Here is a 72,089-nt window from a genome sequence, read left to right on the forward strand (position 1 = left end):
CAATACCTATTCTAGGAATCTCTCATCCTGCAATACTGTAACAAACTTATGTGTGTAATGGGTTATTTTTTACTCTTTGCCATCTTTTGCGTTTTACCTCAGTGGCAGGTTATTTTTTGCTCACGTATCCTAGCAACCTTGAGCCCCCTTTTGCTAGCTGACTCTAGCTGTTATCTGGCTACCCCAAGGACATGAGAATAGTGTCGGCCAAGTATTTATCAGCTGAAGTTCCTTCTAAATATGAAAGTATGTATATATGTAGTTTCTCACGCCTGTGTAGTTTTTTTCTCTTTTGTTGTTATCTAGTTACCCCAAGGACATAGGAATAGTTCTGTTGCCTTTAAAAACCTTTCAGTCTGTAAGGCGGGGCGGCTCTCCCACCTTCTGCTTCTGAAAGTGGGAAGACCCGTCCCTGGCCAGGTAAATAAACGCCATAAATTTACTTCTAAATTGCCTCGTGTCCTCTTTGCTCGCTAATGCTCCATAACAATGTGTCCTCTAGCACTATTTCCCACCTTTAAAAACTGGAAATGACTGACTAGCCATTTTTGAGAGAATAATCTGGTTATGGTATATTTACTCTAATACTATGCAGTCATTAAAAAGGAACATCGTTAAATGTGTATAAGATTTCACATACAAGAGAAAAACATCTGTAGTGCATTGCAGTGAAGAATATTTTTATAAACCTAGAAAAGTATCAGGAAGCACACACACAAACTTTTTAATGGTGGAAAAATATTCATGGGTTGTAGGATGGACTGGGTCCATTCTAATTATATTTTTGCATTGACTTATTTTACCTCAACTCTATTAACGTTGAAACATTTTAAGATATTATCATATTTTTACCTGCACAACTTTAACACACACATACTCATCAGGTTTAAACCTAACCTCCTCAGAGAAAACTATTGTCCCTCGTATTAGTTCTACTGTTTCATTTTCTTCACTAATGTGATTATTTTGTTTGTTAAACATTTTTACCGTCTCCTTTCTTTGCAAGGTAACGGGAGTGGGAACCCTTCTGCCTTGCATTGTCTCACGTGCAAGGTCTCCCAATAAACTATTCGTCTCAAGAAAAACTGATAGGATGCGGTAAATTTAAACACGCAGGAGTGGCAGCTACATTCCAATAGGACCGCATTATCCTCGGAGAAACAGGACAAAGGACGACGGATAATAGAGAATCAAACAAATGTGCAGGAAAAAAAAAAGACAGCTAGCTACCTTTCCACCCTAGAATTGCGCCTCTGAGAAACAAATTCGCATGAGACATTGGCGTCATTTATTAGCGCACGAATTTAATTATTGGGGGGGGGGGTGTGACTAGAAGTCACGTGATTCGTTATCGGCCACCTTCCCCTTCCGGCGGAAAAAGCTTCAGTGAGATTAACGAGTCCGGAGGGAAATTTATGTGTTCTAAGTAAGAGTTTAGAGGTAGCAATAGAAAATCATTGTCTCCGTAACTCTTTTGCTTTTACTCCGTTCTAATTCGACGTTGCGCAAACAAAAGATGGCCGCACAGGTGCTGGGTTTGACCATAGAGACGCAGACCTAGAGGGGCCCTGCGTGGCTTCCGTGGACACCCGTCCAGTCACCCGGTCCCGTAAAGGAAGTTCGGGGCGGGGCCGCGCCCCGGAGTCCCTGCGGCTGCGTGAAGATGGTGGAGGAGGAGAGTCTCCGCGTGGTTCGTTGTGGCGGCAGCGAGTTGAATTTCAGGAGACCGGTTTTCTCTGCGGATTCTAAGTATGGGGCCACTGCGCTTTGTCTGCGGGCTGAGGGGTGCGTGCGAGTCGCGGGGGGCGGGGGAAAGAACTGTCAGTTGCCCAGGCTCTCCAGCGGCAAATCTGGTCTCAAAGTAGGGGCGCGCCTGTAGGAGACCCCCGGGCACGCGGGCGGGAGCTGGGGCCCGTGTGCTGAGAGCGGTGAGAAACCCTGTAGGCCCGTGCCATCGCAGGCTGGGGAGCGCTTCCCTCTCCCCCGGCACTTCACCTGCTCCCGTAGCTGGAGGGCCACAGGGGGGCGGGCCCACGTGTCCACCATCGGCTCGGCGGCGGGCGGTTAGAAAATGGCCCAGGCGGTGATGACGGGGACAGAATCGTGACTCGGACTTACACAACTATTAAATAGTACTCTTTCTCCTCAAAAAGACATTTTGGCAACCTTTTGGAGCTTTGCTTGGAAAGTGGTAGCTATTAAGAGTCTGCGGTATAAAAGCATGCGAAAGCCCTGGTCCTAACTTGGGTTCAAAACCTGGTATTCCATTGTGTGACCTTTGCAAATTTCTTAATCTAAAAATATGGATCATTTTGCCTTTTTCATTCCTAAATTATCACAAAGCTATGTTCCTTACTCAAAATATTTGTACCTTGAAGATCATTTTGGATACTATACTGCTGCTGTAATGCTTTTCCTAAAGTGTTACTGTCATAACATTAGGCTAATCCTTCTTTCTACTCTTAGCTCAGAACCCTGTAACAGTCTTGTGTTGCTTTAATTGTAAGCTCTTCCATCTGGCTTTCAGGGCTAGTTAGCTCAGCTCAGCTTATCCACTTGGGTTTCCTGATATTACCCATTGTGCACACTGCTTGTTTTATAGGTACGATCTCTCTCCCTAGTAGGTACCATGTTAATTATTTTCCTGCTTTTTCTTACGTTGCTATTCGTTTTCTTTCCCAGCCTTTAAATCACACATCCTTCAGAGCTTCAGTTAAATCCAGATTCTTACTTAAGAACCTTCCTAACTTCTGTACTTCATCATCAGAGATGATTGAGTCCTGTGTAAAAGGCATTGTGGTGGGTGCTTTGCACACATTTCTGTCTGTTAATCCTTATTTTACAGAATCATTTATTGAGTCTTTGCTCTGTGGGCTGAGCTTGCATTTGCATGCATTGTTTCATTTAATCTTCCTAATAACACTGAGAAAGTGTTATCTGCATTTTATGGTGGGTAAAAGTGAGGTTTAGAGAGGTTAAGTAAATTCTCCAGTGTCATTCAGCCAGTACATGGTAAAGCTGTCGTTCAAACCCATTTGTGTTTGACTTTTTAAAAATGCACTTTTCCTACCGTACCATATTTCTGTTATATATAATAAGTAAGCACACAGTTTCTCCCCTCAGGGATCTCACGGTCTCTTGGGGGAAGTATTTCATGATGCCATATGGTGACAACTGCAGTAGAACTAGACCCACCATCCAGTAGAAGCACATCGGGACTGGTTCTGATCTGGAATGAGAAGAAGAGGAAGGGGATTTTAGGGAATGACCCCTGAACCGAATCTTAGAGGAGCAGTCAGAAGGAAAGAGTGTTATATATAGATAGCAGAATGTTGAAAGGCATGGAGAGTTTCCCTTGGAGACTTGCATTCAAATAGTTAAAGCCATTATTCTCTGCTGAGGAAATTCCTTTCCTTTAGGGAATCATATCAGAATGAATTATGGGAAGTTTTCTCGGCAAACTGTCACCACTACCATCTCAAGGAAATACTGTCTAAAGGACCTATTTGGGATATATCTTGGGAGGGGGAGGAGGTTGTTGGAGTTGTGAACCACTTGACACACTGTTAAGTGAAAAAGTAGATCCAGTCAGACCAGGGTCAAACCACCAAAGGCCTTACGAGTTTGGATCATATCCTGAATGCAGTAGGAAAACATTGAAGGATTTAGATTTAATTTTATATATATTGTTTTTTTTTTTTTTAAGAATGAAAACTTGGTCCTTTTTTAAATTTTTTAAATTTATTTATAGAGAGGGGAAAGGAGAAAGAGAGGGAGAAACATCACTGTGTGGTTGCCTCTCACTTGCGCCCCCAACTGGGGACCTGACGTGCAACCTAGTCATGTACCTTGACTGGGAATTGAACCAGCGACACTTGTAATTTTATATTTGAGTAAGTGATATGGTCAGATTTGCAAAGTCCTTCTGACCTAAGTATGAAAGATGAATTGAAGGATGACGTCTGGAGACGATAGGAAGTCCTTAAGAGAAGTCCAGGCTGGAGACGGTAGGACTCTGTATGTACTAAGGTACTTAGGGAGATGGAGAGGAGGCTCAGCCAGTGGGGGGACAAAGTACTCAAGATGTCTTGGTGCTCACACTTTTTTGATCTTATTAGACAGTTGCACACAACCATGCTATGACTGCCTCCTGGCTACAGCACTTAGAAGATGCAACCTGATTTCAGAAAGATGAATGTATGAAAAATCAAGTGTCGTAGAACTGATAAAATAGTAGTGACCCCAGTCAACATCAGAATATTTCTATATTATTTTATTATAATTGTTTTTTTGGTTCATTTTATGCATTTAATTTATAAAAACCTTTGAGGTTCAGGCAAGTTCTGTTCAACAAACTGGATTGAACATTGGGAATCAAAGATAAGTAATACCTCCCACCTGTAAGATCTTGTGAGCAGGTAAGGGAGATACATATGTAAGAAAGTAATTTCAACACAATGTGAAAATACCAGAATCAGGTCATGCACAGGATGCTTTGGGATCACAAAGGAGAGGTCCAGCCTAAGGATTCTGTCATTGGTATCTTCTACAGTGTATGGAAAAACACTGTGTTAAACATGTACAGTGTTAAATGTAATTGGCACAAAGCAAACATGTTTTTTATTTGATAGATACTAGAAGATTTGCATTTCTGAGCTTTCTCCTATGGTTATATCTATTAGGAAAATAGTCAAACAAGTATTATCCCAACTTTATCACTCTTGATAATTTAGTAGCCTCTGCTATTTGGACGAAAGCCACAAATCCAGAAAGACAAAAGCAAAACCAGCATTTTCACAAGAAAAGAATTGTCATGATGTCTTTGTACTTTAGCTATAGAAGAAAACTCACTGACTAGAGAGAACCTTTGACTTAGTGTGTGTCAGCTTGTGTCTCCAGTGAACAATGGAAAGTTGGGGGACATGAGAACATGCTGCTGTTAGCAGAACCACTAAAGAGTGAAAGCTGATAGTAAGTGAATGTATGGCACAGTGTCTGCATCCATTAGTGAACAGACAGCTTGGTTAAGTCAGCTGCTTTTACTAGATGGTTCCATAGAGCCTCTGCCCATGGAACCCATGGTAGGTAGTACTCTGTCCTCATTGATATATGTTTCCAAGTTAATGAACTAATCAGTCTCAGTTGTCCCCATAGACATAAACAGCACACAAATTGAAATGTACAGTTTTTAAACTATTGTTTTGAAAGAAACCTTTGTTGCATGTTGTATTTTTTCATGGACAATAAGAAATTTTACCATTTAGAAAGTATGTGAAACTTATTTTTCTCTCTTATTTGTAGGTATATCTTCTGTGTGTCTGGAGACTTTGTTAAAGTTTATAGCACAGTTACAGAAGAATGTGTACACGTACTGCAAGGGCACAGGAATCTGGTGACAGGAATCCAGCTCAACCCAAACAACCATCTACAGGTGTTAAACGATTTATAGTTGCATGTTTTAATATTGGCTTTATTGTTGCCAGAAAAATTTGAATTGAATTTAACTAGTAAATCTTCCAGGTAATGATCAGAGAAAGAACTGTGTTGATTTTCTGAATCAGTGTATTTTTCACTTATTTTTAATTATTAAAATAGGGTCACAGTCCACAACTGCATTGCCTGTGGCGTATTCTGTGAATCAGTTGTTACACAGAATGCTGAGAGCTGTTCCTTGACTAAAGGGGTTTTTGTCTGTATGCGTTTCTGAGATTCCGGATTTGGCACATAAGTGAATTTTTTTATTGTAGGTCTTCTCAGGCTCTTATATGCATTGTGAATATCTAAAAGTGGCTTATAGTATTTGGTTTTCCTCAAATATATTTGACACCAGAACTCTTGTTTCTGGAACACAATTTTTTTTTTTTAAATCTTGACCAAGAGATATTTATTGATTTTGTAGATCTGTTCCTTTAGAGATGAGGCTTCTTGGTATTAATGCAGATGTCACCTGATCTTAAGGCCAGCATCTAGACAAAAAGAAGGGCTTCTTTAGTCAGTGGATCAACCAGTTAATCTTAGGACAAACTGGGGTCTCTCAATCCCTCCACAAATCAGCTCTTCTCAGAATTCAAGAATAATAAATGGTCATTTTAATTCTGTTCATAACTTCCAGTAAAACTACTACAGAGTTATCTCAAAAATACTCTTGCTCTAGTTTTTGATCAAGTTACACTTTTCTGGATTAGCCACAGCCAACTTGGAATAACTTGGAAGTTATTGCTTGATTTAAGAATGGATTTGCTTTGTCATTCACTGCATTATCACAAAGGATGTAGGACATAAAGCAACACTGATCTTTCTGAAACTCAATGAGGTACTCTTGAAGATCAGTTAAGTAGCTTTTCTGCAGAATTCAAGCACATTTTATCCTTTCTGTCTTCTGAGGGTTTGATAACAGCTTATTGTTAATTATAGCATTTGAATGTTTGTTTTTTGTAGCAGAAATACCTTTTCAGTAAAATTGGAATTTGTGAAGTCTACATTACTAAGCTTTATAGCAAAATGAAAACCTATATACACACTGCATAAAAGATCTATTTCATGGAACTGAAAGTTAATAAAATGAGAGGAGGACAATTTAGCAACAGGTTTGATTGAGGTGAAGGAGTGGATGCTAGAGATTTTGTGGACTTTGGAGTCACAGAATTTGTATTAACCATTGTTTTGACAGTGATTATATTAGTTACCTTATATTTTACTAACCCACATTTATGATTCTTTGGTTATATGTAGTAATTATGACACATGTTTTTAATTCATTATAAATCATTTACTTAGATATTTTCTTCATCATTTCTTATTTTTATAATTCCATATCCTCATTGATAGAAATCTTAATTGCCACCTCCTTTCAAAAAAAATTAAAATTCTTTATAAACATTACAAGCAAAGTGTTTTCACAATAACAGTATAACTACAACAACAACTAAAAAAATGATGTGTCCACTAGGATAAAAATTAAAATGTGTGCTACCAAAGTATGGTTCACAGACCAGTGCCACAAATGGTGGTGGGTCTGCAGTGGGACAAATACAGAAATTGAGTATCCCAAAACTTTATAGCATCCAAGAACATAACTTCTGTTGTATTTTATAAAAGTATTGTTCCTTGATGGGTTGGAAATTTAAAAAAGGGAGAACCAGACATTTTTTCATATCATTTGAGAAGCATTCCTTTAATAACCATGTAAGATGAAAACATTTCTGCTAATAAAAAAGGAAGATAGCAACAAACTCTTAGTGTTTTTCATGTCAGTGCCTTGCCATCTCCCTCCTGAGGACAGAGGGTTGACTTTTCCCCCTCATTTTTAGAGAGAAGAAAGGAGAGAGAGAGAGAGAAACATCGATTATGTGCCCTTACCAGGGATTCAACCTACAACGTTGACATATTGGAATGATGTTCTAATCAACTGAGCTACTGGGCCAGGGCTTTAAAACTTTAAATTGATCAATCTCCTTCCTCCAGAATTGTGATAGGATTGTCACAAACTATAAATTTTACAAAAACAATATAAATCAATGATTCCACCTCTCTAAAGCGAATACTGAATTAATAAAATGTCTTCTGTATCAGCACTTAATTCATTTGATATCTTAATGAGTTCTATTTTTTTTAATCGATTTTGTAATATTTTTATTCTTTTAGCTGTATTCTTGTTCCTTTGATGGCACAATTAAACTGTGGGACTATATAGATGGCATTTTGATAAAGGTAGGTGGATTAATCTTCTATTTTTATTATATGAAAAGGAATGGCAACATAAGTTAATGGCAGATACATTACACCCTTGTACAAGGCCTAACCCTTAGAACAGCATTCCTAAACAAGTCATGAAATTTACATACCATAAAAGACAAATTTGACTATATAAAAATTTTAAACTTCTAACAAAAAAATGAACAATAATGCTGGAAGAAACTATTTACCATAAACATGAAAAGATGCTTAGCCTCATTAATTAATAACTAAAGAAATGTAAATTAAAACAGGTGACCCAGCATTTTTCCCTGTTGGTTTAGCTATATTGCAAATTGAAAAAAAAAAAAAAAATCTCGTGTAGGTGAAGTGTCGAGAAACACACTTTTGAACATAATCAATGAGAATAAAACTGAAAGTGCATATCTTTGCTCCAGCAGTCTCACCTTTAGGAATCTCTTGATGAAATAATGTCATATATATCTAGTTCTTCAAGCATTGTCTATGGTATGAAAAAAGAATTGAATATAACCTTGGTATCAGTTAAAATTTGATATATATTCAGTAAATACTGTACAGCCATTAAAAAGAAACAGCTGAATCTATATGTATTAACTTAAAAGGTTATATAATTTAACAAATATGTATTGAGTATCTTCCATATACCAGGTACTCTTCTGATATTGGGATACACTAGCGAACAAAATGGGTAAAAATCCCTGCCCTTTGTGGAACTTATGTTTTGGGATGTGGGGGTGAGTAGATGAGGAGGACAGACAATTCACTATATAGTGCTTTTTATCTTTCAGACTTTCATAGTTGGACATAAACTTCATGCCTTCTTTACCCATGCTCATGCTGAGGATTCTGTCTTTGTTATAATAAATAAAGAAAAACCAGGTAGAGTATAATTAACTTATTTTGTTTTATATAGCATTGAGTGGCTCTTTACATTTTATAGTTTCTAATATTCAAGAATGCCACTGCACCCTGTGTTGTCCCTCCTGGCATATTGTTGTATGCAGAATCCAAAGTACGAAGGAGCTTTGAGATGGTTATTGGGCAGTCAGCTAGACTGGCTCACAGCTCATTAGTTAAGTGAATCCTGTCCATGGCTCTGTATTTTTGGTTGGAGTGGGGGAGATTGTTTGGTTTTCTGGGGGTGGGGGGTAGGGGCTGGAACAAATTTATAAAGTGTTATATATCTTGGACTTTTTATCAAATTTCTCATTAAGGAACAAAAAAAATAGTAAGTGTAGTTTTTCTTATGTAGCCCTTAAACCATCTCTAAAGGATAGTCCAAAAAAGTCTGGAAATGGCAGCATTCTAAAATAATTAAGTTGCCTTCCCAAATGACTACTTTAAAGACAGCACTCTTCAATATTTAGGTTCTATTTTCTATATAAACATAAGGATTCTTAATGTCTATCCACATGCTTACTAAAAGTTCAGATTCCTAATCTCCCTGACTGCCAGTTAATTGATTTAATGGGTCTGAGAGTTAGTCTAGGTATCTGCATTTTTAGCATCTCCCAGGTGATTCTGCTCATCACTCATATTTGGTAACCACTCTTCATATTCACCCCATGATTTCTCAATTGGAAGGGTAGTGGCCAATAGCAGAAACAAAACTATACCCCTATCAGTGACACCAGTGGTCCTTAACACTTGTTGCGTATTGGAATCACTCCAAGGAACCTAAAATGGAAGATTCTCTATGGTGGATCCTATTTCTTTACCTAAATATCCCCCGGTTGAGTCTTTGGGCAAGCCAGGATAGCAAACTATTGATATAAAGTAAAAGATGGTGGTCATAAGCATTTTGAAGTTACCTATGGAAACTATGTGCTGTACTCTGAATTCTATTCATGATGGGGTTTAGTGTTACTCTCCAGTACTTGAGCACATCATGGGCATTCTGCATGTGAAAATCTAGTTATCTGTTAAGTAAAAATGTGAATCAAACTCTAAGAGATTCCATGTGATTGGATTCTCAAAATATAGTTGACCCTTGAAGAACGTAGGTTTAATTGCATGGGTCCACTTATGCACAGATTTCTTTCAATAAGTACTAAAAATGTATATTCTCTTATGATTTTCTCTAGCTTATTTTATTGTAAGACTACAGTATATAATACATATAACATACAAAATATGTTACTCAACTGTTTGTTACCGGTAAGGCTTCATGTCAACATTAGGCTATTAAGATTTTGAAGAGTCAAAATTTAATATACTGGTTTTTGACTTAAGTGCTCAGTAAACGTCCTGGGAGGAGATGAAACTGTGCAGCTATATTGGAGAAGCATATTCTGCAGCATTCCTGACATGTTTGAGGAATAGCAGGGAGGCTGGATTGGAGTGAGCCAAGGGACAATAGATAATATAGAGCCTTGTAGGCTATTGGAAGGACTGGCTCTTACCCTTGTAGCTAAAAAGCCATTGAAGGGTTTTGAGCAGAATGACATGATCTGACTTAGTTGTAATAAAATCACTGACTTCAGTGTTGAGAATACTAAAAGGAGAACAAAGGTAGGGAGAACTATTACTGCTTCAAACACTTAAAATATGAAACATGATCATGGGTCAGATTAGGGCGTAGTGGCAGAGGTAGTGAGATATGATTGAATTCTAGATAACTTTTGAAGATACAGCCAAACAGGGTTTGCTGGTGGTTTAATGTGGGATATGAGAGAGAACTCAAAGATGACTCAAGTATTTAGCTAGTCTGAGCAACTGGGCAAATGGTGCCATTTCCTGCAGTGGGCACTGCAAGGGAAGACTCCGGAAAATCAAGAGTTCGGGGTTTGTGCATGTCACGTTTGAGTTGACTGAGAAGGCTAGAACCATCAAGAGTTCAGAGCATATAATAAGGCTGGGAAACAGGAAAATGGTAGATCACTGTGTTGCAGAATTTTATATTCATTATTAAGTCTAGTAGGACAAAGAGCATAGTAAAATACAGGTGCTTCCCTTCAGGGAGAAATTTATTTAAATGGGATGTAAAGAGAAGAGCTTGGATGTCAATATTATAGAAAAGGTGGTTTATCCTATGAATGTGTGGCAAGCCCATAGCATTTCTAAAAATTTCAGGGGTTTGTTGCTTTTGGCTCTTCGGTTCACCAATTGTAGCGTATCCCATCTCCATTTTAAAGTTCAGCTTAGCACTGTAGAATGTGGAATGTACCAGTAAAACAAATTGCCTTCTATTTCTACGTATATGGAGCGTGTACTCATATGAGTTGTGGAACTAGACTTTCATTTAAAACTTGTATGTTCAAGTGAAGAATTTAGCTTTAAGCTTTACGGTACATTTTATTCAAAGTGGCCTGGAGTTATTTTCTTGGCATCAAGTGGATTCTAGAGTACTGGTTACCAGTTCCATATGAATGAACGCACCTCTTCACTTTCTCTAGAGAAGCTTTATATTAATATAGCTTCCTTTGGCTAGATGCATTTCAGCTGGTTTCAGTGACACTGCCCAAATCCACAAGCCAGGAAATAGAAGCTGAGGAGCTCTCCCTTGTTTTGGATTACATAAGCCAGTCACCCAAGTGCATTGCTTTTGGAAATGAGGTAAAATTTCTTTTGTTCATTTTGTTTTTTTGTACATAAAATCTCTTTCCTGCAGTCTTTCCTCTGAACAATTTTTGTTACAGAGATTTAATATTGTCTTAAGTTACCATATTTTTGTTAGTAACTGAGAGGTCTGTTTCATTGCCTTAGCATGTATTTATGGTATAGATTTTTAGGACCATCCTAATTTTGTATATTCTGTTTTATTGCCCTTGTGAACTCTCTAATTGTCCAAAATGCAGTAAGTGGTTTTGGCATTTGTGCTGTATTTCTTAGTGCATCCCACATAAAAGCCACTTGAACTTTTCACTTTAGATTACATATCTTCAGAAAATATGACGTCCCTGGCAATAATATGCCCATTAGGGAAAATTTGGAAATTACAGGAAAATATAACGAGATTAAATCTCACAAGTGATAATATATGACAAGTCTTTTTCTTTTTCTTTTTTTTTTTTAATGTTTTTTATTGATTATATTGTTACAACAGTTCCAATTTTCTCCCCCTTGTTCCCCTCCACCCAGCACCCCCCTCCCCCAGCAATCCCCCCCAAGTCCATACCCCTGGTTCGTAAAAATTAACTATCCCCCCCCTCTCAAATATTAGGACCCTTTGTAATCTTGTAAAGGACAATGACAAGTCTTTTTCTAAACTTTTTCCTAAACATACTATAACTTCCCAAAATGAATTAGTTTCTATCCTTTTTTTTTTTTTAACTTAACATTGCAGCATTAGTGGTGCTCAAATGTTCGTCAGAAATAACGACTATGTGATGTTCATACTATAATTTTTATTTAGCCATCACCTGTTAATAATCACGTTCTTAAAAGCAAGTACCAAAAGGCCCTAATAATGTTATTGTGGTGACATGTTTCTTTAGTTTTAAGTTCTATAGCATTATTTTGGCCTTGTTCTGAAAAGGGTTAATTTCTTAGAGTAGAGAAAACGCTTTAACATTATAAAATGCAAATTAAAATCACAGTGAGATACTATTTCACATTCACTAGAATAGCTACAATTAAAAGACTGACAATACTAAGTATTGACAAGATATGGAGCAAAGTTAAACATACACTTTTACAGTGACCCAGCAGTTCCACCTCTTGGCAGAGAAATGAGAACATGACCAGTAAATGACATGTACAAGAATGATTAATATTCATCACAGCTCTAAAATGGAAATAACCCAAGTGTCCACCAGGAAGAGAATATATGCAATACATTCATTCACTGGAATGCCACTTCATAATAAAAAAGGAATGAATACACATAAGAGTTAGGGTGAATCTCAGAAAGGTGATGTTGAGTTGAAGAGTTCTGACACGAAAAAGTATTTATTGCACCATTCTGTCTGTATGACGTTCTAGAACAGGCAGAGAAATGGTTATAGAAATCAATAGTTGCTGGCCAGGGTGGGGGCATTGAGCAATAACTGGAAAGCAGAACAAAGGAACGTTCCAGAGGTGAAGAAAATGTTCCAAACCTTGATTGTATTGATGGTTTCATGGACATACACATGTGGAAAATTACATTTTATTGTATGTAAATTATATCTTAATGGGAAAAATAAAATCGTCTCTTAATTTTTACTGAATTTATTAGGGTGGAATTGGTTAATAAAAGTATATAGGTTTCAGGTGTACAGTTCTTTAATACATCATTTGTATATTATATTGGGTGTTCACCACCCCAAGTCAAGTCTCCTGCCATCACCATTTATCCCCTCTTAACTCTCTCTTACTGCCCCCTGGGGTAATCCCCTTCCCCCACTTCCCCTTGTTGTCTTTGTCTCTGAGGCATTTTTCTTTGCTTAATCCCTTCACCTTTTTCATCCAACTTCCAACCCCCTCCCCTCTGACAGCTGTCAGTCTGTTCTCTGTATCTTTGAGTCTATTTCTAGTTGATTTATTATGTTCATTAGATTTCACGTAGAAGTGAAATCATAGTATTTGTCTTTTACATCTAAAGCTAGGTAGCGTAGTAGTTATAGAATTTAGAACCTAAATTGTTCTTTTCATTTTCTGTGATTATTTTTAAAGTAGGATTATTCTATCTATAGCTAAACTATAATATATTGTTTTAAATTAATATACTCTTAATCTTCAAAATATTGTTACTATATTAACTTTTGTGATGAGAATATTTCTTCAAGAGTGTTGACAATTTTTGTGAATGTTATCTTTTTTGAAATACCAGGGAGAATATGTTGCTGCAGTACGAGATTTTTACCTGTCTGTTTATTTTTTCAAAAAGAAAAAATCCTCAAGGTAAGAATTCCTTTTTGGAAGCTTTATTTACTTGAGAGTTTTTTATATCATTCTCATACCTGTGATGCAAAGCTATTACAAGTTTCATGTTACAAATGATTGTGAAATCACAAAATCACAAGATACAGAGGTAGTTTTGTTTTGGGGAGTGTGATTTTTTGTTTGTTTTTTGTTTGGGGAGGGAGCTAATACCTAGTAACATTTAATAAATATCAACTATTAATTATAATACTATATTTTGTATTTAACTTTATGGGTTATGGTAGGTTTCGACATATATATATATATATTTTTTTTTTTGATCTATGATAATGGCCCTATAAGAACAATGTTACTGTTTGCCACACTTTTTAAAATTTTATTTTTCTATTACAGCTGACATATATTAGTTTCAGATGCTTATCATAGTGGTTAGACATTTATCTAACTTACGAAGTCTAAAACCAAGCCCTGATAAGTCTAGTACCCATCTGACACCGTACATAGTTATTACAATATTATTGACAATAGTCCTGTGTGTACTTCACATCACCGTGACTATTTTATAACTACCAATTTGTACTTCCTAATCCCTTTAGCTTTTTCACCCAGCCTTTTAACCTCTCCACCACACACCTGGCAACCATCAGTTTGTTTCTGTCTATGAATTTGTTTTTGGTTTGTTTGTTCGTTTATATTGTTTTCAGATTCCAGTTTTTAACCCATAGTGGATGGGGTTGAGGGATCATTAGTTACAAAAACCTGGGGAGCTTTTCTGGCCCTGAACCCTTGTATACCAAGATTCTGGTGTGCATATTTGTGTCAGAATTAGACTTGGTTTGAAATCACTTCTGGAGATGATCCTCATTGCTGTATTATAGATGTAGGAATGAACGTAGGCTTTGGGATATCTCGGTTTAAAGTGAGTCAAAATTACCCATATAAATTTCACTGTGCCTCAAAGTAACATATATTTAAATGGGGATAATACACTTCTTAATAGTCATGAAAATGAGTGAAAGAACATGTTTCTACTCATGCTAGGCATGAGTAGCCACTCTTCAGATGACACTACTCTCTTCTCTTGCACTGTGTCAGTGTTAGCATGTTTTTGCAGTATAATGAGGATCCTGACATCTTCAGCGTGTTAGCCAGTTGCCTTGTATATAATTTCTTAGGCCTGTGTGTATCTGATGCTACAGCTTGTCTTCAACAAGAAATTTGAACCAACTGTGTCCAGGGAAAAAGCTACTAAAAGGACTGTCATTTCTTTATTTCAATGTCAGTGGCCTCTGTAAATAAGTTACAATGGTAGAATGTTAGTCACATGAAGTATACATTGTATATTAATAAATGTTTACCAAAAAGTTCCTAATTCCTGATCACAATTTTTAAAATTCTGCATTTATAGTTAATGAATTCTGAGAGTTCTCCCATTTTCTTTGATAAGGATAAAAAATCCGTTTTACTTAACTACATCGCCACTTACCAGGAGACTTTAATGATTGATAAAATTTAATTTTCTTCTAGGTTTACTCTGTCATCATCAAGAAATAGGAAAAATGCTAAGAACAATTTTACATGTGTAGCATGTCACCCAAAGGAAGATTGCATAGCAACTGGTCACAAGGATGGCAAAATTCGTCTTTGGTCAGTTAACTCGTGAAGAGCGTGGTGATGATGGCTGCACTGTGTGACTTCAGTGCTGTGGACCTGGGCGCTGACTGGGGGTCCGGGAAGGAGAGCACTGAAAAGCCACTGCCGGCAGCAGAGACCAGGCCTTACTGACATCCTCCCTGCCTCATTCCAGTGTGCTTTTCACTGCATAGACTTATGTTGTAGGGGGAGTGAAAGTGTCTATTTTGCCTATAGTCATTTTATTAAAGACCTTTTTTTGTCAGCCTTTAAGTAAAAAGGAAGGAGTTGACAATAGGAAATATCTAAATAATAGGACACCAAGGTATCCTGCTGTTTATATCGGGTAGGCCAAAAAGTTCATTTCGTTTTTTGTTTTTTTCCATGAGATGGCTCTAGTAGCACTTAATTGTCTTTAAAGTCATTTGAAACTATTTCGTTAGATTGTATTGTGACAACTGTCATATCAGCGTGCATTTTTTAAAAAGCATCAAAATTGGTGAACTTTTGTGTAGTTATTTTAATATTGAAGATGGAAGGAAATACACATCATTTTCGGCATGTTATGCTGTATTATTTCAAGAAAGGTAAAAACAGCCGAAATGCAAAAAAAGATCTCTGCAGTGTCAAAAAGGTGCTGTGATGATTGAATGTGTCAAAAGAGGTTTGTGAAGTTCTGTGCTGGAGATTTCTCAGTGGACAATGCTCCATGGTCGAATAGACCAGTTGAAATAGATAGCAGTCAAATCAACACATTAATTGAGAGTAATTAGCGTTATACTATATGGGAGACAGCTGACATACTTAAAATATCCAAATCAGTAAAGTTATTGGTCAAAATGAAAAATGTGTCTTTATTTTATGGACAAAACTAAACAGACTTTTTGGCCAACTCAATAGAATTGACTCGAGTTAGAAATAGAAAATGTACTCTCTGGACATTAAAACATAAGCTTGATCTCACAATTTATTATTTTGGGCACATACAAGGAGGGACCTAAAACATTGAAACTTATTTACAAAAGATTATGTATTGTTCTTACATGTTTAAACTTCAGTCACCTTCAGAGTACTCACCATTTGATGTAATAAATCTATTGAGATGTTTTTCCACTGCTCAAAACAGTTTGAACTTGTCGATTTTGATACCTTTCAGTGCTTCTGCCATTGTTGTTTCCCCTTTTCCACATCATCAAAATGTTTCCCTTTGAGCACTTTTTTTATCCAGGGAAACAAAATTAAAAAGTTGCTCAGGGTGAGACAGGGTGAATAGGAATGGTGGGCACAGATCATACCATTCTTAAAAAGTCAAAAACTGCTGAACTCTCAGCACAGTGTGGGCATGTGTGCTGTAAATCACCCATCACGAAATGGGCAAATTCAAAAAAAATTTGCTGAAACTGAATATAGCCTCTTGTAACAATGCCAGCTGTTAAACTGATGCAGATGGGCTCCTAGAGCACTCACCTGGCAGGGGGAGCCTGTACTACAAGGGGCCCACCCTGCCAAAGATAATTCCTGTTTTTGGTCTAACTTCTGCCTTTAATGAAATTTAAAATCTTGGTTTTTTCCAACAGGAGAAATTTTGATGATGATAAGAAATACACGTACACATGTCTGCATTGGCACCATGATATGGTTATGGATTTGGCTTTCTCGGTGACAGGTAAGTGTAAGTTCAATAATTAAAATGAACTTTTGAAGCATGTGAATCAAATATCTTAATTCACTATGTTTATAATTTGAAATATCTAGAATTGCATGAGCCAAATGAATTGTAAATACTTGTAAATCACTCCTGTGTTTTGGGAATTGCTCAGCACAATACCATACTTTAACTTTCAAAGCCCTTCAGAGTATCCTGTATACAACTGTGGTCAAGTCTCATCCTTGACCCTATGAAACTGGTTATTCTCATTTGACAAATGAAAGAAGTGAAATTTATAGTTAAGAACTAACTTACCTACTGTCACATGTCTAGGAACTTGGATTTGGACATAGTTCTCATTCAAATGGTTGTTTTAACTGTTATATTGCCTCATTCACAGTCACTTTTAAATTAATTCAGACCTTTGTTCCTTTTAAGCTGCTAAAAAGAGTAGTGAAAATACCTCCTTGAAAACAGGAGGAACTTCAACAGAAGTTTATAGAAAAACATTGTGTCTTTGGTTACTTTTGGCACCCTTACCACCCATGTGGTGAAAGGTCAGCATTTTTTTTTGACTGGTCCTTTATAAAGAGAGCTAGATGCTAGAGTAGATTATGTGGCTGGAGAAGGTGATTTCTCTTCCTGCAGATCTTCCTAGAAAATGCCAGGAAGTAGCGAGGTATCTTTAGCTTATCTGTGCTTTTGGTTTGGGGAACAGTGACTGGCATGGAGGCAGGACCCAACCTAACTCCTGGAATGGAAATAGGCTGCAAGATCTGATCAGTACATCAGGAGTATCGTTGTGATGTATGAGAACTTAGAATAAAAAAAAATAAAAAGGATATTAACCCCACAAATAAAAGATGTGGGCTACTGTTTTCTTCCCCACGCTCCTCTTGCCGCCCCCCTCGAAAGTACATATAAGTGTGTGTGTGGTATACATATGTTACCCTTATCCATCTTCCTTCACACTAGTTAGCAGTCATGGCTTTCTGTGGGGCCTTAGTTACCCTTGAGCCCTGAGACATTCAGGATTGGCTTTTCCAGGAGGGGTTAGAAGAGAAAGAAATGGATTTTTTGGCACTTAAAGAAAAGATAAGAAAGAATACAAAATGCTTCTACCCTAAGCCAGGGCTTTGGTGTAGGAGGTACTACAGATAATTTTGGCTTTTAGACAGTTGAATTCTTTGGTTTATAATTAAGCTGTGTGAGTATTTATAAATGAGAAGTAATGGTTACATATAGTACATGGTTGTCAGCGAGATGTCAGTATTGACCCTGTATAGGAATAAGAGAGTTAATAGAAGAGGAAAGAAATTAGCTGTCTGTTAAAAAGAACTATAAATCGTGGTTGTTTTGAGATCTTTTTTAAGTTAAGGCAAATAGGAACAGTATAAACTGTTTTGACTATGCTTTGAATCCTGTCATGCTGTGTGTGAACACTTAAGTAATTGTTGCTTTTTCTAATCCTTAAGCCTTTCTTAGGACCGCCAGATAATGTTGTATACAAGTGGTCATAGTGTTCCCAACCACTGGGAGAAAGTTTTCAGTATTTTACCCCTTAAAATGTTATGTTTGCTGTAGATTTTCTCTGGATATCCTTAATGTAAATATAGAAGTCCCATCAGTTCCTAGGTTGCTGTGTTTTTCTCATGAGTGTAGAAGTCTATCATTTAGTACTTTTCCTGCATCTATTAAGATAATCATTTTCCTCTTCATTCTGTAAGTGAACTTATTTTTCAAATGTTAAAACTATCTTACATTCTTCTGTAGAGATGTCGTATCCTTTTTATACATAATTGGATTCAGCTCACTAACTGTGTTGTTTGGGAATTTTCATCTGTCATGAAATTGGCTTGGAAATTTTTTTATGATGTAGCTGTTTAGGTATAGGATTACGCTGGTATCGTGAAACAGATTGGGAGGTGTCCTCTTTTTGTTACCTGAAAGAGTGAAAGTTGGTTTATTTCTTCCTTAAATATTTGGGAAAACTCACCAATGCAGCCATCTGGCCGTAGAAGATGTTTGTTTCATTCAGTTTTCCTTGTTATGGAAGGAAGAGCTGATTACCAGCAAACTAATCAGCTATTGCTGGAAAGGAAAACCCCTGAATCAGTGATACTTAAATCTTGTCTGAAGAGTAGATTAAAATATTAAAAGATATGAACACACGTCTTTGCATATTTTTTTAAATAGTTCATTTCTGTAGCATGGTCGGAAAATTTTAAATGCTGATTACTTTTTCTTCCTGTTTTTTTTCCTCCTGAAACTGCCCTTTCATTTCTGCGCTGGATGGGCAGGCACAAGCCTGCTGAGCGGGGGCCATGAGTCTGTGCTTGTGGAGTGGCGTGATGTGGCCGAGAAGAACAAGGAGTTCCTTCCGCGTTTAGGGGCCACCATCGAACATATCTCAGTCTCTCCGGCAGGCGACTTATTCTGTACTTCCCACTCTGATAATAGTAAGTTTGAATTCGCTATTGTGAGGAAATACAATTTGTGTAACGCCTCACTACTTAGGATATGTAAGAAATGGAAAATACGAGACCTCAAACTAAAAGTAGCATCAGATTTAATGAGCATTTTTTCCTTCTGTTTCTCCTCTTTGTATCACCCCTTTCTGCCACAAGAATCCAGTATTTTCAGAATTGTTACAAAAATGTAGGGCTACGTGTATTTGGTTTTTGTTGTGCCACTTATATTTCAGAATGTTTTCATATGGAATGATGCGGGGAAGTAAAGGAAGGGTTTTGAAGTAGGTATTTGTACTTTGGTAGATATAATGGCATTTTCGAAAGAACACTGAGATGCTCCTTTGAGATAACCATTATACCAGTGTGGGAGGTCTATGGATTCTGACAGAAGTGGAGGCAGTCTTGTGTTCCTCCAGCACTTTGGCTCGCCCTGTTACTATTAAGCCTGGATGCAGATCCTCAGGCCCATCACCTCCTTTCCCGTCAAGACAGAACATAACCGTGAGCGATCCACTAGTGCGGTGACTCATTTCAAAACAAATTATCAGTCTCTTTCAGTACATTTTTCTGAATTAATGCTTAAAATGTATTCATAGGCAAAACTGATAAAACTTAAGAGTCTCTTAAGAGAAGCTCCCCAGCCAGTTAAATCACAAAATATATTCCTGATTTCCTAGTAATACTCTTAAACTGAATATACTCAGTTGTTTTGTGTTTTGATACATTGAAGAATAACATAAATCAGTTTTTTCTAACTTGAAGTTCTGACACAGGTGTGTTTAAATATCTTTTTTACCCACAGAGATAACAGTCATTCATCGAAACCTGGAGGCATCTGCAGTAATTCAAGGCCTAGTGAAAGGTATTGCAGAACGCAGTGGATTTGGAATTGTGTCCATTTTAAAAAGTGAATATTTGTCTGATTTCAACTATTGTTTGTCACTTTTTTTTGTAGACAGCAGTATCTTGACCGGTTTGATGATTGATCCAAGAACTAAAGCTTTAGTTTTAAATGGAAAGCCTGGCCACTTGCAGTTTTATTCTCTCCAAAGTGATAAGCAATTGTACAATGTAAGGTTTTGATCCATTAACCAGCCTTAAAACTAATGAAACGCTTTACAGCGCAACCAAGGTCTGTAACTTACTTAGTAGCTGCTAAAAGAAGGTCCTGTGCCTGTGTTTACTTCAGCACAGCCAGTCCAGTCAGGTGTTTACAGCGTAATTCTAATAGCCACGGTTGCCAGCTGAGTCTGCGTGTGAGCCAGCTGATGATCTTGTGCAGCCTCTTTGTCTTCTTTTGTTTCATACTCTACTAATCAGCTGTCACACATACCTCAGCCTTTGAGTCACAAGGACAGGAAATGAGCGTATGTAGCTTGACCATACAAATATGCCTCTGCTTTGTGGTGAAACGGTCATATGTGCACACCGAAGATAAAATTTTCAATGTAATTAACGAGGATGACTTCCTTTAATCTCGAGAAATTCAACCCAGACTTCGCAATCTTCCTTTGCTCCCCTCAGTACCCTTTACGGATTCCTATCACAGGAGCTATAACACTTTATCTCATTCTCTTTATCACCTATCCCTCAAAGAAAGGAAACTTACTGATTTTTGTTCATTTCTACTACAATACCTGGAAAGGGTAGGCATTTAATACATATTTAATAAATAGGCAAGGAGATGGGATAAAAGAAACAACCGTAAATAAAATGCTGGCCTACTTATGTTATTTCTATCTTTTTTTACTTCTTAAAAATTACCACTTTTATTTTTGCTCATGTTTCTAGTGATGTGAAATCTAGCCTTCAGATTTTATATAAAGCTATCTGTTCTTAGAAACAAATGAAAATTGTTACCATAAGCTAAAGGTTCTGTTTTATTATATAATGAGTTGTAGTCATCACTAATATTCAAGGACATTGAAGATTTACCACCACTGAATTCATACTGTATAATGCACTCCATTTTTTTATTGGCAAATTTGATATCCATAACTAACAATTAGTTTATTTTTCCCATTATCTAAAAGTATTAGTATAGATTCTAGAAGTTGTGTATCATGTGGTTAATTACCATTTCTTGAATGCTTTTAACATTTATGTACTTACACTAATAAGCATTTTGAATTTTTTAACTCATCAGTTAGATATTGTGCAGCAAGAATATATCAATGATTGTGGTCTGATCCAAATTGAACTAACGAAGGCTGCATTTGGCTGCTATGGTAACTGGCTTGCAACAGTGGAACAACGTCAAGAAAAGGAAACTGAGCTTGAATTGCAAATGAAACTGTGGACATACAATAAGAAAACACAAGGGTAATGCTACTTACACAGCCATATAATTTCAAAATACAAAAATATTGTACTTTCTATTTTATGGTTTCAGATCTTAGTCTTTGAGATGTTTTATTATGATAAGTTTTAGATTTAGATTAAATGAAGGAGGTATTCTAATAAAGCCTTTAAACTTTCAGCTCTGAGAAAGCATAGGTGTGTCTTGCAAGTTATACTGTCATCTCATTGCATAAATGAGAAAGCATGGGAGAGTGACCCCAAGGACGTCATTCCTAATTCCAGGGAAATCTGGGATTAGAATCTAAATGTCTTAGTTCCTTTGCTCTTTTTATTAACATTATACTAGAAAAAAAAAATTATACTACCTTCTTTGGGAAAACAGCAGTGGTAGACAGTAGAAGTGTAATGTAGTGTGTGTGTTTTGATAAGATAAGGAGCCCACCAATTTCTGCACCATGGTGTGCCAGGAACTAGGCTTTGGGCTTTTGTGCCCATTGTCTTACTAATCTTCACAAGAACACTGTAAGATAAGCCTGTTGTTCATGTTTCACAGGTAAGGAAACAGGCCTGGAGAGATTGTGTCTAGTTGCCCCTCACCCTTGTAACCTGAACTTTCAAAAACTACAACACTTATTTTGCCCTAATGTTCTTTAAAGAACACAGTGCTAGAAGAGTTTATCTTTCATTCACAGTCCTGCCGGAAACAAGCTTTGAAAGGTAGTTTGGGTGATTATAAATATAAATATGGACCAGAGAGATTTGATAAGGTAGTTTTCTTTCTGTATTTTCCTGCCACAAGTAGGGTCTTTTATAGTCATTCCAGTCTTTGCTTATTTTCAAAAGTAGCTAGTGAGGCATCTGCGTTCTATACAGTTTTCCTCTAGAGTTTAGTACAGTAGGCTTTTAAGTATCATTTTTTGATGACCCCTATTTTATGCTAAATGTGTACCATTAAGTTGACATTATATATAATCATCTCTATGTTATGTAAGTTACACAAGGACAGAGATGATGTATTAGGACTGCAGGCTGCATGTAGCCATTAGAGACAGCACTCAATCGTCTGTCATTCTAGGTGATAACGTATCTGTTGTTTCTTAAAGATGCTATTGTAAAAGTACAATTTGTAAGAAATTCTTGTACAGCAGTACAGTAGTCCCTCTCTGTACTGCGGTTCACTTATCACAGCCTCACTGTATCATGGAACTTTTTAAAATATATTTAATTATTTATTGCGGATTTTTCGCTATATCGCGGGATTTTGCGGTACTGTCTGCGTATGTTGTTACATAGGTTTAAGGGTGTAGAATAAATGTAAGGTTCCTACTTTGCGGGCGGTGGGGGGGTCTAGAACGTAATACCTGCGATAAGTGAGGGAGTACTGTATATCATATTGTCCTTATGTAAGAATAAATGGTGGTTTCCTTCCTGCTAGGTTTGTTCTTAATACCAAGGTTAACATGCCACATGACGATCACATCACAGCTCTCTGTTTCTGTAATGCAGAAAAATCTGAAAACCCCACCTTGGTTACAGCTAGTAAAGATGGTCACTTCAAAGTGTGGATATTAACAGATGATTCAGATATATACAGTAAGTTAAATATAGTATGCCTAAATATAGTACATCAAGTAATACATTGATTTCTCATGAATTGTATTCATTCTGGGAAGATATTTTCTACCTTGTTTAATTCTATAAGATACTAATTTTAAAAGATGTAAGTTACTATTTTATTGCATGCCTTTTCTCCAAAATCTTTACTTTTTTTATGACATCCTTAATTAATCATGTGCTGATTATTCTGTTGCAGTTGTTGAGGAGATAATAAAAGAGGCTTCTGCATTTAGTCCTTTTCACTGTTCCACTAGAGGGAGGTCAAGGTCTCTGGAAAGGGGCATAAATTTCAAACCAGTCAGTGCTTTGTGGCACTTCTAACTAAAGTTTTGGGGAGCAGGGTTTCTGTTATGTTTGTTTCTTTCCTATTGGTTATAACTTCCCTAAAATGTTGTCTAGTATTTATACCATATCTGATCACTATGGTCTGTATTTCCACAGAAAAAGCTGTTGGCTGGACCTGTGACTTTGTGGGTAGTTATCACAAATACCAAGCAACTAACTGTTGTTTCTCTGAAGATGGCTCTTTACTGGCAGTTAGTTTTGAGGAAATTGTTACAATATGGGATTCAGAGACATGGGAACTTAAATGTACATTTTGTCAACGAGCTGGGAATATAAAGTAAGTCAGTAATTTGGGGAATATGAAGTACTATTTTTAAATTTAAACAAGTTTTTCTATATAAACTTTAGTAATAATTTATGCTTTCTCTAGAGGTAGCCATGGGTCAGTGGGGCCAGCAGCTAACCAGAGTGCTGGGAAGCTAGAAATTTTTTGCATATGAACCATGTGCAATGATTTATTTATTTCTGAAATCAGAATTAACATTTAATTCCTGGCCTACAGATTATTTTTCTTTGTAATAACACTTTTTGTGGTTGCACTACATAATAATGGAAGCTGTTCTGAAGTAGATCCAAACGGTGTTTATCTCAGCAACATCTTCCATTTTACTTCATGTGACAGCATATGAGGACTGACTGGCAGGTGGCTAATGAAATTGTTCCTGATTCTCAACATGTCTGATTCTGAATTTACTTTGTAAAACAGAAGTCATATTGGAAACTGACCTCTTTAGGTAAATGAGCATAAGAAGGGGTTTTTTGTTAAATGACTGTACATTTTGTGTATACTTTCTCTGTCTTAATTATTATGCCACATGGCTTATTAGAGAAAAGAACTGGTCATCAGACCTGTTTCTCTAAAGAAATGATATATCTAAATAAGCCTTTTGTACTACTTAGTCCCTTTTTCTGCAAGGTAATTATGAACGAAAATGTGTGTCTTAAAATCAGCTTTGCATGAAAATAACACTGTGCAGGAAGTCTGATAGAACTGACCTGTTAACTTCCCTGTGGTTTTAATCTAGGCACCTTTGCTTTGGGAGACTTACTTGTTCAAAGTATCTTCTTGGTGCTACAGAGAATGGAATTCTTTGCTGTTGGAATCTGCTCAGTTGTGCATGTAAGATTTTTTTTTACCATAAAGTGACTTAGCAAAGCAAGTAGGAATTGGGATTAAATTTAGGCATTTTAGGACTTCTGGATTGTATCTTCATGTCTTTACCCAGAGAATATGTAATTTTTTAAATAGTATATTATACCACTAAAATCTAGAGTGTTAGGCCTTTAATAGGTGTTTATAAACAGCCTTATTGTCAGTAAATAGACTTCATTATCCTCACCTTTTTCCAGGATTTTCAGTGTGTTCTCCATCCTCCTAACAATTTCAGGATTGTTTCTGCTAATTCGTAATGCAAATTAACCTGCCGTATCCCTGACAGCTATAAACTTAAATATAGGCTGCCACAACCCTCCTAACAGCTGTGGACTGGTGGCATTTTCCTCATCTGAATACATGTGTGGAAGGCATAGTGATTGCTTAGTGATGAATATGTGTGATGACATTTCTTTGTATTCTTTGACTATTGCTAACATTTTGCCCATGTTTAGTAGCAGCAGAAAGCACCTGACAGTAGTTGCATGAAATGCAGAGTGTGTGGAAATACTTGGTCCTTCTGCTTCCTGCCCTTTCTTGAGTGCAACCTTCCATAAATAATTTCAGTATCCACATGTGTGTTTGGAAGTGTAAAACCCCTCTTCCTAAAGACAATGGACTTGATTGTTCCAATGAAGATTAAGGTTACCTACTTTAAATAACAAGCTTTGAAAAGCTTTTGGTAAGTCTCTTTAAAGTGAATCACTTTTTCTTTTTTCCTTCAGTGGAGTGGAGTGCAAAATTAAATATTAGAGTTATGGAACCTGACCCTAATTCAGAGAATGTTGCTGCAGTCTCTAAGTCTTCAGTGGGTTCAGACTGTAAGTACAGATCATACTTGGATAGTAAGATCTATTACCGAACTTTTCTTTTTAACATCTGTAATATAACTTGAGCCTGACTTGCCTTCAAATCAGATGTTTAAAGCCATTTTGCCTGAGGCACTGCCCTTTTCCCTTGAGTTCTTAATCCAGCACCTTGTTATTTAGGCATTCATGCTTAGTTCTAGGAGAGCTTTAGTACATTACTCATTTTTCAATGTGCCAATTCCTCCTTAGCCATCCAAATCCAAGAGATTTCACGTCTTTGAAGCATTCCAAATTTCCCTGAAAAGCTTTAATCATTCTGTGTTCTTGAAGCACTTTCTGCATATTTCCGTTCTAGTACTTAAAGACAAAATACTGCATTGATATTTTGGTGTCTGTATTCTGCATTATGCTCTGGTCTTTAGAGCCAGGATTTCTTTCTCTTTTTAATCTTCATAGCCCTTGTTTCTAACCTGCTTGGCACATAGTAGGTGCCCAGTAGGTACTTGTTGAATCAGAGCTTAAAATAATCATGACCTGGGTTATTTACTCAACAAGGTAAGTCCCAGTTTTCGTGTGGTTTGCCAGTCTGAGGCCAGAACTAACCTTTGCATGTTAGATATTATTTTCTGTTTGTTTTTTCCCTCTAGTGTTTGTATTTAAACCTAGTGAGCCAAGGCCTTTGTATATTCAAAAGAATATCTCTAGAGAGGAAGTCCAGTGGGGAGTGTTTGTTCCACGAGATGTCCCTGAATCATTCACCTCAGAAGCTTACCAGTGGCTGAACAGGTCACAGTTTTATTTCCTAACAAAATCACAGGTAACCATCCTTCCTCAAATAAGGCACTCACTTTGTATTGTATATATAACTTCACTGCTTTAATATTTGAAAGTAATAGTCAGCCCATGATAGGTGCAGTATTTTTATTAAAGGGTACTTCTCAAAAGAAGTTGTCTAACATGTTCACCGCCAGCAGCATTACTTGTGTGTGTGTGTGTGTGTGTGTGTGTGTGTGTGTGTGTGTGAGCACCCCTTTATTTACCCACATCTTTGAGGCTCTTAGATGTTTATATATCCAAACAAAAAACTGACCTCATTTTCTAAGTTTAACATCTTAGATATGCACTGTACAGTTTAGTTTTTGCATCATTAATTGATCTCTCTTTTCAGAGTTTATTGACATTCAGCACAAAGTCTCCAGAAGAGAAACTCACACCAACAAGCAAACAGGTATGTTGTAGCCACTCATGGTACAGACCATGTTGCTTCCCTACAAAGATAAGGTTATCTTTCAGAATTCAGTTATGAGAAAAAATATTTTACCGGGCCCTAAAATGAAATTAAAAACTGTACTTGTGAACTTCTTGCCTCTTGAAGTTATACTCTTCTTGTAAAATATCAGTAGTGTATGCTTATGATTTAAAGAGTTGAGTAGTTCTACAAGATTTTTCAGGAGAAACCTTTCCAGCACGACTGCTGTTACCCATGTTAGTTCCATATCTCTGAGGAACATGTATATATTGCTGATTCTGGATTTTTCAGATTTAGGTGTTATCTGTTGACTCCAATCTGCTGAAATTGAAGTTGCAGCTCTTTTTCACACCACCACTCCCACACATGCTCGGCACACATACCCCCTTCCTTTCTCCCAATTTCCCAATACAGATAAATCTTAAAATTGGTCAGGTCAGTATGCATCATTTTAACCAAGTAAACACAATTCATAGGCAAACCATATAGTAATAAACTGTTTTTTTTCATTTGTGACCAACTTTTTTCCTCTGGAGCTAGTAATTCTTCCTTTATTTGCTTAGTTTTCTATTTCTTCTCACCTAATTCACCTCAGACTACTCTGGCTGTGCCCATCTTCTCAGTATTTTCAGACACGTTAGGTACTCGTTCAAGTCTTGAAGAGATATTTTTAGTCTTCTAACCTGCTTCAGCCTGGACCGATCACTCTGTAAGCCTGGTGCAAGAAATCATCTTGAGACGTGCATTCACCCTCATTCAGGAGCTTTGTTTCACCTCTGCTGTAACGGAGCCCGTAGTTCCCCTCTTTCTTCGGTCACCCCTTTGCTTTGGTGAAGCACATTTTGTCTTAAACCCTCCATATTTGTAGATTTTTTTATTTTCTCCCACCTGATTGGTTGGTTAGGTATAGAGTTCTAGGTTGAAAACCATTTTCTCTTAGAACTTTGAAGTTATTTTCCTCCCATGTTATAGTTTCCAGTGTTATTAGAAGCCCAGTACGATTCTTGTTCTCGATCCTTTACTCATGAATTCATTCAGCATCTTTTCATTGATCAGCCACTATGTCTAGATGGTAGAGATGCTTCATGAGCAATTTGTAAACCAGGTGTTTGCAGTTTAACAGAAAAATACAGACAATAAATAGCAAGGATAAAATAAGTTAATAGGTAGAGTTTTAAGTGATAAGAATTACGAGGGGAGCAATAACGTAGAAGGACGAATGGGGTGCTGCGTGCTGTTTTAAATGCGGTGGTGAAAATGAGTCCTGATGAAAAGAGTTTCACTTTTCCTCAGGAACTGCAGGGTTTTAATCAAGAGAACTAAGGGAAAATTAATTACTTCTTTGCTGTCATTTCCTTTGTTCTAGAATCCTGTTATTTAGTGTTGGACTTTCTAGACTGGGTGCTCAATTTTTTTTTTGGTTTTTTTTTTTCCTATTTTCTTTGTTTTCTGGGAAATTTTCTCGTTTTTACAATGTTTTGTTTTTTCTCTTTCTATTACATGGTCCTCTTCATCAGGTGTTTTTGTTTTTGTTTTTTATTCCTCCCCAATCTATTTTGGACTATTGTTTTGGGAGGCTTTCATCAGAATCTTCTGATTCTTGGCTGCCTGCTCTTATTTAAAAGTGAGCAGGAGTAAAGCAGCCTTTGGAAGTTCTGCCTAGGTGAAACTTATTCTCTGGTCTCCACTGGGGCATATCGAGAAAATTAATGTCACTACTTTTTAGGTCTTTTGCTCTTAGGCTGGTCAGATCGCCCTATAGATAAAGAGTTCTCATCTGAAGGCTGCCAGTGTTCTGAGAAGCGCCCTCTACAAAGTGCGGCTGCCTTCAGCTATGAATACACTGCCCACACCCCACCCCCACCAAACAGTCCAGGCTAAAGACACACTTCCGTTTCAGTCTTCATGTATAATTCCGGTCCTCTGCTGGGGCTGAGGAGAACTGTGAATCTTAAGTGCTCCCTAGACAGACTTACTGCCAGACTACCTGGGGTTTTTAGCCCTTTACAGAGGTACTACATATCTCTGAGCATCCGCAGGGTTCTGCCCCATAAATCGGGGTGCTGGGCTTACCTCTCAGCCAGCCTCGAGTCCTCCTTCCTCAGGACTCCTAAGTTACTTCCCACCCTTCACCCTGTTGCTCTGCTTCCAGCATGTTACATTGCACCCATTCACTATGGCTCTATGCCCCTTTGAAAAGCCCTTTGCTGTCATTTTTGTAGGGTTTGGGGAATAAGCAGTGATCATTGGGTGTTTTATTCTGTCATCTAAGTGTCCACTGTTAGCTTTTCTTGTGGTAATTAGGCTGCCAGGCCTCAGTTGCTTTACTTGTAAAATGAAAGACATACTAGAAAGTTCTAAAGTTCTTCCATCCCTGACCTTTTATAACTAGTACTTCTTACTGAGTCAAAGGCATTTAGTCTTTTTTATTGAAGTACTTCCCTTTGTCTTATATCCTTGTAGCTACTAGCAGAAGAAAGTCTTCCGACGACCCCATTTTATTTCATATTGGGAAAGCACAGGCAAGAGCAGGATGAAAAATCAAATGGAACTTTGGAGCATGAACTGGTACAGCTACCCTTAACAGAAAACATACCTGCCATCAGTGAGGTAAGTAATTATTAAAGCAAACAATGTGAAACAGATTAAATGCACCAAAGCACCTTAAGTTAGTTTTTACACGTAACAGATAACTTTTGAATAAAGATGTGTATACTGTACAACTTTAAATACCCAAACCAAACAGCATAAACTTGGGATTTCAGATCACATTTTAGGGGAGGGAGTGGTTTATATAAATGTAGGAAAGGTAGGGATAGAGTTTTCTTTGTTTGGTTTTTCTGTGGAGAAAGCCTGTTGTGCTTGACTTTTGGCATTTAATCTTTTTAAACAAAACCCCGTTTTACTGTTTTTACTTCAGCTTCTTCACACTCCAGCCCATGTGCTGCCCTCGGCTTCTTTCCTGTGCTCCATGTTTATAAACTCGCTGCTGCTCTCTAAGGAGACTAAGAGGTAATGTCGTTCTTAAAATATGTTTAGGTATCCTGTTTTGGGAAACAGGATGGCTTTTGTTTTTCTTTATTATTCTTCCACTGTATTTCTTTTTATTTTAGATTTAACATGTAGTTAAAGGACATAGGATTATTAAGTCAAGTAAATTAAATACATTAAAAATAAGTGTTAGAAAAGAGATCTTCTGTGTGTAGGTTTTAAGGATTTGATGTTTAATTCAAAATTACACTTTTGTAAATTTACCTGCTCTCTTATAATAGCCCCACAATTTTTAAACTGCACAAAATAACAAGATTTTTTATTTACTTTGTCCATATGATTATATTTCTACATCGATCTTAAATTAGAAAGTTATATTTAGAAACATATATTTAAATATTAAGTTTACATTTTATTCCGTTAAAGTGCTGAAGAAATTCCTGATGATGTAGATATGGAAGAAGAAAAAGAAAGTGACAGTTCCGATGAAGAAAATGATTTCACTGAAAAGGTTGAGGATATAAATAATACAGATTTTGGAGAAGACATTATACATCAGTTGTCAAAATCTGAAGAAAAGGAACTGAGAAAATTGAGGAAAGTAGATTACAGCTGGATAACTGCTCTTTAAACCTTGGAGATGGGGAGGGGTCTTGAGCTTTTTTTAATTTTATGTTGATACTCCAAAAACATTTATCTTAACGTTATTTCTGTTTTTAAAATAAATATTGACATGTTTTACTTTTAAAATAACTGATAATATGAAGTTGTATTTGTATCATGCTTTCTAGTTGCTGGCTTCATGTAGACATCACCTTTTATTTATTTATTTTTTTTTTGATGATATTATTGTTTTAAGCTTAACAGCAAAATTCATTTGGGCCAAATATGATCTGAACTGATAGGAGGTTTTTTATAGTGCCGAACTATCTCTCTTAGTGTATTTGTTTCTTTTGAGAAATTTAGAGAAATTATTGGATTATGTGGTATTAAATAGGCCTCACAGAGGGTATTATATAGTAATATGGGTTGCTTAAAATCTGATAAATTCTGAACTCAGATCATCTGGCCTTAAGCCTTTCAGATAAGGAATTATCCACCATACTTTCAAATACAAATTTCATGACAATCTTGGAAGATAAGAATTGCTGGTATTACTCTGTCAATATTATGTCTGTGAGTACAGGCATACCTCATAGATCTTGTGGGTTCACTTCCAGACCACTACAGTAAAATTGATACTGCAGTAAAGCAGGTAGTAATCTTTCTGCTGGTGGAAGGTTTTGCTTTCAATTTGTAAAAATCACAGCATCTGTGAAGCACAATAAAACGAGATATCTTGTACTGAGTTTAGAACAACTGTTTTTAAACCAAAGTCCCATTGCTAATAGAAAAGAATCCATCTCCTCTGTATTATGAAATCACTACATTTCAACCACTTAGCATTTGGAGCTTTTCAGCTCCCTGATACACTTCTATAAAAATTACAGTAAAGAGTTAACATAAGGAGGCAAAGTGGGTAAATTCTGAACTCACCTCCTCCCGTGAACACATCAGCATCATCAGCATTACAACAAAATTACAGAAAACCATCACTGAGAACCACCTGAATGACTAGCTGCACAGACTTCCTGTAATTAAGGATATAAACAAGTTACATCAAGACAGATAGGAGGGGCAGAGACATGCTCCAGGCAGGTCCCACACCCACAGTGGTTATTAATAAACAGGAGGGACAGCTTGGCTGCCGAACCACCCCTGGGAAGTGTTAGGGGTCCCAGCCTGGGGAACCTCTGTCGGGAAAAAGATTCTCCATAACATCAGTCTTGAAGACCAGCAGGGATTACATTCAGGAGAGACAAAGGGAGATTCTTACACAAAAAAAAAAAGGTGCTGCAGCCCAGAGGACAGCTCCAAAAGCACCTGGGTCATACAGGGAGGAATTAAATTGAATAACTTGGGGGTGCAGACAAGGGGTAGGGAAGAGGGGAGCTCTCGGGACAAAAGTACTGGCGAGCATCACTGTCCTTTTGTTGAGCTCTTCTCCCATCTAGCTGGTCTGACGCAGACAAGCATCAAATCTGTTGTTTCCATTAACCTGGCTAACTGCCGTGCCCCACCCGGCCAGAGCCTCTTCCACTGTCCAGACCCTACACACAAGTGGCAGCCAGCCTCAGAGTGCACTGCAGTCTCCCAAAAGCCTTCAGCCTCCTCACAGTGAAGGCCAGCCTTGGCTCACATTGTACTCCTGTCAAGCAGCCCCAAGCCCAGCACAAGCAGCCAGACTCAGCTTGCACTGTAGCTCCCACCAAGTGGCTCCAAGCCTGGTACAAGTGTCTGCCAGTCTTGGCTTGCAGTGGAGCTCCTACCAAGCAGCCCCAAACCCAGCACAAATTGCAACCACTGTCACTTTGCATTGCGACTTCTACCAAGCGGCCCCAAGCCTGACACACCAGCCTCAGGCCACACCAGAGCCCTACCCAAGCAGCTCCACAACTGATAACATCAAACAGGCAGCACTGTCTGGCACCAGAGCTCTTGGTAAGCACCCATCATTCTGTGGGGTTACCGCCCCCACCCACGACCTGTACAACAGCTCAGTACCACTAGTACAGCCAGTCAACCTAAAGATCAACCCCACCCATCAACATGCCAGCAGCAATTGAGACCCAACTACATATAACAGGAACCCACATGGGCATCCCTGGAGCATCTGACTCAGTTCGCCAGGGTGAACAGCATCACGGGCCCCCAGACACCTACATAAGGCTGTTCAAGACTAGGAGATGCAGTGGATCTACTGAATACAAATACGGGATGGCTGGGAAAAAAACACGGTCTGCACATATGCTGCCTACAACAGACTTAAGATGGAAAGACTGAAAATGAGATAAGATACAGTATTTCATGCAAATTAAAAAAAAAAAAGCTGTGGTAGCAATAATTGGATCAGACAAAGGCTGTAATGAGACAAGGGCATAATAATAAAAGGATCAGTCCAACAAGAGGATATGACTTCTAAAACTATGCATTCTATAATACCTAAAGCAGATATTAACACATAAAGAGAGAGATCAACAGTATTACAATAGGGGATTTTAGCACTCCACTTACATCAATGGCTAGATAGGTCATCCAGACAAAACAAGACAATAGTGGCCTTAAATGACATTAGAGCTGATGGACTTAACCCTTTGAGTGCCAATGTCGCTGTGAGGGACACTGACAAATTTTCCCAAAAGTGCCAGTGTCACTCCCAGCAACTCTCTTTGATGGCTATAAATGTAAATAACAATGGAATAATGAGTATTTTATGGTTTTGTTTTTTTTTTGTACCTCAGATTATATATTGATATAACTTTTTCTCATGTTGATCCAAATTTCAAATTTTTACACTTGTTCAAATACTGACATATTAATTCTGTTACAGTTTTTACTTACATTTTAAACGGTCCTGTTAATTTCATTTATCTTTGCAATAATCAAAACTATGCAGTGTACATTATGAGAAAGCTTTTGCTGATGGACATTTTCATTGCTTCAAGGTATAGCATTTGCATTTTGTTTATAAACTTTTTCACTGTTGATATCTATTGATATATGTCTCTAGTGTGAATGCCGTTTGGGTTCATTTTTTTTTTTTTGTACGTTACTGTAAGAAACAAGGACATAGTGACTCCCAAACCAGTAGAAAATCATTAATAACAAAGGGCAAATATAATTAGAGGGTCTTAAGGGACATCCTGACGGGGGAAAGATAGTCATCACCAGACAAAGGGAAAATGGGAGAAGGGAGTTGACAGTAGTAACATATTTACAAATCACAAAAGGGGCATTTAGATAATCGCGTTAGATTGTAACTCCTCCGGAGTAACCAGTAATGGAGAAACGGGGAGAAGGAGAGGGGCGGGGGAGCTAAACGCATTACTATAAAACCAGTTTTCTTTGTCTAGTTGGCACGCATGTTCTCTTGGCTGAGGGTGCGTCCAACTCTGCAGACTCGTGAATAAATGCCTCGCTTTGCTGCTCAAGTCCTGTGTCCCGGTTTTTATTGTGAGCATTTCTCAGTTTGGGGGCTCGTCTGCATCCTCCACCTGTGTGTGGAAAGGGGCTCTGAGCTGAGGCAGGGAGACGCGTCCTACCCGCTTTTGGGTGGCTCGCTTGACCCAGGGCCCACCCGCCTCACAGTGTCCAGAAACAACCCGAGATTTCTTGTTGGGACAGCAGTAGGTCGACTCAAGGCGGAAACAAGAGCAAACACCACGGCAACCAGGCAACCTCGAGCACAGGCCAAGGTAAGAAAATTGGACTTAAGTACTGCCTTGGTGGTTGGGCATCCTCGGGAAGCTGATAGTGTGTGTGTGGCTGGGACGTGTCTCAAGACACGAAGCGAGTGTGAAGTGCCCCTCCGCTGGGTCCGTACTCCCATGAGGGAAACGGCCAGAGACAGATGAAGCATCTCGGGCTGTGTGCAAAGTCTTTGGTAAGAGTGTTGAACACAGAGGACTGCATACAAGAAACTTCCAGTAAGGGAAGTTGAGTATACAGGGCGTGGGTAGAAATTCTCTGTTATAGGGGGATTGAGTTCACGGGGTCTGTGTTCAATAAATCTCTGATAAAGGAGGTTGAGAACACAACTGGATTCAGCCACAGGAATCAGCTGAGGATGGGAAATAGAAATTCTAAGCCTAGGGAAATTAAAAGGGGTGGCGCCAAGGAAGGCCCCACAGACATTCCAGCCAACAGTTCATTAGGGAGAATGTTAGAGCACTGGGGACAGGATCCCCGTGTTACAGAAACAGGGGAGTCCAAAAATCCCCAGAGTTTGCTGCTGGGGGATGGGGAGAAGTAAGCAGCTTTTCAAATGCTTCCACATGCCTGAGGCTGGTGGCTACTGTCTTTCTTATGCAAATGGCTTTAATGCATCCAAGGCCTCTGGCAGATGGGAGGAGTCTTGAACCAGGGGACGGTATGGAAAGCACACAGAGCCTACGTAAGGTTCTGTGAATGGTCAGAACTGTTTGCAACGCCCACTGCGTCAGATGATGCAGTCAGGGATATATAAGCAGCTGCAGACATTTTAGCTGAGACTTTCTCAGATGCTCGCTCTCGGAGACTCTCTGACTCACTCGTGCTCTCATTCTGGGACTCTCTCTCTGGCTCTCGCTCGTGCTCTCTCTCTCTCTCTGAGACTCTCGCTCTCTGACTCGGGCACTCACTCGCGCTCTCGATCTGGCTCTGGCGCTCTGACGCTCTCTCTGGCGCGCTCGCGTGCTCGCTCTGGAGTTCTCGCTCTCCCGCTCTCTCGTGTGCTCCCTCCACGTGGCTTGGTGAAGGGGCCTTCTCCATGTGGCTTGGAGAAGGGGTCTCCAGGCTGCTTTAAGAGGCTCTCGCCATGCGGTTTTGAGGAAGAGAGGAGATCTGCGCGGTTTGCAGGAAGAAGGCAGTTTGCAAGGAGGCTGAGAATCCAGGTGGTCCTGCATTGAGAGCTGGAGGGCACCACAGCACAGAAAGGACCTCCCCAATCAGATTGAGTGATTGGCAGCTGCTGGTAAAGCTGAACTGTGTTTGGAAAGTAGGGAAACGGTTTCTCTAACTTTCCTAAAACTAGCCTGGTTTGGAAGGGGGGAGGCAAGGATATGTGTTTGTGGGTGTTTTAAAGAGCATAAGACTTAACAACGGAAATCCGCAAATAACTAAATCTATATAACTGTTAAATAAACAATTCGTTTTCTTTTCACCAAACTCTGGTATTGAGAGTTATAATTTTGGCGGCGGGCAATCGGGCCCCTAACTAAAGAGCCCGTGGGTTTGTTTTCAACTGGAGCAGCCCAGGGGTTCTGTAACACCCGGACCAAAAGTAAGGAAAAACAGACAATGGTAAAATATTGTTGTCTCCTTTGGCCAAAGGAACCCATTTAGGGGAAATCTGTTTTCTGGCCCTGATTTGTGTCTGATGAATGTTGGGTTTGTCAAGCCCTGGTCTGGTCTTATCATGTGAGTGATCAGGCATCAGCTTCTAGGGAAGAGAAGGAATATGCTCTCTGCTGGTTGCAACCTACCAGCAGGTCTACAGGTCTCTTCCCTGTAAGCAAAAAAAAAAAAAAAAGATAAAGCCTGGGACACTCTGTCCTGTCTCCTGCCACCTTACGGCCCTGGCCAGCTGGCGGCCAACTGGGCAAAGGCACCGTGGACAGACAGTACAGATGGAAGAGGCCAGGAACACCTAGCAGATACCCTACCAGTACCTGCCCCCGTGACACCTACTGCTCCTGTGGGAACTTATTCTAGATTAAGAAAGGAATTAGAACAATGTAAACAAGACCTAAAGAACTTCCCCATTCCCTCAGAGCAGCTGATGTTTCCCCTCAGGGAGGTCCCCATAGGTCTAGGGCAAATTGGATATGTCAATGCTCCTTTAACAAGCCCTGAAGTCAGAAATTTCAAGCGTGAGATGAAGTGCTTGATAGAGGACCCCCTTGGACTGGCAGAACAGCTAGACCAGTTCCTTGGACCCTGCACATACACCTGGACAGAATTAATGTCTATTCTAGACATCCTTTTTAATGGAGAAGAGAGGGGAATGATGAGACTGGCTGCTATGAGGATATGCGAAAGAGAACACCCTCCTGGTCCAGGAGTTGTCCCGGCTGAATAAAAGTTTCCCAGTATAGACCCTGAATGGGATAACAGGCCAGAGGATAGGGCTCAGATGAGAGACCTTAGGAGCCTCATCATCAGGGGAATGAAGGAGTCCATTCCCCAAGCACAGAATGTCTCCAAGGCATTCGAGATACAGCTCCATCAGCATTCCTACAGAAGCTCAGGGACCAGATGAGGAAGTATTCTGGTCTAAATCCAAAGAATGCTGTAGGACAGGGACTCTTGAAAGTCACTGTTGTAACAGAAACTGGCCAGATATTTGTAAGAAATTGCAGAAGGTAGATGAATGGGCCAGATAGATAGAGCAATTGAAAAACTCAGGAAAGCTCAGAAAGTGTAAGTTAGAAGAGAGAAGGAGAAGCAGGAGCTTCAAAAAGCTGCAGGATATCTCTGCAAATCTAGGAACTTTCAGCTGTCAGATACTAAGTTTGAGTACAGTTCTTCACCGTGTGGAAAAGAACAAGGATTGGAAGCATTTTATGGTTAAATCTAAAGTAGTAAAGGGTATTTAGAAAGTTTGTGGATGTTGCAGAAGGTCTGAGGAAAGCTGTAATGATAAAAAGGAAAGCTATGGAAGTTTTAAACCTGGGAAAAGGAAACCTCAGCTGCTTGTGTTCTGACTTTATAAAAGCGTACCTTTGTCTGTTCTGCTGTGGAATTCTCTGTATCTGTTTTTGACCAATGAGACCTAGGAAAGGTTGTCTGTAAACCAGTTGGCAAAAATTCCTTTTGCCACCCAGGACCCAGGAAGGGTCATTCAGGACTGCTGAGTGCTCCAGCCTGGGCAAGAGAGCATGTCTCTGCCAAGGGCATGTCTCTCTAGGAGGCCAGTGGACATACTGGAGAGAGAGGGCCTAGCTATCTGTGTTTTGAATTATTGCTCTGTTCATACTCTGAAAGGAAAATTTGAGGGTTCCCAGGGGAATTTAAAACTTCACATGAAAGAAAGGGATCCAGGGAAAGTGTAAGGCATATAAATGAGAAGGTTTGTTAGAAGTCTATAAAGGTTTTGAAAAGAAATTGTATGGTTTTAGTAATGGAAGGTATAATGCATGGAAATGCAGTTTTGAAGGACAAGGATTTTCCTTCGCACCTTTATATTTTTCTCCCTACCTGAACCCTCCAGTATTTGGCATTCTAAAGAAGTAAGAAGTGACATAGGTTCCTTTGCATAAAACTAATAAAAATGATTGCTAATGGTGATTTTGTCAGCCGAGGCTTTGACTGGGATGTCATACCTGAAGGAGGCATGCCTAGGCTCTGGTTGTTACCAGAAAGCCCTGAGGAACGGGAGTTGACTTTCAAGGCCAAGGAGGAAAAAGCCTGATACCCTGGTTGGTTGTGCGATTCATGGCAATCTCTCCAGGGAAGGAACGAAGGTTGCTTCCCTGATAGATGGCTAGGAGGAACCTTAAGGCACAATGGAAAACTTTAAGTACTTGTAAAAAGCATGTGTTTTACAGGCAAGGCCAGATGGCAGGTGTGTGGCTCAGCTTCTGTGCCCAGAGGGCAGACTGAAGGTCAACCTGAAGGTTCTTTGTGTGAGTTTCAGCAAAGCAGACTTAAAAGATTTATGTGATCAATTGCTGCTCTTGTTGTGTTTATGCAAATGAACAGGCTAAATTAAAACTGGACTTAATTCAGTCCCTTTAATAACAAGGAGTGTAATCTTAAGGAGAAAAATTATGATTTGAGGTAAGTCACAATGCTCAGTGGTAGACTATAAACTAGTGCAGCCGTGTCTATAAAGTTTATTTTCATTAAAAGTTTGTTTTCATTTGAAAGTTAAACCAGGTCTGTGACATTATCAAAGATGCTTAATTTACAAGCAAGAAGAATGTCAAATGCCTTGCAACTAGATGTCTTCCCAATAAGATAGTCTTGCAAATTTAGAGACTGGTTTGTGAATTGTGTTGTGTGAATTAACATGTGTGTTCTTTCTGTTTTCATAGGGCATAAGATTATGATCTCATTACCTGAGTGACTGTCTGTACATACAGGCCTCACTTAAGAAGCCTATCTGCATTGTCACCTCCTGAGACTCAACAGTTTGGCTAAACTAAGTGGTTGGGTTGGTGAAGTATGGGTCGGTCTGTGGGGTTCATTTTAAAACTGGTCTCTCTTTTCTATCCTAATGGCTTGGACAAAAAGGGCCCAGAGGTCTGAGAGGGGGGAAATCCTAAAATATACCTCTCAGCCCAAACTAGGTATAGTGGGCAAAAGGGTTTTGGACAGGTGTGACATGCCCTGCACACCTTCCTCCAAAGAAGCCATTTTTTTTCCTAATATAGGACTTTGAGAAATTAATTCCTGCCTTTTGTCATCTAGTAGTTATGGTTTTAATGATGCCTTTTAATCCTGTTGCCAAATCTATTGCCTCCAGAATACAACAAGGATGCCAGCTTGTCCAACAGTTCCAGCCCTTGGAAACTGAGCATGCCACTGTCCGGGGACAGCCAACTGACCTGGACTCTGCAAAACCCTTCCCCATAAGGGAAGGCAGCTCTACCCTCCACCCCCACTCTTATTAAGGATTTCTAGACCCAAGGGTAGGTAGGCAGGTGTCCTTACCGCTTTAGGCTGCTGTATTATTCCATGCATCAGAGGTTTAGCTCAGAGACTAATTAAGACTTCACTAACTAAACAAATGCCAGCAACTTTTCATAATCTCTTCCTCCTAGAGGCCAAAGGGAATCCTAACTATGAGGAAGAAAGTCAAGAAATCCTCCTTTGATTTGAAGGGATAAATATAATAGTTTGAGCAGTCAATTTCCCAAGAGAAGACAGAGAGTATTGTAAGAAACAAGGACATAGTGACTCCCAAACCAGTAGAAAATCATTAGTAACAAAGGGCAAATTTAATTAGAGGGTCTTAAGGGACATCCTGAAGGGAAAAGAGTCATCACCAGACAAAGGGAAAATGAGAGAAGGGAGTTGACAGTAGTAACATATTTACAAATCACAAAAGGGGCATTTAGATAATCGTGTTAGATTGTAACTCTGGAGTAACCAGTAATCGAGAAACGGGGGAGAAGGAGAGGGAAGGGGGAGCTAATCACATTTCTATAAAACCAGTTTTCTTCGTCTACTTGGCGCGCACATTCTCCTGGCTGAGGGTGTGCTCAGCTCTGCAGACTCATGAATAAACTCCTCACTTTGCTGCTCAAGTCCTGTGTCCTGGTTTTTACTGTGAGCATTTCTCACATTACGAAGTTTTTTTTCAAAAATTTATGCAATATTTGGCATACTTGCTTGTTATCCATGTTGCTTTTATTTTTCAAATTATAATCATAGGTTTTACATTATGCCATATATTGTGCTTCAAAAGCCATATTGAAGGAAAGAATTTATTTTTCTAAAATAATTGTTATGAAGTAATTTTAATGCAATAAATTTTTTGCTACATTGCATCAAAGAACACTGCTTACAAAAGAAGAGTGTATTTATTATAAGTCGTGAAATCTTCAGCAAATTATTATGAATAATAATTTTTTATAGACATTTTTCATAAACTCTGCATTTCTCAGCAAAATAACCTGACATTTCCCACACGAATTTTAGCAATTACACATGGCACTTGAAGAGTTAATAGATTTACTGAACATTCCACCCAAAACAACAGAATACTTACTCTTTTCAAGTGCACATGGAACATTTTCCAGGATAGACCACATGTTAGACCACAAAGCAAGTCTCAGTATTTTTAAGCAGGGTGAGGATTGACTGTGGGAGTTGGGGGGTGAGAGGGGGGCAGTGGAGAGCAAAGGGAGAAAAATTGAGACAATTGTAATAGGACAATAAAATAAATTAATTAAAATAAAAAGCTTGAAATCATACCAAACATCTCCACTCACAACAGAAACTAGAAATCACTTGTGAGAAGAAAACTAAAAACACCAACACATGCAGGCTAAAAAACATATTAGTAAGCAATGAGTTAATGAAATCAAGGAGAAATCAAAAAATCGAACAAATGAAAATATCACAATGATCAAAATCTGTAGGACACAGCAAAAGCAATTCTAAGAGGGAAATTCATAGAGATATAGGCCTTCCTCAAGAAACAAGAGAAATGTCAAACAACCTAACCTTACATCTAAGGAGCTATAAAAAAGAAAGCCAAGTTGATAGAAGGAATGAAATAATAAAGATCAGAGTGGAAGTATATTAAATATAGAGAAAAAATGAAATTAATATCTGACTCTTTGAAAAGATAAAATTGTTTAATCTCCGGAATCATCAAGCAAAATTAATAAAATTGGAAATGAAAGCAAAGTAACAACACCACAGAAATACAAAGAATTATAAGAAAATACTACAAACAGTTACACACCAACAATTTGGACAACCCAGAAGAAATGGGTAAATACCTAGAAACAATTCTCCAAGACTGAATCAGGAAAAAATAAAATCTGAACGGATTACTAGTAACAAAATCAAATCAATAATCCAGAAAACTCCCCAACAAACAAAAGTTCTGGACAACTTCACAGGTGAATTCTAACTAACAATCAAAGAAGAATTACATAATACCCATTCTCAAACTATTCCAAAAAATTGAAGAGGAGGGAATCTCCCAAACTCATTCTATGAGGCCATAATTTCCCTCATATCAAAACCAGACAAAGACACTGCAAAAACAAACAAAATTATAGACTTATATCCCTTGATGAATATAAATGCAAAATTTCTCAACAAAATATTAGCAAACCAAATCATTGAGCAACACATTCAAAAGATAATACATCTCATCAAGTGGGATTCATTCCAGGGATACAAGTTTGGTTCAATATCAAAAAATCAATGTGATACACAACGTAAACAAAATGAAGGATAAAAATTATATGATTATATCAATACAGAAAAAGCATTTGACAAAATTTAACATTCATTTATAATGTTTTTAAAAACTCAGCAAAGGGGGGAAAGACGGAATATACCTCAACATAATAAAGGCCATGTATGACAAATCCACAGCTAACACCATTGTAGTGAAAAGCTATAAGCTCTTTCTCTAACATCAGGAATAAGAAGGATACCCAGTCTCACCATTTTTATTCAACATAGTACTGGAAAGAATAGCCACAGCAATCAGACAAGAATAAGAAAGGCATCTAACTTGGAAAGGAAGAAATAAAATTATCACTATTTGCAGATGACATGATACTATATGTAGAAAACCTTAAGGAGTGCACCAAAAAATCTATCGGAACTAATAAATAAATTCAATAAAATTGCAGGACACAAATATTCAGAAATTGGTTATATTCTTAGAACATATATAAACTATCAGAAAGAGAAATTAAGAAAATTCCATTTACAAGTGCATCAAAAAGAATAAAATACCTAGGAATAAATTTAACCAAAGAGGTATATGAACTATACTCTGAAAACTATAAGAAATTGATGGAAAAAAATTGAGGACACAAAAATTGAGAAATGCCATGCTTGTGGATTGGAAGAATTAATAATGTTAAAATGTCTATTTTCCCCAAAGCAATAGGTTCAATGCAATCCAATCAAAAAGTATACCAATGGCATTTTTCACAGAACTAGAACAAATAATCCTAACATTTATACTGACATACCAATGAGTCCAACTAGCTGAATCAATACTGAGAACAAAATTGGAAGTACCACGTGACCTGATTTCAAACTACACCACAAGGCTGTAGTAATCAAAACAGCATGGTGTTAGCACAAAAACAGACACATGTATCAATGGAACAGAATAGAGAGCCCAGGAAAAAAAACCATGCTTATATGGTCAATTAATCAAGAATATACACTGGGGTAAAGACAGTCTTTTCAATAAGTGGTATTAGGAAAACAAGACAGATACATGTGGAAAATGAAAGTAGGCCATTTTACATACCATGTACAAAAATAAACTCAAAATGGATTAAAGACTTAAATGTGAGAAAGATCCAAAACTATAAAACTCCTAGAAGAAAAAGTGGGCAATAAATTCTTGACATTGGTCTCAGTAATATTTTTTTGAATATGTCTCCTAGGTCAAAGGCAACAGAAGCAAAAATAAACAAATTGGCCTACATTAAACCAAAAAGCTTTTGCAACTCAAAGGAAACCTTCAATAAAACAAAAAAAGCAAACTACTCAATGGGAGAAGATATTTTCAAATGATATCTCTAATAAGTGGTTAATATCCAAAATATATAAAGAATTTATACTACTCAACATCAAAAAAAGTCCAATTAAAAAGTGGGTAGTGGATGTCAATAGACATTTCTCCAAAGAGGACATACAGATTAACAGACAGGAAAAGACGCTCAACATCGCTAATCATCAGGAAAATGCAAATCAAAACCACAATGAAATACCCGCTCATACCTGTCAGAATGGCCATTATAAAAATAAAAATTTTTTAAATAAAAAAAATGAATAAGTTCTTGCAAGGATCTGAAGGAAAATGAATCTTCATGCATTGTTGATGTGACTGTAAACTAGTATAGCCACTATGGAGAACAATATGAAGATTCCTCAAAATATAAAAATAAAGCCCTGGCTGCTGTGGCTCAGTGGATTGAGTGTCAGCCTGGAGCCAAGTGTCACTGGTTCGATTCCTAGTCAGGTCACATGACTAGGTTGCACATCAGGTCCCCAGTTGGGGGTGTGAGTGAGAGGCAACCACAGAGTGATGTTTCTCTCCCTCTCTTTCCTCTTTCCCCTTTCCCCTCTCTCTAAAAATAAATAAATAAACAAACAAATAAATAATATTTTTTTTAGAAAGGTTTAACATTTAAATAAATACATAAGTAAATAGAAATAAAAATGAAACTGCCATATGACCCAGCACTTCTAGGTATTTATCCAAATAAATTTTAAAAACTAATACAAAAAGATATATGTACTTCTACATTCAATGCAGCATTATTTACAATAAACAACTTATGGAAGCAACCTACATGTCTATCCATAGATGGATAGATAATACAGTGGAATATTGCTCTACCATATAAAAGAATAGAATCTTGTCATTTATGACAACATGGATGGACCTAGAGGGTATTATCCTAAGTGAAATAAGCCAGAGAAGGACAAATACCACATGACTTCTCTTATATGTGGAATCTAAAATAAGTGAACAAACAAAACAAAATAGAAACAAACTCAGATAGAGAACAAACTGATGATTGCCACAGGGAAGGGAGGTGGAGGGAATTAAATAGAAATTGTCAGTTATAAATTTAGTCACAGGGATGTAAAGTACAGTATAGGGAACATAGTCAATCATATTGGAATAAGTATGTATGGTGCCAGATGGATACCTAGACTTATCATGGTGATCACTTTGTAAGGTATGTGAATGTGTAATCACTATGTTATACACCTGAAACTAATGTAATATTGTGTATCAAATATAATTTTAAAATAATTTTTTAAATAAATTTTTTAAAAGTTAACATAAAAACAAAGTATACCAATCATAAGAGCACATCTCAATGAATGTTCATAAAATTGCTGCAAATGGCTTTTTAGTGTGTTTTGTGTCAGTATCCAAGGAAGGCCTTTACAGCTAAGTTGAGATGTAACTCACTAACTATACAAGTCACCCATTTAAAATTTATAATACAATTTTTTTAAGACTATTCAGAGTTGTGTATCATCACCACAATCAAACTTTTAGAACATTTTCATCACCTCAAAACTCAGCAGTCACCCTCCATTTCTCCCAACCTACCCTACCCCAGGCCCTAGACAACCACTAATATTTCTGTCTCTATAGATGTACCTATTCTGGACATTTCATATAAATGAAATCGTACAATAAGTGGTTTGCTCTTGTTTTTTACTCACTCCATCCCCCAAATGCCAAGAATCTGGTCTTGCAAATACTAAATTTGTGGTACCTGTATATGACAAGGTCTGTCTGGAAAAAGGTCAATCATTGTTAACATAATGAGAATGGTTTATGTGACATCAATGTAACCTGGCAATCAAAGGAGAGTGGACTGGATTGTGCATGAATGAACAATGACAACTTCACTGTACTAGTAAGTAGGGGTAGTAGACACAGTTGAGTGAGCATTTGTACTGTGTGGCCATCACATTCAAAATGATGAAGAGAGAAGAGCAATGAATCTGCATCAAATTTTGTATTAAGCTTGGATATTTCTCTGCAGAAAGTCTTCAGATGATTCAGAAGGCTTTCAGGGATGATGCAAGGAGTGCGGCGAAGATAAAAGTGTGGCATAAACACTTCAAAGATAGTTGAGAATCTGTTGAAAGTGATCCACATTCTGGAAGGCCCGCAACAAGCAGAACACCTGAGAATGTTGAACGTGTATGGGCTGCAATCAACAAAGATCAGTGACTGATGGTGCAAGAACTAGAAGCTTATCTGGGGATTCCAAAATCTACTGTGTCCGAGATTTTGATGCAGGATGATGACATGAAACATGTCATGGCAAAATTCATTCCACAGTTTCTGCCACCAGAGCAGAACATTGTGTTGGAGTTGCTAATGACTTAATTCAAACTTCTACCAATGAACCATATTTCCTCAAGGTCATAACCAGAGATAAATTGTGGGTCTATGGCTATGATCTGGAAATGAAGGCCCAGTTGTCCCAATGGAAGTCGCCTGGTTCTCTGTGCTGGAAGAAGGCACAGCAGAGTCTCAGCAAGATCAAGACCATGTTTACTATGTTTTTTAATTGGGAAGGTGGTGTCCATCATGAGTACACCCCTCCAGCCCAAACAATTAATAAAGAGTACCACCTCAGTGTTCTTCATCAGTTGAGAGATGCAATATGACAAAAAAATGGCCACAGCTAAGGGCAACTGGTGATTGTCAGCTTCATCACGACAATGTGCCCACTCATACATCATGTTTTATGCAGTTTTTGGGTGAAACATCAAATCACCCAGGTGACTCAACCCCTGTAGAGCCCAGACTTGGAGCCCTGTGACTTCTGGCTTTTCCCCAAACTAAAATCACCTTTGAAAGGGAAGAAATTTCAAACTGTCGATGAGATTCAAGAAAATACAATGAGGCAGCTGATGGCGATTTCAGCAAAGGATATTGCAGAGTGTTTTGAACAGTGAGAGATGGTGGGAGAACTGTGTGAGGTCCCAGGGTGCCTGCTTTGAAGGGAACTGTGGTATCATTGCCCTATGTACAATGTTTTTGTATCTTGTATCTTCTTCAATTAATGTCTTTTTTTTTTTTTTTTATCACATGGCTGGGTACCTTCTGAACAGACCTCGTATATGTCTGTTTTTATGTCGGTACCATGCAGTTTTGACTATTATGCCTTTGTAGTATAATTTGATATCAAAGTAATTCCTCCAAATTTGTTTCCCTTTTTCAAGATTTCTGTAACTATTTTGGGGTCTTTTGTGATTTCTTATAAATTTTTGGATTATGAAATAATCATTGGTTTTTTGTTAAGAATTGCACTGAATCTATAAGTTGCTTTGGGTAGTATGGATATTTTATCATTCAATTTATCATGGCATGAAAGTGTTAAACATTCTTAAAAGAGACCAGTTTAAGAAATTGTGTAAGAATTTATTTAAGCCCCACTTGCTGTCATATGGCATAAATTGAATACTGGGAAATGCAGCAGTAAGTGAGCTAGTTTAGTATGTAATAATATAATATGTCATCAGTTTGTTTGTTTTTTTAATCGCTACCCCCTACCCAGTAACATCTGAGAACCACTGATCTTTTTTACTGTCATAGTTTTATCTTTTTCAGAATGTCATAAGTAGTATTATCTTATTAACTTCTTTCACTTACTAATATGCATTGAAGGTTCCCTTATGTCTTCTAGTGGCTTGATAGCCCATTTCTTTTAAGCATTGAACAATATTTCATGGTCTCTATGTACCAAAGTTTATTCACTTTGTCACCTATTGAAGATAACTTGGTTGCTTTCAGGTTTAGCAATTATGAAAGAGGCTGCTGTAAACTTCTGTGTGCAAGTTTCTGTGTGAGTTTTCAACACCTTTGGGAAAATACCAAGGAGTGCAGTTGCTGGATTACATGATAAGAGTATGTTTAGTTTTCTAAGAAACCACCAAACTGACTTGCAAAGTGGCTGTGCCATTTTGCATTACCACCAACAATAAATGAGAGTTTCTGTTGTTCCACATCCTTACTAGCATTTGGTACTATCCGTGTGCCAGACTTGGGACATTCTAATATTAGTGCAGTGACCTCTCATTGTTGTTTTAGCTTGTATTTCCCTGATGACTTATGATATGAAGTATCTTTTCATATGCTTAATTGCCATATGTATATCTTCTTTGGTGATGTGTCTTTTAAGTCTTTGGCTCATTTTCTGTCAGATTGTTTTCTTATTGTAGAGTTTTAGGAGTTCTTTTGTATTTTGGATAACAGTCATTTATTTACGACAGGTGTTTTCTCCTAGCTGTGCCATCTTCTCATTCTCTTGACATTGCCTTTCCCAGAGTGGGAGTTTTTAATTTTAATGAAGTCCAATTTATCAATTTTCCTTTTATAGGTTGCCATAACCAAGGCCATGTAGGTTTTCTCCTATGTTATTTTCCAGGAGTTTTATAGTTATGTGTTTAACATTTAGGGCTGTGATCAATTTTCAGTAAATTTTTGTGAAGTGTGTATAAGGTCTGTGTCTAGATTCTCTCTCTCTCTCTCTCTCTCTCTCTCTCTGGAATGTGGAAGTTCTGTTGTTTCAGCACCATATGTCAAAAAGACTATCTTTGTTTCATTGCTTTGACTTTGCTCCTTTGTCAAAGACCAGTTGACTATATTTATGTAGGTCTATTCCTTGACTCTCTAGTCTGTTCTTTTAACTTACTTGTCCATGGTTTTCCCAACACCACACTATCTTGATGAATGTCACATCTTGAAGTCAGGTAATGTCAGTCCGTCAGCTTTGTTTTTCTTCAATATTGTGTTGGCTACTCTGGGTCTTTTGCCTCTCTGTATGAACTTTAGAATGAGTATGTCAATACCTACAAAGTAACTTGCTGGGATTCTGATTGGCATTGCATTTAGTCTATAGGTCAAGGCAAGTATTAAGTTTCTCTATTCATGAACATGGAATATCTCTCCATTTATTTAATTCTTCTTTGATTTTGTTCATCAGAATCATGCAGTTTCCTTCATATAGATTTTGTACATATTTTGTTAATTTATACCTAAGTACTTAATTTTTTAAGTACTAACATTAAATGACATTATATAAATTTGAAATTTAATTTCAAATTTCACCTGTTAATTGCTAGTATAAAGGAAAGCAATTGACTTGTGTATATTAACCTTGGATCCTGCAACTTTGGCAAGAGTCCCAAGAGTTTTTGTTGATTCTTTGAGATTTTCTATATAGACAATGTCTGTCATCTGTGAACAAAGACAATTTTACTTATTTCTTCCTAAATGATATATCTTTTATTTCCCTTTCTTTTCTTACTGCATTTACTAGAATGTTCAATTCAACATTCAAAAGTAGTGGTTAGGGAGGATCTCCTTGCTTTTTGTCTGATCTTAGTGGGAAATCTTTGGGTTTCTCACCATTAAGTATAATATTAGCTGTAGGGTGTTTTGTAGATAAGTTCCATATTTCTAGTTTACTGAGAGTGTTTATCATAAATGAGTGTTATATTTTGTCCAATGCATTTTCTGCATCTATTGATATGGTCACAAAATGTTATGGTGATTACATTAATTGATTTTCAAATGTTGAACAAGCCGTGCATCCCTGAGATGAATCTCACTTGGTGGTGTTATGTAATTCCTTTTATACATCATTGAATTTGATTTACTAGTACTTTTATGGGGATTTTTACATTTATGCTCAAAAAAGATATTAATCTGTAGTTTTCTTGTAATGTCTGTCTCATTTGGTATTAGGGTAATTGTGGCTTCATAGAATGAGGTAGGAAGTTTTCCTCTGCTTCTCTCTTCTGAAGGAGATTGTAAAAAACTGGTATAATTTCTTCCTTAAATGTTTGGTACAATTCACCAGTGGACACATTTGGGCCTGGTGCTTTTTCTTTTATAAGGTTATTAATAGTGGATTAATTTCTGTAGTAGATATTGGCCCGTTAAACTGTGTATTTTTTCTTGTGTGAGTTTTGGTAGATTGTGTCTTTCAAAGAACTGGCTCATTTCATCTAGCTTATCCAATTTGTGTGCATAGAGTTGTTCATGGTACTCTTTGATTGTTCTTTTAATGTCTATGGGGATCTATAGTGACATCCTCTCTTTTATTTCTGATATTAGTAATTTGTATGCTCTCCATGTTTTTCTTAGCCTGGCTTATCCATCTTTCTAAAGGAACAGATTTTAGTTTCATTGACTTTTCTCTATTGATTTTCTGTTTTTTAATTTTATTGATTTCTGCTCCTTTATCATTTCTTTTCTTTGGTTTTAATCTGATTTTTCTAGTTTCCTAAGATTGAAACTGATTATTGATTGTAGAAATTTTTTCCTTTTCTAATATATACATTTAATGTTATAAATTTTCCTCTAAGCAATGTTTCTACTGCATCTCACATAGTTTGAGAAATTGTGTTTTCACTTTCATTTAGTTGAAAGTATTTTTAAATTTCTCTCGAGATAAGTTATTTAACCAGTGTGTCATTTAGAAGTATGTTGTCTAATCTCCACATATTTTGGGACTTTCTAGTTATCTCACTGTTATTGATTTCTAGTAAATCCCATTTTGGTTTAATAGCAGAAATTAATTTTGATTGTTTTACATTTGTTAAGCTGTGTTTTATGTCTTAAATGTAGTCTTGGTGAATGTCATCTTGGTGAATGTTCCATGTGAATGTAAAAATATGAATTTTGCTGTTGTGGAATAAATTGCTGGATTTGTTCATTCTGATAGAGTGGTGTTGGAAGTCTCCAATTATGAGAGTGGGTCAATCTATTTCTCTTTGCAATTCTCTTAGTTTTTGCCTTACATTATTTTGATACTCTATCACTTTTTTTAAGCAAAAGGGCTTTGTAAACTTTTAAAAATTATATAAATCCTTCAATACAAACTGTTCAACACAAAATTAGCAAGGCTTCATTTAAATAAAATCTTTATTTGATAAAGATGATTAAAGCAAGAATTGTGCAGTTGGTTTATGCTATATAATACCAACCCTATGCAATACAATAAGAATTGCATCATCAGCTGTTCATTTCCTCCATTGCTCTTTGAATTCTAAAGAACAGAAGAGGCATATTCAGACAAACATGAAACAAAATGCAATCCAAATAAACTGCACAGAGTTATTACCAATAGTTTTGACTAAGATACCCAACCAAGTAACTAGAGCATAACTGTAGGCATTGATTGCTCCAGCGTAGGTAAGAGGTTTTGTTTTTACAGTTTGGTAAAAGATCTATAGTAGGTGAGAAGTCAGAGTTTAAGGATGCATGTTCTATAAGTAGTTGACACACATACACATTTCTTGTCTGTAACAATAGAAATATACATTAGCTGGAGTATCCTTATAAGCTGGGAATAGTTAAAAAAAAAAAAAAAAAAAAGATGAGGTAATGTGGTTTTCAAAGTCCACAGGAATTTTACCTGAAGAGTTCAAACAGCTTCCAAGAATTCATTTTCACTGTGCAGGGGTTAGGCATCTCTAGGATCCTTAGGGTTTGCCAAAATTGAACTTGCTGACTTTCAGTATACCTTCATCTTTCAATGCATGGTAGATAACATTCTTCACCTGTAATTTATCTTCATGACTGGTATGAATCTCTAACAGATAACAGAATTCCTGAGTAAGTCAGAGCACTGTTTAACATGCTCTGGAGAAACAAAATCTTCAACTACTTTGATATAGCTATACAAGTTAAGAACCTGTAATGGAATTCCTGCTGTGATAAATGCCCAGCCCTGAACTCCTTGCTCTTGATGCTTTCTTAGTGATTCATCTGTCAGGTGACTACTAGGGGATCATAGTCAGTGAATGTTCTGGAACTTACTTTTCTAATACATTTTAAGGAATTGCCATATCCTCTCCATGCCTTCAGTGTGTGTGTGTGTGTGTGTGTGTGTGTGTGTGTGTGTGTGTGTGTACCAGAAGGCTCCTAGCTTCTTTTTCTTTAATAAATTGCTTTGAGTTCATGAGAATTCCCATCTTGGATAGTTTTAAGGACTTCTTGGCCACAATTCCTTTGAATTTCCAACACAGGCAGGACATTAGGTGCATCAGATAAAGATATCTCAATAAAGATGTTGCTCCACATTTTTTATCTTTTGGGGTAATTAATCCTTAATAATTGTACATCTCAAGACCCCAATCCGGCCAAACAAAGTAGTTTGGCAGCCTAGAGACGAAATTCAAACTTGTTATCTTACCTTATCTACCTAAGCAATGGAATGTTGGCCATCAGATCATCAAACCTAGAGGGAATTATATCTTTAAAAGTTCCTCCTGACAACCAGAACTTAAGTTTCAACATCAATAATTATTTTTTCATTTTCCAAGAGATTTGGAACATCTTCCAATGCATAGCAAAATTCTCCTACTGTGGCTTCTGTGATGATTTTATTGGTTCTTTGTATAGACTGAATGTTTATGTTCTTTCAAAATGATGGTAAAATCTAATCTCCAATGTAATGATGTTTGGAGGTGCAGTCTTTGGGAGGAGATTAGGTATAAAGTCAGAGCCCTCATGAATGAGACTAGTGCCTTTAGGAAAGCGATCACAGGAAGTTCAATTCCCCTCTTCCACCACGTGAGGACAGTCAGAAGACAGCATCTGTGAACCAAGAAGCAGGCTTTCACCAGAAACAAAATCTACCAGCTCCCTGATCTTGAACTTCCCATCCTCCAGAACTACGAGGAATAAATGTTTGTTTTCTAAGCTACCCAGTCTATGGTATTTTGTTACAGGAGCTTAAATAGACTATGAAAGTCCTACATTTAATTAGATTGACGTTGTGGTCACTAAAGTCGTTGTCAAAGTATTCAGGTTTTCAAAATTTTATGTTCAGTTTATGATGCACTCCAGACACCATCCCTGGCTGCCTTTGTTTCCAGGGCTCCCTGAACATATTCCACTTGCTCTTGTTGTTGGAATCTTGCAAACGCAGCAAGCAATTATCACACAGTCATCAGTGAGGAGTGACAGAATGCTACGTTCTTCATAAGTTCTTGAGATTCTTACATAAATCACAAGTGTTATTTTCTACCAAAGAAGCAAAGATGTCATCAAGGATTTTTGGTGTATCCTTGGATTCATTTTCTATCTTTTTTCTTGTTAGCATCCCCCCTGGTTAGGTCTGCCAGCCAGTTTAAAGAAGTACTGATGGGACAGGCTGGTTTCATGTTCCTAGTTGCCTTGGAGGCTGCACCCCCACTCATAGCTGCTAGCTCCAACACTGAGGGATTCTGCAGAAACTGAGCATCCAGAATATTTTTTTCTCAACCAAGAAAGTCTGTTTTACATCTTCCTTTGAGGTAGACTTTGAAAAGAGCTTGAATTGCCTGAACAAGGACAATTTGTCTTTATTCCACATTTTGCTCTTACAAACGAATAGTCTTCAACATCACAAGGAGCTTTTCCAAGAAAAATCTGTGTAGCATCATGTTCCCTGGCTCATGTACCTGAATCCTCATGCATCTCAACCAAGATAGTCACATAGGTAGCACCCTGTTGGCAATTGTTTTTCTCTTCATCTGGTAGCAATCCACACCTATTCCAAAGGCACACTGAGGATACACCCAGTACAAGTTGAAGAAGGCAGTATCACACACATATTTCTTGAATGTCTTTGGCAGCTTGCTGCCTAGCAACCCTCTTTGGGATGCTCTTACTGTGTGGCTTCACAGTTGACATAGCTTCCTTTTCAGAAACCTCCACTGACACAGTGACATCTAACATTGGCCAGGATGTACTTTTCTTTATCTAAATCAGTTCCCAAAACATTTTTGGTTAAAGGCAACCATAACCTAATTGCTTTAGTGTTATGACAAATATTTGAAAAAAAGGCAGCACAACAAAAAACATTAGGCTCTAATAGCCTAATAAATAGGAAAGTGTTTCAGAATCTGTGTGAGGAGAATCATGACCACACAGCTCCCTTTTGTCTTTCATCACTCACCTCAGGGAAACAGTGACTGCAATGACTAAAGTGACATTATTTTAGGTATATTAGGTTAGGAATCCTTGAGAAGCAAGAAACAGAAATCTGACTAAATAAGAAGTAAAAGAATGGATAAGGGGCTGTTGATGCTGGTCAACTATTAAGCCATATCATCAGGAACCTAACTTTTCTTATTTCCTTCCTTCCTTCCTTCCTTCCTTCCTTCCTTCCTTCCTTCCTTCCTTCCTTCCTTCCTTCCTTTCTTTCTTTTCTTTTCTCTCCATCATCCTCAGTTCTTAGCTTTTCATCTTTGTAACTTTCAATCCATGGTCTCAGGATGCCCACTGAATTGTCAAGCAAAAAAGATGGAAAGATCATTTCCAGTCCCTATTATGCCTTTTATCAGGGAAGCAAATCTTTTCCAAAAGTCCTCAGTAGACATCTTCTTATATTTCATTGACCTGCCCTGGGTCATTTGACCATTCCTAGCTCTAAGAGAATCTAGAACTCAAGTGTATGAAGAACAGCTGGATTATCTTAGATCAGTTTTGACTCAACCTCTGGAACCAGGAAAACTGCTGCCTATATTAGTTAGCTATCACTGTGATATCTTCCATAACAAGCAATCCCCCCCAACCCAAATCTTAGTGGTTTACAAGAACAAGCATCTGTTCCTCACTTATGGACCTGTCAGTCACCTATGACTCTGCTACATTTGTCTGGGATCAGTTGGGCTTGGATCTAGGCTGTGTGTGTTTTCCTGTCTGACCCATATATTTTCTTACTCTGGCACTACTGGCTACCCATGGCTTATTTTTCTCATTGCAAATGGTAGGTGTACAAGGAGTCAGATTAAATCACACAAACAAATTTAGAGTCTCTTCTCATGTCATGTCCAGTAACATTCCATTTGCCAAACAAATTACCTGGCCAAGTTCAACACAAAATGAGCAGGATATATACTCTGCCTACTCCAGTGGAAAGTGCTACAAAGTCACATGCCAAAAGGTGTAGATGTATAATTCCATTGCAGAGTGACAACAAAGGATTGGGAACAAAAATCCATCTATTCCCTCATTTCAAGCAAATGGGGCCCTGACAGCAAGAGAGAAAGGAATGGCTGTTGGGTAGCCATCCAATCGTGTCCTCCGTGCTACAGTCATCAAAAGAGCTTCAGAAACGTATTTTTCTGGTTTAGTTAGCAGGAAGAAGAAGAGGGAGTAAGGAAATAGTAGTTAAAAAATGTTACAGCTAAAACATTGATGGATAGTTGAATATGCTGATATACACTAAACAGCATCTCAAACTCTGTTTCATAGTCTGAATTCCTGCCAATAGCAACATCTCTGATGCAGTACATGCCAAGTACTACACTAAGTATTATACTTTACATGCATTAGCTCACTTTCTCCTCACCACAAACCAATGCAGTTTATTCTCATTTTACAGCTGAGAAGTCAAATGATTTAGGCAGCTACTATAAATGGCAAAGCTACGGCTGGAGCCCAGATCTGTCTGATTTCATTCACTCAGGCATCCACTACTTCCCAGGCACTGTGCTGAGGATGCAGATCAGCAACACAGCCCCTGTCCTGCAGGACTTTAATTCTTACTCTCTGAGCTATACAGCTCACTGAAAATTACCTGACGACTAAAAATTGAGTTCAGTGCAAGCATGTGTGTTATTTTTAGAACGCATGTACTTTTCTAAGGGCTTTGGGTGTCATATAAGCTCTTCATTGGAACTATCAAACCAACTCTATTAAATACTATTATCCCCCATTTTAAATCAGGAAAATGAGAAAGCTAGATGTTACCTAGAAAGTGGTGGAGAGGGTTGGAGACCAGGCAATTTGACCCTAGAGCTCTCCCTTTCACAACACAAACAACTCATGACTAATAAAATACAGGTTTATTTAAATATACAGGTATTAATTAATCAATATAGCTTTTTCTGATGTATTTTCCCAATAAAAGATACTAGCTATAAACATAATCACATAAAGGCCTGTAAAACATGTTAAAAATGGTTCCTCACACTTGAGAAACTTGGTGTCATGGGTTGGGGATTTTAAAAGTCTTCTAAAATTATAAACTAAGAGGGAAAATATTAAGATATAAAACATTACGAGTGGTTTCTTTTTCGTTAAATCTCAGAGGCTGGATTTCAGTTATTCCACTTTTTATTCCATATTTGATGTTCACAAAATATTTTGTAATTGCCAATGAGTTAGTACATTCTAGTGATAATTGTGACTACTATTAATATCACTTCCTGTGGGGGTGCTGGAGGCACCATTGGAACCGGCTTGGTCCGGGAGCTCTGCTAAGTACCCAGAAGCTGGGCTGCCGTTCGGCCACTTCGGCATCTGGTCCCCGGCCACTTGGCGGCACCTGAGGCGCAGTGAGTCGCAGCAGTCCCGGCAGCGCTGCGGCCCTACTCCCCCGACCGGCCCCGCTCCCCGGACCGGCCACGCTCCTGGCCCGCGACGCAGAACCCACCCCCGACTCCGCAGCTGCCTGCTGCTGCGCCGACCCCGGTGTGCCAACTCCAGAGCAAATGTTTTGAGAACATAAAACAAAAATACAGTCAGAGGTGGAGTGAAGCTTATACTTCGGAAAGTTAGCCTCGCCGGTCAGCACCGCACAGCACCTAGTTCTCCAGGATCCTCCTGGATGAAGACTGACCGCGCCCTCCACCCCCAGCCGGGCCCTGTACCCTCCGTAAGTAGGAATAGCACATGAGCATCACTTAAAAGACTAGGACAATCAAATTTGGGATGGGTATGAGCAAATCCTCTATACCAATCTAACAGAAGAGCATGAATCTTTTGTAAAATTTGCACCTGACCACCTTATCAGATTGTATGACGAGACTGGAGAAAGCCAACAAGCTCTGTGACCTGAAGCATATCTGTGGGAACACTTAATACACCTTGAAAGACCAAAAGTTTCTGGTTGCCGCAAGTATCTTTTTTTTTTTTCCTGCTCATCCAATACATTGCTTACCTTCCTGGGGATAAATTTTGTGAACAAAAATGCCTGGAGCAGCACTTTATAACAAGATACTTCTTCAGTGGCACTGAACAAAAGGAGTTTCCCCAAGCACAGTTCTATAAGAAGTATGTGTATGTGTCTTTTAAGTTATTATTAGTTTTGTGCAAGTACTCTTTACCTTGGGGATTCTGGCTGTTCAAAATATTTGTTAGGTCTACAGAAGAGGTGTGGATGGGTGGTATCAAAGTATCCAAGGGAAGTGGCCAAGTACTGAGTGGTCAAGTAAGAAGAGGATTGACAACAGACTGTTAATTCAGCATAGCGGTGCTCACTGACTGGTTCTGTGATAAACACAGTCTCCTTGGAGTGAGAGAAGAGAAGCCTGATTGAAATGTATTAAGAGAAAATGTGAAGTAAAGAAATGGAGTTGAGACTATAGAGACCTCATTTAAGAAGTTAAGCTCTAAAGGGAACAGATAAATAGGCTGGTAGCTTGGTTCTTTTAAGAGGAATGGAGTAATAGAAAGGTTTTGTTTGGTTGCATTTCACTTTAGGTTTGTTGTTGGTTGACGATAAAAAGGTACTTGACACATTTTATAGCAAAGGAAATACTCAGTGAATAAAAGTTTGATGATGCAGGAGAAAGCAGAGATAATTATGGGAGCAATGCTTTTTCTCTCTGCTACCAACACCTTGCCAAACTCCAACTCAGGTACGACTCAACTGTCTGCCATGCTTCTGAATGCAAACAGTTGAACATAGTTAGAGAAAAATACACAGCTAGTCTCATTTAAAATCCATGATCACAAATCTCAAAAGATCACTTAGTAAAAAGCAACAATCCTACTATACTTGCCTAATATGATGACTCCTCCTCTCCCCAAAGTGACTACATCACACATTCTCCTCTCTTCAAAACCTCACTTATAATCAATCCTCTCCTCCTTAACTCTTAGTTGCTTGCTTTGCATCATACATCATGGGAAAAAATAAGCTATTAAATAAACATTTTCTTATCTTCCCACCACAAAATATACCTGCTTTTCTGCACCTGGTTTTCTCCTTCTGTCTCTCCATGTGGTCCTGACCCTACTTCATTAAAATAGGGAGTTGGCTGCACATGTTAACCCAGAAAAAATTGAAAATTGCTAAAATTATATATAGTAAAAATTTGACTAAAATTAATGGAAGAATTTAATCTCCTTGAAAATGTTAGATTTGCAAATTTGACCTGGAAAAAACTAGATTTAATAGTAATAAGGCACCCAGATAAAGGTCAAATATGATGTACCATTATCAATAAAAATTTTCATCATAAAATTTACACAGAAAAGCTGCCCTCCAAAGAAAATAATTTTAGTAAATAGAAGAGGAAAGTTAGTAGAGTTCATCCTTGAAAAACACAAGGGTTAGGGGAATGACCCACTGCACAGCTGAAAAAATGAGTATGACTTTTGACTCCCCCCAAACTTTTATCCCTCGGTATCCACAAGGGATTTGTTCCTTTTGCTCTGTAGACTCTTCTATTTCTCTTGTAATAAATGTCCTTTAATATTCATTAGGAAGAACTTCAGTGTCTCATTAAAAACTAATTTCAAGCCATTTTCTGCTCTGCATTTAAAGAGCCTGGTGGTAGCCACTCCATCCTAACATGTAAAAAGCTAAACACACTGAAAAAAATCAACAACTCTTTTTGGACTCATTAGAAAGGGGAGAACACAGGGCACATCTCCACCCTCAATATTGGCAAGACTAACAGACAAATACAGAAAGTCATAGCTTATCAGAACAGAAACTCAGCAGAAACTGCCTCAGGAACGAGTGCCAAGGTATAAAAAGCTGAAATGCATTGTGCTGCTGGCTCAGTGTGTAAAAACTCCAGGGCACTCAATCACAGGATGCCCTCACAATTTTGTGAGACTTACCTCCAGGAGCTTGACCAGGTTCTGACAGTAAATGTTGAAGAAAAAAAATTCCCTCCTGCTTTCAGCAGGGTAAACAAAAAGAAAACCACTTTGAAATATACCAGAGTACTCTGTTCTTCTTAACAAGGCCTGTCACAGAAGAAACTAGTTAAACAGAGCCTAACCTTCCTGGAGTATTATTAGATCCTAACTCACCTGTGGAAAGGAAACACACACTCCATTCAGCTCTAGCCTTCCAATTTGGGAGAAGGAAAATACCAAACTCCAGCCCACTCTAGCCATCCTGTCCCACCTAAGGAGGGAGAAAAAAACCAGAGAAACATTTGTGAAGTTCACAGGCTAGAGTCACAGGATCTCTAAAAGACTGAGAAGACTGAGACCTAATCACAGAACTATAGAATGCTCCCCACACATATACTTGACCATCACTAAAGGCCTATTTACATCATTTCCTTTCACTCAATACATTATGTCCAGCTATCAAAAAAATGCAAAGCAGGCTAAAAGTGTAAAAAAAGAACAGTGCCTACATGAGTTCAACAACCAAGAGGAGGACTTCATCCAAAGATTATGTTGAGCGTATGGTGGGATATGGAAGGAATTATCCATTATGAACTGTTAGACAACAATCAAACAATTACTGCTAAAATTTACTGTGAACAACTTCATTGTTTGAAAGCAGCTTTGAACCAAAAGTGACCCTCCTCAGTCAACAGAAAGGGTGTCATCTTCCATCACAATAATGCTTGTCCTCACACAGCTTGACTCACCAAAAATTTCTTGAAAGAGCTTGGTTGGGAAATATTGCTTCATCCTCCATATTCTCCTGACCTTGCTTCTTCTGATTATCACTTGTTTCGGGGACTACAGAACTATTTTGATGGTCTCTGGTTGACATCAAGAGAAGATAGATGTTGAAAATGAGTTGGATTCATATTTTGCTTCAAAACCTAAAGAATTTTACAAGTGTGGCATTTATAAGCTAGTTGATTGATGGAAAGAGGTTCTAGAAAGCAAAGGAGGTTATTTTAATGAATAAATATTTTCATAATCATGGGCTTTTTCATTTTTAAAATAGACCTCGAAATCAGACATTATTTTTGCACCAACCTTATATATTTGTAGAGTTAAACAATACATTTCTTTAGGATATATTTCTAAAAAGCATTCACCAGAAGTTTGGAAATAATAGGTTATCAGCTAGTTTAATAAACAACTCTGGCAGAGAAGGAGGAAAATGGGGGAAAATGTGGAAAGAGGAGAAAATAATCAGTTTAGGAAAATTTATCACCACATATTTTCTTTTTTCTCTCTCAAAATGTTTATGTTTATCTTTATTTTTTAAATATGGTTTAAAAATGTCTTGGGTTTCAAAGAATATATAGACAAAAATAAGTCTGTCTCTTTTATGTCTCCCAATTTCTAGTTCTCTCCTTAGTTTCTTATTTATTTTTTTGGATATAGAGTGAACCATACAAAAAGTCATTTCTTCAGATCAAACATGGTTTAAAGTAATGCAATATGATTCCATTTAATATCATATGTATATACATTTACCTTTCCAAATATTTGATCATAATATATTTAGTGAATTTGTAGTATATATCAGAATATTTTGCTACAGACTTCTTTCCCTGGGGTGTGGGGAGCAAAATATCTAAAAGATTTTAAAAATTAACACTGCCATGACTTCTGGTCAAGATGGAGGCATAGGTAAACATGCTTTGCCTCCTGGCACAATCATAGAAGAATTACAACTAGATCTCAAAACAAATATATGCAGAACTGTCAGAAAATTGAGCTGTATGGAAGTCTGACAACCAAGGATATAAAGAAGTCACATTGACCCAGATGGCTAGGATGGGCAGAGTTGGGAAGATGAGTGGAAAGGCGTAGAGATGCAGTGTCGAATGGGGAGGCACTGGCAGCAACAACTGAACAGACGGTCCTATATTCACATATGGTGAATAAAAATCTGGAGGAATACCCTGAGAGCAAGCAATCCCAGCCCCAGGCCAGACCACACAGCCCAGGGTTCCAGCACCAGGAAGATAAATCCCTATAACTTCTAGCTATAAAAACCAAAGGGGGGCTGGGGTGGCAGAAGAAACTGCCAGATTTTCTGGAGACTTCGTTTAAAGGTCCTGCATGAACTTAAAACACATGCAAGCCTACCCACTGTGGGATTCACCACCAGAGCAACAGCTGGAAGGGTGCCAGGCACATACAGGAAGTGGATGAAGTGACTGGAAATAGGAAGAATGCCAGGCAAGCCTCCAGAAGCCAGGCAGTGACATTGTCCCCTCTCCAAGATGTCCCTATACACAGAACAACAAAGTGGTGAAATGGGTTGCTGCACCCTGGCGATTTCCTTATGCTACACCCCATACAATTCACAGTTGCCTTTTCTACAATAGGCCACACTATTAAGACAGGGGGTCAAGGTAACTCTACTTAATACACAGAAACAAACACAGGGAGGCTGCCAATTTGAGGACACAAAGAAATATGGCCCAAATGAAAGAACAGATCAAAACTCCAGAAAAAGAACTAAACAAAATGGAAGTAACCAACCTATCAGATGTAAAGTTTAAAACACTGGTGATCAGGGTGCTCAAAGAAATTGCTGAATATAGCAACAACATAAAGGAAGAAATGAAGGTTACACTAAGTGAAATGAAGAAAAGTCTACAGGGAACCATATGTGGAGAGGAGGAAGCCAGGATTCTCGTCGTCGGCAGCCGTCCGTCTTGAGAGACGATGGTGTAGCTTCTTAAGAGTCTATCTGCACCGCCGAGAATGGCTGTGCAGTCCGACTTGGGAGTGACATGGTATCTGTCTCCTCCCGTGTTGAATCGACATCTTGCGATGACGCTGAAGCTACAGAGCCTGGGCAGGGTAATATGGAGGGTCTGCTGTTGCCCATGCAGCAGACCCCCCCCTCTCTTCGCAGCTGAAGGGTCCAAGGGAAAGACGGAGTCAATACAGCTTGGCTTCAGGTGCGCTGCAGGAGTTGCCGGTGTTGACCACAACATCAAACCGCCTTAGGGACTCCGGCTCCGGATTTTCTGTCGGGGTTTACTCCCTTAGCCTTTCCCCTGAAGAGGTATGCCGCAAGGCAGCGGAGGTTAAATCAATGATTTGGAATATAAGGAATAAATAAGCATCCAACCATAACAGCAAGAGGAAACAAGAAATCAAAAATACTAGGATAGTATAAGGACTCTCTGGAACATCTCCAAACATACCAACATCCAAACATAGGGATGCCAGAAGTAGAAGAGAAAGAGCAAGAAATTTAAAACTTATTTTAAAAAATAATGAAAGAAAACTTCTCTATTTTGGCAAAGAAAATAGACATACAAATTCAGGCAGCACAGAGAGTCCCAAACAAGATGGACACAAAAATGACAAGCAAGACCAAGACATATCAAATTAAAATACCAAAAGTTAAAGATAAAGAAATAATCTTAAAAACAGCAAGAGGAAAGATGTTAGTTACACAGGGAAGTTCCCATAAGACTATCAGCTGATTTCCTAAAAGAAACTTTGCAGACTAGAAGGGATTGGCAAGAAATATTGAAGTCATGAAAAGCAGGGACCTACAGCCAACATTGCTCTACCCAGCAAAGCTATCATTTAGAACCAAAGGGCAAATAAAGAGATTTCCAGACAAGAAAAAACTAAAGGAGTTCATCATCACCAAACCATTATTATATGAAATGTTAAAGGGACTTATTTAAGAAAAAGAAGATCAAAACTATGAAAAATAAAGTGGCAAAAAATACAGATCTATCAAAAATTAAATCTAAGAAACAAACTAAGCAAACAAGAAGAACAGAGGCAGAATCATAGATATGAAGAATGTTTTAATGGTTGCCAGATGGGAGAAGAGAAGGGGGAGAGTGGGTGAAGAGGTGAGGGGATTAAGAAGTACAAATAGGTAGTTACAGAATAGCCATGGGGATGAAAAGTACAGTAAAGGAAATGGGGTAACCAGAGAACTGATATGCATGACCCATGGACATGAATATATTGGGGGGATTGCCTGAAGGAGTGGAGGATGCTTGGTGGAGGGGGGCAAAGGGAGGAAAATCAGGACAACTGTAATAGAATAATCAATAAAATATAATTTTTAAAAGGGCAGAGAAGTGACAAGATTATTTTTGAACAATAACACAGTGAAGAGTGAATTTGAGGCAGGGCGTTAAGAGGGAATAACAGTAAGTTTTATTAGCATGATAAGTTTGATTCAATGAAAAGAACTCGATAGCTTCACAGAGGTATGGATGACATCCTATATCTATGGATGTAGATTTTTAAAAAAGTTTAGAAAGAGTCTTAAGGGCTCCAACTTGTTTAAAAAGATTTTTTATTTATTTAATTTTTAAAGTGAAGGAAAGGAAGGGAGGAAGAGAGGGAGAGAAAATTGATCAGCTGCCAGTTGCACACAGCCTGACTAAGGACTGAACCCACAAACCAGGCATGTGCCCTGTCTGGGAATCTAAGTGGTGACCTTTTGATTTGCAGAGCTACGCCCAACCTACTGAGCCACACTGTTCAGAGCAGGGGTTCCAACTTTTAAGGTCTCCATAGAGGAGGGTAAGTCTAAAAAGAAGAGGTAGAGAGGTAAAAAGAATATTAGGAGTCACATGAAAAAAAACAAAACTCTGATGAGTGGTCAACTAAGAAGAAAACTGAAAAATAATTGCTCATTTAGTGACATGGAGGTCATTAGTAAGAACTACATTGAAGGAGAGATGGGGACAAAAGTCTGGTCAGAGAGCGAGAATAAGGAAATGGGCCAACCTGTTTAAGAAATTTGGTTTTAAAATTAGAATTAAAAGATTGTTGTGACTTATGAGAAAGATTGGCAGGAAAATACTGGGGAACATTTAATTTACTCCTAAAGTAATAAGAGTCAATCCCTTAGTCACCAGGTCTAGAATTCTCCCTTTAATATCAAGTGGTTAACGTTCTATTGCCTTCGAGAGTGTTTGAGGAGGAGAATGGAGATTGGACTAATATATGTAGACTAATTTTTTTAATGGGTTAATTATTCACTCACTACCCACTACCAATAAGCCCCACACCAGGTTTATAGTTTCTAAAAATCAGTGGTATGGTCCCAGAAAGGAAGGGAAAAAAAAAACACGTAAAATTCCTCCACATAAGTCTGGGACTCTCCTCTTATTTAAACTTCTTTCTCCAAAAAACTCTGCAAAGTCATGACTTGTTCCCTCCTAACATCTCTTGTGCTCTCCGGCTCTTCCCTCCCAACCACCCCTGTCTTCACCGGCTTGGAAACTTACAATTCTTCATTGGGCCTCCAATCCTTTCTCTGTTTCACTTCACTCCTTTTCTCACTGCAGAGAGACTGGCATCGAGCACCCAGCCACTGGTCTTATGCTGGTCTGTGCTGTGGCTGACAAGATTAGGTCTCAGTCCTGCATGCCACTCTGTGAGTTCTCTACTGCCACTCAGTGATAATAAACCACAGGTCAAGGGGTGGCAATTGATTCTTGTCTTGTAGATTCTTGTGAGCCCAATTCCCCAACATAGGCTCAACACTTTCTTATAGACCCTCCTTCAAGCTGAAACTAGTTGATAGGGAGTGGAGTATCCAAATGTATTTTTTAAATGTAAATTTATTTTCCATTACTGACCTAATTCATTAGCTAATTAACTGAAACAATTAGAATTCCTAAGGACTTCTAAAATTTTATGAAACTTAAAAAATAAATAAATAAAGTGTTTTAGAAGCCATTTCCCTGATTCTTGGTTGCTGAACTCTCAAATAAATCCTGACTGCATATATAAGGGTTGTACCTGCGAGGAATGTGTTGGCACCTGTGTTTGAAATGAAACAATGACAAATAATTATACATGCTATCAATGTATTTTCCAATTTAAAAATAATTCATAACTGAAGTTATAAAGTTGTACACTTTGAAATATGAAGCAGGATATATGGACAGTAAATATATGGACAGTAAATAAACACATGAAATGATATCATTAGCTATCAGATCAATGAAAATTAAAACCACAATGAAGTATCATTATGTGAGTATATCTAACAAAATGGCTTAAAAAATAAAACAAGTGACACCACCAAATGCTGGTGAGTATATACAAAAACTATATCACACATACATTGCTGGTAGGAAGTAAAAAGGTACAGATGCTCTGGAAACAGAGTTTCTTACATAAGCTAAATATCCAATTATTATTTAACCCAGTAATTAGTCTTGGGGCATTTATTCCAGAGAAATTAAAACTTATAGCTACACCAAACACTCTATATGTATTTTCATAGCAGCTTTATTCATAATAGCCAAAAAGTTGACACAACTCAGATGTCACTCAACAGATGAATGGTTAAACAAACTGTGGAACAGCCATGTCTTAGAACATTGACAATAATAAAAAGAAAAATAACTACTGACATTTGCAGCAACTTAGTTGGATCTTCAGATATATATGCTGACTGAACAAAAGCCCATCCTAAATGTTATATAATATATTATTCCATTTATATAATATTTTGAAATGAAAACACTTTAGAAATGAAGGGAAGATTAGTAGCTTCCAGGGGTTAGGGTTTGGGGGGGAGAAAGAAGTGGAGAGGGAGAGAGAAGTGGGTATGGTTTTAAAAAGGATTCTTGAAGTCATGGAATTATTCAATATCTTGACCATGGTGATAGGAACAGTAACTGTATAACATGTAGAACTAAAAACACACCCATATACACAAAGAGTACAATAAAATGGAAGACATCTGAATAAGGTTATTGGATTGTATTAATGTCAATAAACTCAGTGATATACTAGCCTGCAAAATGCTGTCATAGAGAGAAATGGGTAAAATTATAAACAGTATCTGTCTATATTATCTCTTAAAACTGCATGGGAATCTATATTAATAAATTAAAAATTCAAGTAAAAAAGAGAACAAAGCAAATTTTCTTACTCCAGTATTTACTGCCAAAGTACTTCTCTAAGCAAAATAGTGGTAAGGAATGATCATTAGTAAGAAAATATTTTGCCACACCTAGATTAAGACAGCTGTGTCAATAGGCCATTCTACCACATGAGCTGGAAAATGATAGTTGAAGCATTTTTTATTCATATAGCAATGAATACTTTATATTCTTTCAAATAATACACGAGTAACCAATTTACTATATGAAAGCCACAAACCATAAATTTCCCCGAAACCTTGTTCTTGTGGTCATCCACTTCTATGAAAATATAAGTAAGAATTGCCATCTGGGCAGGATTTTCCAAAAGACTTTAACTTGCTCAGCAGAACTTTTACTTTGCTTCCTACACAAGGAGTAGCTTTATGAGGAGTTCCAGAATTCTAGGATTCTAGGATTTTAGGAGTAGGCTCGGTTTTGAATTTGCTTCTCTGCTCCTCTTCTCATAAGCTCATCTGGGACATTTGCATCTTGAGAGGGGAGCTCATTGCCCCAGCATCTCAACAGTTCACTGCTGCAGCAATCAGATCACATAAAAAAAAATCCCATTATCAATTTGCTCTAACACAGACATACTTGCATAAGTTTGACTTAACCTTTTTCTTTCTGTTTTAGAAAGGATTTTAACCTTTTTCTTTCTGTTTTAGAAAGGATTGTGAAAAGAAATAGCCATATGAAGACTATTTCTGCATTTCCTTAAATTGAACGTACTGCTTACCATATTATTAAATGTCTCATATATAACTGTTTTTGATAAATTGCTTTTAGAGTGTTGAGGAAAACAAAAGTACTTTTGGATACAAAGGTATATTTCCTTAGATTAAATACTAAGAAATATATGATCCAATATATGACCCTGGCTACAAAGAAACTCAGATCTAAGTTTTCTGTTTATTTATTACTTTTAGCCTAGCTACAGATATTCTCTCTTCCTCCTGCCCTATTTGAATATAATTTGTTTCAAAAGTTGTATTTTTTAGAATTTTAGTAAACATTTTTGCCAATTTAAGTAAATTTAATTCTAATAACTTAATAATAAAACCATCTTTATGTTACTACTTTAAGCATTATTTATTTTAATTCTTTTTAAAATAAAATATACAATATACCTGAAGGGACTAGACCTAGCAAAAGGACTTATGCAGGATTAGTTAATGTATTTGTGCTTCCATTTACTTTACAACTTAATACTCAGTAATGTTTAGTTCCTTATTTTAACAACTTCATAGATGTCTTTTGATTTAAAAGAAATTGATTGCTTGAATCTAAATTCAAATTGCCAAATATAATTCATGTAGTAAACGTAAAAATATAAGAAAAAAATCCTGCCCAAGATCCCTCAAAAGAATTTCTGGCCCTAGATAAAAGAAATGACTCCAATATAAATATATGAGTATAAACAAAATCACAAAGAAAGAAAACCTGGGAATGTCATTTCTGATCTGTTACTTTGCAAAATAAAAACCAGTGATAAAGGACAATATACATTTCTTGACTTTATGTAGTCATCTTTCTCTTCCCTGTTACCACAAATTCAAAAATAGGCTGTAATTCTTCTGTACAAGCTGGTCTAAGCCCCTGCCTGAGGTGTGTTTCCCAATCCCCCTCCATTTCTATTCCCTGCTTATATCAAAAGTGACTTCTACTGGAATTTCAGAGAAAACTCGATGAAAGACCACGGAGCCATGAGGACTTCCAGCCTGATCCTCTATTTCCTTTTCTAGGGGCCATTTTTTATCTTTAGTCTATCAGCTGTTGTTTTCTTTGGTTTCTTTTGACAATAGTTCCCAATATCAATAGTTCTAAGTGGTGGATCTTGGTAGCTCCTCTAGTTTACTATGGACTTCCTTGATGAGTGCTCTTGCAGGTGCTAGCTCCAACCAATGGTGTCCATCCTGTCAGGAGTATCCCTCACTTCTGTACTTGTCTACCATGACCCTATATCATAACGGAAGCTGACTTATTCATGCCAGTACAGGTAGCGCCTTGCGAAGGAGAATCCAAACATCATTACTCTGATTACTGCAAAAACTCCAGACCTAGATCCCTTCAGTCATGAGCTTTTTGTTCCTCTTATTCTTGTTCCTGGATTCCTGCTTGACTTTTGGACTCATAAATGATTTGGTTTTTCTGATTTTGACCCCTAGCACTCTTTCTTAGACACGTAATATATATAGACTAGCTCTCTGGATACCTCTGATTCCTATTGTTAAATAGTCACTTTCCTTTCAACCCCATTAGGGGGCTCTACAGCTCTTTCTGGAATCATACTCAAAGCTTCTTGTGAATGCTAATTCCCATTCCTTTCAGAAAGCTAACCCTAGTAAGGGCATGGAGGAAAGTACTCAGAACTACCTCATGGACTTTCTCCTGTTCTTTCCTGAGCCAAGGCCTAAGCTTACTCTTGTCACAAATGAGCCCTCAAGATACTGGAGAACATCTACCTGGGGTACACTGTGCAGATTTCACCACTTCCTTTTATCCAATTCAGATATGAAGGCAACTTGACCAGACACCCAAATTCTTTTTCATTTTTCTTGTTCACCTAAGGCGCTCATCCAAATTGGATCACAAAAGCATCCTTAGCTATTTCATAGTTCAGCAAGCTGGATAAATTTATTGAATTCTAATGTTCAAATTTGTCACCACTTGTACTGATGATTTTAAATATTCCTTTTAGATGGTTCCAGTCACAATGACCTCCTTGCAATTCTTCAAATACACGTAGAAGTGATCTGAGAATCTCAGAATCTGTGGTTTGAATATTCTGACCTCAGGTCTCAGGATAACCTTTGAATATTCGTAAATATTAAATAAGATTAATGTATTTTCTTGGACAGTTTACTTGATTAGTCATAAACTGTTTGAAAGATAAACTGGACTTTTAAAGTTAGAGGCCAAAACGATTATTTCTTTCAGTATTAAAAGGTTTAAGAACAAAATGGTATATCTTCAAAGTTCTGATTAACTTAATCAATGAATTAGATGTGATAAATTCAAGATAAAGGGAGGGATATAATTGTGGGAGAAGGGATGGGCTGGGAGGGGGGAGCAATGGGGGAAAAAAGGGACAACTGTAATTGAATAACAAAAAATAAAATTAAAAAAATAAATAAATAAATTCAAGATAAAATGGAGAAAACATTAATATTTTATTCTTCAACAGGTCTAATAAAAAATGAATCCATGCTCCTGTCTTTCAGTCAGGACTTACTGCTTGCTGGTACTTGTTCCCATGAACCAACATCCTCTTCTGAAGGAAGGGCCAATGTTTCCTTCCTTTCCAAGAGAACTGATTACACTGACTGTTTCTATTTTGGTAAGAATGTAAACATATTTCAGTGGAAACAAAAAGCCAAGAAAGCATAGCTTGGTTAGTGATTCAGCAAAAATGAGGATGGCTTTAGTCAGGGAAAAACAATTAAGTCTTCTCAGTGCCATTTTCACTGACTCTCAGATACATTGCTTTTAAAGTTTCCTTTAAAAAATTAGGCTGTTGATAAAAACCATCTCAATTTTAAACTTATGGTGGAATCATAGTAAAAGTAACTGATGGGGAGAACATTTCCTGGGAATGAGATAATACCTCACTCAGTATTTGGTCAGACATTGCCTTCCAGATAACGTTGTCTGCCAAAGTTGAGGTTTCTGTATTTTAAACTAAAAACTGTCAAAGTTAACATTTTCATAAGTACAAAGACTGGAATGGCTTTTCAATTACCTTTCAATTGAAGCCCACGTGCTTTGCCTGTGAACATGGTGATGTATTTTCTGCCTGAGCTTTTACCTTACTTCAGGAAATTAATTACTCAAAACCAAGGTAACCACATTTTATGTCTGTGTCAAAACAGGTAAAGTCTAGCTGTAAGACTGATGTAGGGAGATAGGGTCAGGCTACACTGGCAAGATAGGCTTTCCATGTTCACAAAAGTGTGGAATTATATTGATAGTGTAAACAATCTAAATGGAAGCGAGACACTTCATTGGAGGGATTTATTAGAAAATTATAGTTTTATTATTCATTCATTCAACAAATATATATTGACCATTTACCATGTTGACACAGTCTCTGACCTCACAAAGCTTGCAGTCTAATAGTGGAGACCAGCAAGCAAACAGGTGTAATCAGGGTAACATTTTGAAAATACTAAACAGATGTAATTTTAATTCCCATTAAATCGTGATACTCTGTAGTTTCCCACCATGTATACACACAGATAAATCATACAATCCAAACATGGGCTAAGGAGATATTGTTATAAAAATGAGTAACAGCTAGGGGCTAAGTTATGTTAGGCAAAGGCAATTACAAGTATGAAATCCTGGGTCCCAGTAAGAGTATTTGAGAAATGAAAAGGAGTTCAGCATGGCTGGAGTAAGAAAGGAAGTAGAAAAAGATAAGAATGAGAAGTGAGCAGAAGCTGATCAGGTTATGCCCAGTAAGATCCTGGAACATGTCTAACTCAAGAGCCAGTATATTGAAATGTGTCTTGGATGGCTTGGTGAAGTAGCAAGACCATGCCCATGGGGATGAGATGTAGAAAGATGAAGTGTTGATGGGGAGGAGAAAGGAAACATGGAAGATTTTGTCTTGAGTTAAGTCATGGATTACTTTAGGACACTCACGCAGAGAGAGACATCTGGGACAGATACCTTATTGGTATTCTTGAGTTGTTGAAGCAGTTTTGTCAAGAAGCGCAAGCCCTAGTCATGGATTTCATTGCTTATTGCCTTGAACATAATGATCTCCTTTCTTACCTAGACTTATACAGATCTATCATGTGTATTTTCTAGTTATACAGCTCTCTTTTTTAGCTTCTTCATGTGAGCATCTGTGTCTTAAAATAACTGGCACCACCATGCAACTGTGTGGCACAGTATTTTTCAAATACTTGAGGTTCGATGTAAAAAGTCACAAAGTAAATCTTCACATAGTTCAATCTGTACTGTTTAGATTATAGACAATATAAAATTTGTTGCTTGATTACTATTTCTACATGCATAAATTTAAGGAAAACGCTAATTCACCAAAAGAAAATGCAAGACAATGTTTTTATTTGGAGAATGCTGCTATTTAAATAAAATAACACTCAGCGTTTTACATTGCTCAGTTAGGAGCTAGTTCTGCTTTCTTATCTTTGCCAATTTATATGTTTGTCACAGGCATAGTCACGTTCTGCATTTATTTCATAGCATTAGTTCATCCTGGAGCAAAGTGTGGTCCTTCCCTCTTTGACATTGGTTTCAGCTTCCTCTATCACAATCCCCAGCATGCTTACTAAAGCTACTTTTCATCCTTCACTGTGCAACAAAATATTTGTTCGTGATAAAAATAATTTCCATTTGCTTCTACTATTCCTAGGACATAATAATAATAAATGTTATATTGTTTAATCTTACAGCAACATTTTACAGATGAAAAAAACCTGAAAGTCCAAAAACTTACATAAATTGTCTATGGTCATATAGATGTCAAAGGTGCTGTCACTAATCCATAAATTGAGTTAAAAAAGGAGCCGATGCTGAAGGAATAGATTTGATGTTGGTAATTGTTAACACTGCAAAAATACATGGAATGACCAACTCAGGGAGAGAATATTGAGAATAAACCACGCTGAGTTAATCCTGGGTGAACAAAAATATTTAAGGGTCAGAACAGAAAGAATGAGAGAAGCTGAGAAGGAACAGTAAGAAAGGTAGGAAGAAAACTAAAAGAAAAAAAATTAATAATATTGTTGTTACAGAGAAGTCAAGGAAGGTGAGAATTGAAAAAGAGTTCTGGACTTAACTGTAAAAGTTACTAGTAAGCCCAATAAGTGCATTTCTAAAGAGTTGTGGTGATAGAAGTCAATTTACAACGAGAAATCAGGTAGTTAAAGAGAGAAAATGTAGGCAAACTTTATATGAATTTTCGTGCTGAAAAGAAAAAGACACATAAGGCAGTAGTTGGAGGTGGACACAGAAACAAGGGAAAATTCTTTTAGTCTTTTTGAGTTGTTTTTTAAGAAGGAAGAGACAAAGCATAGAATGTGAAGCTACCAATAACTGGAACAAAATCCTAAGGGCTGAAGGAGACAGGATGAGAAGAGGGAGTGGTGAGTAAAGTTATTAATGCTGGAGAATAGAGAAAGAAAATAGGCCCTGGCTGCTGTGGCTCGGTGGATTGAGCATCGGCCTGCGAGCCAAGTGTCGCTGGTTCGATTCCCAGTCAGGGCACATTACTAGGTTGCATATCAGGTCCCCAGTTGGGGGCGTGAGTGAGAGGCAACCACACAGTGAAAAAAAAAAAAAAAAAAAGAAAATAAATGGGCTTTATTTTGTGATTTAAGATATAAAATTATACCTTAGAATGAGAAGATGAGTAGAATAAAGATGTGCAGAAAAATTGAAAATATTTGAGATCATTTCAGTGGAGACAAAGAGGCTGGGAATCACCTTAATTCCTCAATTTTTTCCAACAGAACTCAAGGTCAGCAAGCTCCCTGCCCAACGTGGCTCAGGCCAGATGGGCCAGATGGGAAGGTTGCACTCTGTGAAATCAGCTATACTCAAGAAACACAGGAATTTCAAAACCAGATGCAGGGCTTACGTTGTGAGACAAAGTAAAGCCCTCCCTTTATCTTTACCCTCTCCTCTGGCCATTGCTATTCCTTCTCCCCAGAGAATGAATATCCTTCACTTTTCCTTTCTTTCTCTACATTCATTTTTTACAAGCCCAAATCAAGTTGTGTTGTTTATAAAAATCACACTTGAAAAATGCATGTGTGTCATTTTCTAATCCAAGCATCATATGATTGGAAAAGATTTCATTTTTATTTCACATTTGTCTCAGGTCAATGTGCCAGTTATAAGACCAGCCACAAGTCTCAGCAATCATTCTGAGAACTGCAAAGTGAAGAATCCTGTTGTAGAGACAATGACATGGAAGTGCTCTGTGATCTGACTGAGTTACTAATTAGAACTTGCAATTTTGAAATTTATTTAATTAAAATTCCATATCTTAGCACACCCATCTTTATAGAAATGCACTAAAAATCAACTTGTATTTTGAATCAATTTGCATTTATGAATAATATGAAAAATTATGTTTTCAAGTACCTCTTCCCTGGCCCTATACACACTCAAATTTTTAAAATATGTTTTATTGATTATGCTGTTACAGTTGTCCCAATTTCCTTTCCCTCTACTTTCCTCCACCCAGTGACCCCTCTCCCTCCAGTTGCCCCCCCCCTTTTAGTCCATGTCCATTGGTTGTGCATATAGTTCTTCTCAACCTCTTCCTGTCTACTCCACTCCCTCTTACTATGCTTCTTAATTCCTGTACCTTCTACCTCCCTTTTCTCCCTTCACCCTCCCCACTGGCCTCACCCCAATATATTCCCCATACCTATAATTCTTTTCCACTCTCGTTGCCTACTTAGTTTGCCTTTGTTTTGATTCCCTAGTTTCTGTTGTTGGTTGTTGTGATACAGTTTTCATTTTAATGTTCATAGTTTTGATCCTCCTTCTTCTAAATCAGTCCCTTTTAACATCTCATATAACAGTTATTTGGATCTAATGAACTCCTTCAGTTTTACTTTGTCCTGGAAGCACTTTCTCTGCTACTCTATTCTGAATGACAGCTTCGCTGGATAGAGTATTCGTGGCTATAGGTTTTTGCTTTTCATTACTTTGAATATTTCTTGCCAGTCCCTTCTTGCCTGTAGAGGCTCCTTTGAGGAATCAGCTGATAGTC

General features: G+C 37.7%; 1 protein-coding gene, 1 long non-coding RNA gene and 1 pseudogene across 2 annotated transcripts; 1 reads left to right on the plus strand and 2 right to left on the minus strand.

The window, feature by feature from the left end:
* Positions 1-1,631: 1,631 nt before the first annotated feature.
* On the plus strand, positions 1,632-30,490 carry WDR75 (WD repeat domain 75). Its single transcript, XM_090281599.1, has 21 exons — positions 1,632-1,749; positions 5,302-5,431; positions 7,645-7,710; positions 8,505-8,595; positions 11,147-11,271; positions 13,469-13,539; positions 15,049-15,168; positions 16,731-16,819; positions 19,102-19,260; positions 20,075-20,134; positions 20,228-20,343; positions 21,419-21,594; positions 23,009-23,166; positions 23,632-23,812; positions 24,561-24,655; positions 25,414-25,509; positions 26,145-26,314; positions 26,666-26,725; positions 29,210-29,356; positions 29,667-29,758; positions 30,164-30,490. The coding sequence occupies exons 1-21, from the start codon at positions 1,664-1,666 to the stop codon at positions 30,366-30,368; spliced, it is 2,493 nt and encodes an 830-aa protein (XP_090137725.1). The 5' UTR covers positions 1,632-1,663; the 3' UTR covers positions 30,369-30,490.
* A 20,587-nt stretch (positions 30,491-51,077) lies between these two features.
* LOC150022383 (lysine-specific demethylase 3A-like) lies at positions 51,078-56,523 on the minus strand (annotated as a pseudogene).
* A 1,049-nt stretch (positions 56,524-57,572) lies between these two features.
* LOC150022384 (uncharacterized) lies at positions 57,573-62,816 on the minus strand. The gene is made up of 3 exons (XR_016509580.1): positions 62,684-62,816; positions 58,142-58,321; positions 57,573-57,663 (listed from the first exon to the last, which is right to left on the minus strand). It is a non-coding gene; the product is annotated as an uncharacterized LOC150022384 (long non-coding RNA).
* Positions 62,817-72,089: the final 9,273 nt, after the last annotated feature.

This window comes from Furipterus horrens, unplaced genomic scaffold, assembly GCF_987537825.1.
Source record: "Furipterus horrens unplaced genomic scaffold, mFurHor1.1.pri manual_scaffold_1, whole genome shotgun sequence".
NCBI classification, from domain to species: Eukaryota; Metazoa; Chordata; class Mammalia; order Chiroptera; family Furipteridae; genus Furipterus; species Furipterus horrens.

Coding starts and splice junctions, on each gene's coding strand:
- WDR75 (XM_090281599.1), top strand. CDS start 1,664: ATGGTGGAGGAGGAGAGTCTCCGCGTGGTTCGTTGTGGCGGCAGCGAG. Junction 7,711..8,504: donor TAGATGGCATTTTGATAAAG/GTAGGTGGATTA, acceptor TTTATCTTTCAG/ACTTTCATAGTTGGACATAA. Junction 25,510..26,144: donor GTCTTCAGTGGGTTCAGACT/GTAAGTACAGAT, acceptor TTTTCCCTCTAG/TGTTTGTATTTAAACCTAGT.